Genomic DNA, 71,588 nt, shown 5'->3' on the forward strand with positions numbered 1-71,588 from the left:
TTTTTTTAAACATACTTCACGATTAGAAACTAAATATTTACGTCTGAACACAGGTCCACCAAGTAAATCAAGACCAGAATATATACAGTACAAATGAATAGATGGTATTAACATTTGAAGCTCAAAGTGATTATTCATTATGATTCAAGGGAGAATGTTATCAGGGGGCCTCGGCAGAAACTGTATCTTAAGGAGTGTAGGCGAGTGTGGAATGGATTTAGAGATTGTGTCTGTGTGTTTATGTGTATCACAGCATGTGTGTGAGTGTGTTTGTGTGTGTGTGTGTCTTCGGAGTATGAGTGCGTGAGTGAGAGCGAGCTGGAGAAAAAGAGAGAGAGGTGTTGTGTGCATGCGTTTTTTGTTGGTTTCTTTGTTTGCGAGAATTTCCGATGCACTTCCTTCTCCAAAACCCCCCGCTAGGTTCAGCACACTGACCGGAGCAGCTGTTCCTTCACCAGTTCATGATGCAGTTTCTGTTCAAGGTCATGAAGTAAACCTGGCTGCTGCCTCCAGACCGCACTGATGCAAAGAACACCTGAGGAACAGCAAGGACACACAGCACATGTATGTACAGCACTGTCTTTCAATTTTGCATCTAGGAGCTCATTGGAAGGGTTTGCATCTCTTACCTTGTCATTCCTCTCACAAAGGAATTTCAGCCGCTGAGCTCTTTTGTGCATGAAGACACCGTCCAGATGGCCCGTCTCCACAGAACGGATCTCAATGGCCTTCTCCCCCCAGCCCATGATCTGATTTGAGCAGATATGTGCTACAGAGCAAAGTGCCGTATTAATACAAGACAAGTTGATAACAGATGATACATGAACTTTTATCCTTGTGACTTTTGGCCCTTACCAACAGATGTGGGCATTTCTCCCCACTGCAGGACGACATCCTTGATGATGCGTCCGTAGGTGTTGACGTAGACGCCCTCATCCTCATAGCACAGCAGCATCTCCATGCCGTCTGAGCTAGGCAGGAACACAATAGCGTGCGGTGTCACGTGGCTTTGGATCTGTTTAAGATGAAAATAGAGTTGGGTGAGTTCCTGTAGGTTTCACAGCATCTCCTGCAACACTGCTGTCTGACAGCTGCGTGACTTACATGAACTGGGATGTAAATGTCATAGTTGTTTCCGGAGTCCACGTCGATGGCGTGGAAGCCAGCGCAGGAACCATAGATGACCTTTAACCTCTGGCCTTCCTCCACTGTCAGGTCGACGAGGACAGGCCTGTGTGGCAGGTCTGCGAATGACTGGTTCAGGTGGAGATAGAAAGTGAGCGACAAGAGAAGATAATACACTTGAATGCCCTTCTGGTTGACTGATCACACATAACTAATCCAGCTCATAGGTAAGAGGAGACTTACCTTGAAGGCCATGAATTTGTGATAAGGTTTGGGCGCCCAGGCGTACACCTCCACTGCATTCTTCAAAGCAATCACCAGGAACTTTATCCTCTCATATTTCACTAGACAGAACAAACACAAGGCCATCCGACATCAGATCCGTGTGATCAATAATTCACCATGCCAAATGCATTTATGAGAGTTAGTCGGGAGTGGAATAGATGGTGGTAATAAAAAGCTATCGTCTGTCACTCACCCACTTTGTAGTGCACGCAGCCCTCCATCTCGCCCACAGTGGTCCAGCCTTGCTTCTTCTCCACCTCGGGGTCGTTGTGAAGGATCTTATTTCTCAGCCAGGCCAGGTAGTAGACACGCACCTTGTTTTTCTTGCCTGAATAGACACAGCAGGAGCTCAATTACAAAAGAAACTCATTTTTTATTCATTATTTCAAATGTATTTTGACCATATTAACATTTGCAGACATAAGAGCAGGAAGAATCATAAAGCATAAAGCATGAAATGAGTTTAATAAGAAAGTAAATAATATCTAACTTGAACATACCTTCCTACCCTTAAGGATGTTTCTGACACATTTCCAACCATTTGTTTTTAGCCAAGCAAACACACCGAGTGCTTCTATCTGCTTATTGTTAACATTACTACTGATTGTTCCTATTATATTGTTCCTAATATAATAAAAGCATCAGCAATTGGCTATTCTTATGAAAGTGAAGTATTTCTTATAAAATATTAAATTATAATCCAAAAAGAAATTTCTCAGAGTCAAAATGCAAAATAGTCTCTCTCAATTAGCATGAGCCCAATTTGGCATCTAGTATTGGCATCCCATAAAAGATGGGAATTTGAAGCCAAAACAACAAACAGCCTCAACAAACTGTAGTGTGAGCAGCCTGTAGCGATCTGTAGCAGTTAATGACCTGATATGGTGATGAGCAGGTTGAGGCCCTCCAGGACGTCCATCTGTTGGAACCTGCGGGAGTTGATGAGGGGGTAAACCTTGCCCTGACCACTACGGTCCAGCAGCTTCAAACCGTTCTCTGTGCCCACCAACAGGTTCACACCTGGGAACACACGTGCACAAATAAAAAGCTTTTTCATTTGGCATAAAATGATTCAAGTTATTTCCTTTCCTCCTCTTTCCACAGCTAAAAATAACTCTGTGTTGTAACTCCTGGTATTTATCATCCTGTGCACTTTCATTTTCTATGATCATATTAACTACTGTATCTAAAAGCCTATTTGAAGATGAAGTAGAAAGACTTTCAAGGTTACAAGATTACACTGTTGAGTCTATCACACTTTTTTTTTTTTTTTTAAATCAATGATTAAGCAGTTTGGTACATAAAAAGATAGATAGTCATCAGCTGGGCAAAAGGTAGTGCTTGTGGAAAACATCTTGTTCAAACCGGAAGAGCAGGATTAGAAAAATAAATTGCTTTGATGATGCAAGCAGATACAACATGTTCTCACTTGAAGAGCTATTAATGTCACACAAAGATAATTATAGGTACACCAGTCGCCTCAAATGTAATTTTCATGTCACATGTTTTCAGTTTTGGTCATATTTGCAACCAGAGCCCTGTTGGAGTGGACATATTAGTTCCAGAGATAAGGAACATTAAAATAAATTGGCTCTTGGACCACATTTTCAATTTGAGTCTCAGATGACGATATTATGATATTTTTAGTAATACCGCTGGTCTCCAGTGTCTCCAATCTCACTATTTAGTTTTTGTCATGCATTTATACTCATGAACTGGATTTCATCTCACCCCAGAGAGCAGCACATAGGATCTCTGAGTTGAACCTCTTCTTGTACTTGCGGATCTCGGGTGTGTCGTTGGGGGGCCGTGTGTTAGTGGGGTTTACATTCACCATGGATCCTTTTCTCACTTCCATCTTCAGCTGCTCAAACCTGGAGCCTATACATGGAGGCAGCAATGGAGATAGCTTGATTTAGAAGTGAAAACACAAACCAGGGCAAAATGGCACAAGTATTTAAACTAGACACAAGTTCCCCATTTATTGTTTTAAAAGGGAAATACATTTTTTATAGAATTTATTTTTTATTCATAGTAATAGAAAATATTCTACCAATTTTGACAAAAATGCATAATTTGATTTCTTTTATTTTAAAAGAAATGATATAAAAAGGTCAAGGTGGTGAATACGTTTGAAACAATGTTCAAGACATTTCGAGCAGATGTTGCTGCAAGTCTGAAGAAGCCCCTGACTCACCAGTGATGGACATGTTATCCCCTGTACCTCCTGGTGACTGGTACATGCCCAGATCCACAAAGGTGGTGAAGGAGGACTTGCCAGATGCCTTCACCAAACCTCTGGACTGATACTGGTAGAACAGAGAGGGGGTATGAATAATACACTGTTGTTTAACTCAACATCATGTCGCTGGAGATTTTAATCAGACAAACTTTTTAAAAATATATTTTTGATGATAGTCCCTTAACAAACTGAACTGGGTGTCATGAAATTCAGAGTGTTGGGGGTGGGTGTCATGGCAGGAATGATGACATATATGGAACACATAAAAATAAACCAGGAATTTAGGCCTGATATACTTAGCATCAGTAAAACTTACATCATACACAGAGTCTTTCCCTGGGGAGGAGTGAGTGACTGAATCGGTGGGGGAGTGGGAGGGCTGCACCACATCTGGCAAGTTAGTGTATCCATTATGGCTCCGCTTCTCTGGAGTCTTTCAGGTAAAAAAGAAACACACACACAGAAACACACACACACACACACACACACAGTCCATGTGTTACATAACATCCAAGGCAGATTTGTATAGAGACTAATCTGCTGCATCGATGAGCAGGATATGACCTGTTTCATTTACACACCACAATAACCACAAAAATGAAGTGCTGGGAGAGCTGGTTGGTGTGCCGTTTTTTCCCCCACAGATGTGCAATTTGCATTTAACTCTAGATCATCATTTAACTCTAGATTCAGTGTTTGGCTGATAAGTCTAGGTTTTAAGAGCTGTGCAAACATAACTCTCTATGGATTTTTCCCAACCTTATACCTTATAACAAAACCTAAACATGAAAAAGGTGGGAAGTAATATTACCAGACTAAGGGCAAAAGGGGACACAACACAAGATACAGCACTCATTGTATAAGGAAAAGCTTCTAAATTGACAAATTCTCTGCAAAAAAAAAACTAGACTAGCTTTGTCTGCAAATGTAAAGACACACTTGTTGTAAATTATTAGTGTTATTAGTGCAAAAAATATATGTCAAATGTATGGTCTGTTTTTCAAGAAAAACATGATAATAAACACCCTCCGTTTTGTGTCATTCACAACCATATCAGACATGTGCTCAGCAATGCATGGAAAGAAGAATCTAATTTGCTTTATGGTATGAAATAATGACCTGAAGATTTTATCAATTGTCCAGTGCAGTGGGTAACATGAATGTAGGGCTGCCACTGTTAAATGTGATGCAGCTGATTGTCTGTGCTGTGAGAAAGAGACTGGTTTGGAAAAATCAGTGTGAACGTTTGATGCTCATTGCAAATTCAAATACAAGCTCACATACATCAACACACACAACTATTGCACTTTAATGAAGGTGACACTTCCCACACTTAAGTAACCATTAGCCATCTGCAATATGTGTGCTGTCTGTCACTGAATCATGTTGAAATCTCTCCAAATATCTAGATTTAGGCTGATATTAGGCAATTTATTAAATAAAGTACACATTCCCATTGAAACATGAATGACACACATTTACAGATGATCTGTTGAGTAACTACTGGATATAGGCTTGTAATAGTTTATATTAAGCTATATTCCATAGTGGCATTGTAATGTATGCCAGCACTCTTTGGCTCTGAGGTTGTGACATTAAAACACATTTTACATTGTGCAGATGACTCACCCTCTGCACCAGCATGGTCTGATCCCCATAACCTCCAGCCTGCTCTCCTTCCCCCCCTTCGCCCTCGTCTTCATGAACCACCATAGTGTTGACTGAATCAGTGTCTGCATCCCTGTGACTGAAAAGAAAAGATGAATAGAGGTGAAGGAGATGAAAGGACCCTAACCTTGAAGAAGAAGAGTGAAAAGAGAGTGAACAATTTGAACAGGAAGTAGTTCATTCTTTATATAAAAGCAAAGTTGACAAATAAATAAATACAAATCTTTGCGTCCTGCACCGCAGCATTTGTAGGAGTTAGTGTTACCGATCTGTGGGGCTCTCTTCTTCTGCTCCCTCGCCGCTCTCGCTCTCCTCACTGCTCTCGCTGCTCTCCGAGGAGGAGGGGTATTGGTTGGCCTTGACTGGGGGCCCCGGCTGTTCCTCAGCGCGCTCCTTGGCAAAGAGGCCATGGTCCTGCACAAACATTCACCACCATTTACTTAAAGAAAACAATGTTTCAAACACAACATTAACATCAGGTATCCAATTAAGTTCCAGAAATTTGTAAAATACTAAAATGAAAGAAAATCCAAACACAAATGAAGGCGAGGGGGGCTGTCAGCAGGCTCTGAAACAATACAAGGGCATGTCCAGGCTCAAAACTCGCACTTTTAGAGTCACAACACTCTCAGAATTCAGATGATATTTTGGGATGATTTTCAGGGCATGGCTACAAAGCCTATGGTGAGTGTTCAATACCAGAAAAACAAAATGCAAACACATTAAAAAAGCATTTATGTAGACAAAAACAAAACATGATTTCCACATGGAATGTGTCATTCCTTATATATGAACATGTACAGAAGCCGGTGAATGCAGATGCAAACTCAAGCAAACACACTGAGACACAGTGATACTAACCTCTCCTATAGCTCTCTTGTAACTCTGTACATTTGAGGTAAAGTCAACAAACAGGGATTTAAAGAGAGAAGAAACATGAAGGGAAACAGTAACAGTGTGGAGTATATAGAAAAAGAAAGGTTATTTGAGTTGAAATACAACATGTCAATTCACAGAGCAGGTTCATGAGATCAAACATGAGGTTTAGTGTGTTTATTTTTTGTGCTTACAACCTAAAATGTGTTGCATGCACTCATTCAGTTAAGTCAAACTAGTTTTATAAGTGGGGGAAAACTGCAGAGACAGCCAATACAATGCTAGTCAGAAACAACCACTTACAGCAGGGCGCCCAGGGCGAGAAGAGGTACGAGACTCCCCGGGCTTATGACGACTGTCATGGGACAGCATGGGTGAATCCATTTTGGAGGAACCTGAAAATAGCAAAGGCGCAGAGTGTAGTTATAATTCTGAAAATCAGACTCACTGCAGAGACAGTCTGCAGAGAAATAGCACTGGGGAGGCAGGGACTCACTGAGGATGCGATGCCTCTCCAGAGAGCCAGTCTGTGGAAGATTGGAGATGATGCTGATACTGTCTCCTCTCTCCCAGCGATCATTGCGGCTGAGATCTGGATTGCTGCCATGGTTGAGGATACAAATCAGTTTTCTCAAGTCATCATTAAAACCTACAGTGGTTTAAGAGGTGCAAACTGGGGGGAATATCTGATCAAAGCATTTGGCTGACTTCAGTACCTGGCTCTCACTGGATGCCTTATGCCAGAGGTCAGGTTGGTGTTGAGAGCTGTGGCAATAGATGCTGTCCTCTGGGGAACCTGGGGACAGCAAAGTCACAGCCTTACATTCACCAGTATTTAGCAAATACAATATCTTAGAAATGAAACTCTGTTAAAACCTGATACCACTCTTTACGACCAACATTAAATATAGTGAGTCTTGTTTCGAAACAGAAACCAGCCCCTAGCCTCTTACCTTGGGTGGGAGCTCCACATCTGGAAGGCGGATCCAGGGGCCGCGATCCTCTCTGATTTGGTGTACCAGTGGTGCCGGATTCTCAGAGGTGGGGTCTGAGTTCTGACGCACTAGCTCTCTGGAGTGGATGGGACGAGGTGTGGGGGTAAGGGAAGGGTCCTGGGTGGGGAAGGCGGACATGGTCTTAGTAGGCTGGTCACAGAGGGACTGGGAGCGAGGGACAGGGGCAGCATAAGGCTTCAGTGGAACCAAGTGAGCCATCTGGAACTGCAGAGGATAGGAGCAGCAGTGCGCCGGGAAGGCGGAGGAGCGGAGCGCAAGGTGGAGAGCGTGAGACATTCAAAGAAGTGGGCAAAAGTGGAAAAGAATGCAAAAGTTGTGTTCAAAGTATTGACAGACGTGAGGAGAGGGAAAGGAGAGAAAAGAAGAAAAAATGTGTAAACAGGGTAGTAAAGACAAAGAATCTGAGAGTAAAGCTGTTAAAAAGAATTTGGAGGCAGAAAGGCAAAAGCAACTGTATCTTCTGCTGTTATTATATAAACAATTCAAAACACCCACCTTGCCCTGCCCCCCTTGGGGTTCAACGGGCCTCTGCATTGGTGGGGTCTGAGAAGACTGGACCACTCCTGACTGGCTGATTGAATCTGAGCGTGACTGGATGGCAGTATCAGAGACTGTGGTGCAGATTTTGGGTGAGCCCTGTCTGTTGAGCTTACTTCGCTCTTCCACCTGAAATCCGGACAACAGTAAAAGACGGGTTTACTCTGCGGGTGTGTATAGATGTTTGACTGTAGCATATCATGCTTCAAATCATTTCTACCTCACGGGCCCAAGTAGGTTTGTTGTTGGGCTCCAGGTTTTTGTTATAGTGGTAGAGTTGGGGCTTCTTTTCCTGCTGCTGCTGTTGCAGGGACACCAGGTACGCATGCTCCTGCTGCAGTTGTCTCTGCAGCCGCTCTGACTGACGCTGCTCCTCCAGTTGCTTGCGTTTATACTCCTGAGCAAAAAGAGACACACTGCAGTCAAGTCGTCGCTTGCCTCAGGCTGGACACAACACGCGGTTCAGGCAGGTCATAACTGAGCCAACCCACCCACTCCACAACAGGTCAGCATTCACTATTTCAGCCGGCCACCATTGATTTCATCTGCTGAGATGATAATGTTTTTGGGCGCGCTTTATCATCTTCAAGTATTTATAGTACAGCGGTCAATTACCAACCCACATCAAAACAATATTGATTGTTTCTTTGGCTCAACATTTTGCGCTGTGTATTACAACAAAGAGGTTAAATGTGAATCAGTTGACTTATTGTTTTATATTGTGAGTTGTACGCTGCACAAGTCTCTCAGACGTTTGATGGTCACTGCTTACTGTTTACAAGACATAACAGAAAAAGTCTTTAAAAAGTATTTATCACATAAAAAGGTACATTTGATGCATTTTAACAATTTTAGGCACAGAGTATCAAAATTGACTTCCCCATAAAGTTAAAGGTTTGTTGTCAATGTTGTCTTCTTTTTCTTAACTACTTAAATTGGAAATCATAATGCCCATAAATCATTCTTCATCTGAGGCTGAAATTCTGGACACAAATAACCAAAATGAGTTTTCTCCAAAGGAAAGCAATTTATGAGGCATATGGTGTTCCTCCACAGTGAGTAAAATCAGTTTGGCTAATGAAAGACACAGGAAGGATCTTAATGTGAAAAAGTACATGTTAAGTTAGAATTAACATGCATGATTAAAATATTGAGAGGAATGGCGTTCATTAAAAGCATTGTAGGAGCCAAGATGTATATTAGCTTGTGCTTATGCATGCCTTGTGTGTGCAGTAAGACTGCACATATTGCGTCACTTGTGTTGACTGACACATGGGTGTGGTTTTCATTTAATTTGACCTGTTTACTTGGGTGGCGGTAGGAGTTTATACAAAGGTTGTTAGTAGGGTAATACTTTCCGTTGACCGTTGTTATTGTCATGATGTTCTCACATCATATCACATCAGGTACTGTTTAATATTTTTTGTGCAACAGCTGCTTTTTTATTTTTAATTCAATAAACATTATTAAAACTCCATCTGGACTTCAGCATGGATTTACCAAGCCTTTTTTTTTGGAGAGTGGTCACTACAGGCATCTGTGTCACAGCTGTGAGCTAGCAAGAGTAGAGTAGCTCACATCTACTGCACATCACAGATGTATTAAGAGAACTAGATACTATATTCATAGATATTCATTCAGATGAAAGCCAACCAGAACATTTGGGCCTATGTTACATGTGTGCTAGACACCTTTACGTAAAAGTAATTTAGTCATTTTGGAGTGTTTGTATATTCCTTGCTTTACAGTTGTTCCTTGCGTAGAAACATATGGTATGTTTTTTGACCCAGTGTACATCACTTGATCACAGGGCTTGCTGCACATAATATATCTGATAATTGCTCCTTAGCATGGTTCAGGGACACGACACTGTTCTTCTCTTTCTTCATACTGTACGAAAAAATGTCAATTGCCTAATCCTTCCAAAAAGCAGGAACTAAGAGTCCAAATGATAGCAACTCCTACACTCCACACAAGCTAGTGAAAACAAAGATGTCAGGAGAGTGACAAGTCTTCCCCTCAGTGTAAGAAAGAAACACCCTCTCACTCACTGATACACTGACAGCTGCCCAAAGCTGCCCCCCCCCCAGAAAACTAGGTCAGTGTAGGCCTTTTCAAAATATTATTCAATACTCTGAGGGCTGTGCACACACTCATGTAGAGACTTTCTGCATCAAGGTGATACACACCTAGAAGCTGGATCTACTTATTTGATAACAAATAGATATATCAATATTCATTTAAGCTTCTTTTCACTCCATCTAAAACAATCTACCCCAAACATAAGCAGACATGTTAGACTGCAGTATTTGTTTTGACAAAAACAAGCCATTTGTTAAGAAGGACATGTAGTTCATGTCAAAGCTGATCAATTAGTTTCTTTAAAGATGAGGTATTATAATGTATACGACTATTATATATGAAAAAGGACATGGGAACCTCTGCAGTCAAAACAAGACATGATAAAGGAGTAGTGAGGACTAGTTACCATAAGCAGTGCCTGCTCCTGAAGCAACTGCTGCTGAAGGATTTCTAACTGCCGCTGCTCTTCTTCTAACTTATGTCTGATAAACTCCTGAGGAAAGGTAAGGAGGCAGGAATTTAAGTGGGAAAAGAGACAGGACAAAGAGGTGGGGTGGGTGGAGGGGGGGTAGAGGATAGAAGCAGAAAACAGTTATGCAATGCCATCCGTAAACAACGGAAACCATGCTGTACTGATAAAAATCAACAATTATAAAACTGAATTTCAGTGAGAAAACGTGCACTGTCCGAGTTTAGAAGTCAGAATAGAAACAGATATAAGTTGGCATAGCCTCATGTCTGGGGGTTGTGATAGACAGATTTGGATACATTATTAAATCAAGAAAAATCATATCATTTAGAAACTATGATTGTTCTTAGTTCTCATACTAACACAAAATCAGTATTTGGCACTGATTTTGACTGATGGTGACGCCAGACTCTTGTTACTGAGAGTAGACTGGAAATGGAGCAAGAGAGACGCAGAGAGCTCACCCACAGAAAACTCATCTCTGAAAAAATACACTAATTTAGACCCTTGCTGCTATGGCAACCTACTCGTGGAATTTCACCACCAGAGCAACTTGCACTGTGTTGCTGCTAGACACGCCCACACTTCACACTGATTGGCTGATTGTAGCCTCATGTCTCCCATGGTTGGTTACCTGTTCCCTTTCAGCCAACCTTCTATCTTCCTCTCGTCTCATATCATCGAGTCTCCGATGGGGACCTTTTTCTTGCTGCCTCACCATCTCTCGCTCTTTTCTCTGTTGCTGGGAGAGAAGGGTGACAGGAAAAAGAGAAATGAGCATAGAAGCTCTATTTGCACAGGGGAATTTAGAATGGATGGCCTGCTCATAAGCAAGCCCTCCTTTGTTTTTCATTCAAAGAACTGGAAAAATAAATTATATAAAAGGGAGCGGGAGTGCAGGGCAGAGAATAGAGGCTGTGAGTCATTCTCACAAACACATACATACACCTAATGCATCCTAATCATCTTCTGAGTGTGCTGCTTTGATTGAACTGTCCACAGTTATTCACTTTTGACAGGGAGTTGTTTTTATCTTCTTTTTTAAAGGACACTGAAACAACACCGATTGTTCTTTGTGGTGAAATGAGAACCTTCAACTTTGTGCTGACACTGAGCTCTCGTCCACTGAATTATTGTTGGCACTTCAGTGTTGCAGGAGGAGGAGGAGGAGGAGGTAGATTTGGGGAGGACAACCTTGCTGCAGTAAATACCTTACTAATATTGCACAGATAATAACTGTATGTAATAACTTATGTGCTTCATTCAAATCCCACATGATTCTTTCCCTTTACAGCTGCTGACCCTCCAGCCACCAATGAGCTGGGTTATGTATATACTGGATGTATTTTAAAATCTTCAGCAATATACATAAGTTTAAAAGTGTTACCTCAAACCAAACCACTACACTACAGCATAGGTACTAAATCATTAATACATTTTTGTCCACCTTCATTTCCGCATCAATCTTTGCTCCCAAATCAAATCTATTAAGAATAATTATATGTTTTATGGTCAGTAACAAAGTACAATATAATACAAACATCCAATAGTGAGTCACACATGGTTGTAAAGTTTGTTGCATGCAATAACATGATACATAAAATGACTAAGAGCCATCAGCCCATCAATAAACTAACTGCTATCATGGACTAATGGCTACAAACTGTAAAATAGAGGGTTTTAACAAGATTTGTCAACTTGTCAACTTGCTATTTATCAAGTCTGTATCAGAGAGGCTTCAAAGCAATAGAGGACATGACATGTTGATACACACAGGGAATGTGAATACTGACAACATTACAATATTTCACAGATACTTGTACTGTACTCTGATCACCATGGAGTGGGAACTGGTGTGCAAACAACAGTATATATAAACACACACTACATAAACCTTTGTCAAATGATTCTTTACATTAGACTATGCTTCTGATTCAAAACAATCAATCATTATGTGTGAAGTAAAGGATTGCTTTGGGCAGTAATGTATCACATCCTTTGTTATTATACAATCCAATGATTCATTGATTTGTCAGTTTTCTTCATAGTATGTGCAAATAAAAAGAGCCCAGCTTCACTACAGTTAGCCTGATTAGATTCTCTGAACTAATCACAGCCTTAAAAAATGAGATAAACAGATTAGTACTATTAGTGTGAAAGATGACAGGTCAAGACTGAACGTCAACAAAGCATCTCACTCTGGCTGAAGGTTTGTACAATGTATCATTTATATCTGGTGTAACATGGAGCTGGGCCTTTTTTCACTTTAAATAATCTCACTCTTTTACCCACTTTTTTCCTATTTATTTAAGTATATGTCAGTGTACAAAACACTGAAAAGGGTACTGTTGGCAGTGAAGCTGACCTCAGCTTTTATTCAGTACCAGCACATTATTAGTTAGTCATGGAAACTCTGAGTTGGTGGCAGGAAAAACTGATGAATAAGTAAATTGTACTGTGTACTGCTTACATGTAGTGTATATGCTTAATTTTATCCTAATTTAAAACAGGTGCTATTCAAAAATATCATTTATAGATTATAGCTGAAGTAGAAGCCCACAATATGAGGCAAATTACAAATGCTGTGCATTAATGACCAAAGCAAGCAACAGCAAACCAAACACTGATGTAAAGATTAGAGACTTGATAAAGGGTTAAAAATAGAAACAACGTGTAGTGAAGTGACTGAAGGACAAAAGCGGAGACATTACAAACGAGGAACCTGATATTTGAATTATTGTTATCTAGTACAATGTGTTAGAATCATGTGGCACTAGTGAAAAGCGCATGTTTACAGCAAATTCTGATATCAAGTCACTGATGGAAATAAGTCCAGGCCTCTGTTGTTCTAATACTGACAAAATCTGATATCTTTATATAATATTAATGTATGAGAATGTCAGGCGTAACTAACACCAACAAATATAAAGACAACCTGTGTTCACAAATTGTGATCGTTATTGTTGCGAGTTCAAAGTTTTGGTTAATTTTATGTTAAACATTGTTATGAATGAATTATGAAGTGCATCTAATCTACACCTAATGAATGTACTCTCAGTCTCTGAGGTATAGATGCTCTAGCTACATATCAACTGCATCCCTAACATCTCATTTTTATGAGTTGAGTATTAATAAGGGACTGTCTAAACTAATGGTTCCTCTTTCTCTTCTTCACATCAAAGACACACAAACTGACACAAATTAGACCTCAGACCCCCATTTGATGAGATTTTGTATTAAAGGAGTGTATGAAACCCACAACCAAAACAGTCACACATTCTGTCATTGTGTTAATTATGGATGGAATTAGGATCCCACTTTGAGATTCACTGGTTTTAGAGTTGAGTTAATAAAGAACTGACTCCGCAGATACCAAATGTAAGACCTCACAGGTGCTGGCAGGAAAGTGTAATCGTTCTTCTCATCTTACTCTCAGGAAGGAGGCAAATAACTAGGGGCCTAAAATAATACATTTTTCAAAGTGTCAAACTATTCCTTCAAAAAGTATCGGTCCCTGGTTGACTATTACCTCCTCAAGTCGGCGACGCTGCTCCTTCTGTTCCTCGATGCGTTTCTGTCGGTCATGCAGCAGTTGCCTCTTGTGTTCCTCAGGGTCCCTGCGCTGAGCTGCCAGTTGGGCCTGCTGCCTCTTGTGAGCCTCGGAGCGCTCTTTGTTCTCCTGCTGCAGACGCTGGAAGTCCCGCCTCAGGGTGGACTCACCAGGCACATTAAGGATTGAGCTGATGACCAAAATTGATAATATGAGGGAGAGGATTTTGGGGGACCACGAGTCAAAAATACACACTATGTGAACAGAGATGAGAAACTCCAATTACCTTGACTCTCTGTCATCTCCACGATTTTCATCCTCCTCATCACTGCCACTGTACTCATACTCTGTCTCTTCTATAAGAGAACATTTTATTTATATTTATTTTCATATTTATTTATATATATATATATATATATATATATATATATATATATACATATACACACACACACACACACACACATATACATATACATATACATATCTATATCTATATCTATCTATCTATATTTGCCTACCTTTTTCTCCCCTCTTCTTGCGAGTACGGTCGATGTGGTCTTTGAGCTGAATTCGGACCTGGCGCTCAGTAGGCTGGTCCCTGATAAAGGAGTGCTTGAGTAGCTGTTCAGTAGATGGTCGGCTGGGGTATGTCTTCACCAGACAGCCCTCTATAAAGTCAATGAATTTCTTGGACCTGGGAGTAAGGGGGAGGTTAGTGGATGATACATTGGTAAGGGAGAGGGTGAGGCAGGGGAGGCATGAAACAGTTGGCAGCTGGGCTTTCACTGTCCAGAATCCTGATCCAACAATACTCAGAGGGAGACTCAAAAAGGGACAAGGTTCTAGGTATGAATCCTCTTTTGAAATACTAATGCAAACTTAAGTCATTAAGGTGTGATGCCCACAAAGGTTTTGTGACAGAACTTGGTGAGAAACAAACAAAATCCTAAAAATTCTGCATCGACTCATTTCATTCTGCGATGTCTTTACATCAGTTGAGAGCTAGTAGCTGAGATTCACCGGTAACCAGAGCGAATGGTACATTAACAATATGAGAAGCTCTTTAACTACCAGCTTCTTCTTCTAACACACACTTTCCCTGACACTGCAAATACAATTCAAGGCACAACAATAAACCACAAATCAATGCACTAAAATAACTGGTCAATGATTAATACCTGTATGACGTCAGACGTTAAGAAAGAGTTGAGTTCATTGTATAATTTTGCATACATAATTTTGTATTGAATTGAGTGGTCATGATGATGTTTCCCTGTCCCTGTTTTATATTCACACAATTGTTCACAATTGCTTGATAGCTGACAGCTTCATTGTAGAAGAAACATTGCATTTTGAATGCATTCTGAATGTGGGCCCAGTAACAAATAGTGGGAAAAGCAACAGGAACAAAAAACACAGGGTAGGAAGAAGAAGATGACAAATTAGTCAAAATACCTTCCAGCTTCTTCTCTTGCTCGCAAACATCTTTTGTCTCAGTGTGGAGACTAAACACGTGACCACTCACACTTTGAAAAAGGAGTGAGGGACAGATTTCCATAATGTCTTTTCCAGTTGAGGGAAATTATGGGAACCTACTCAAGAGTAATCTGCAGCAGATCACCATATACTTTGAGGATTTAGCTTCATTTTGCATTGCTTCCTGTAGAATCAGCATTCTTTCCCTTCAGTGCCTTTATTATTCATTGTGTTTATATGCACTTATTCTGGTTAATGTTGCTCTGCAGTAACCTGGTTTCTTCAACATAAAGTAATCAGAATAAGCACATTACTTCATTGTATGTTAATATGCTCTCCTGCCATTGATGGACTTAGCTAGCTAATTATTCCAGAAAGTGTGTGATAACTACGGTAATTGTCATTGCAGTATTACCAACAGAGATTATCAGCAAATGTTTGTGGTAAATGTACACTATTCATAGTGATGAGTCACTCTTGCCACTTTATCTGATGCTCTACATAAAAATATTTCCATGTATTTGGTGGAGAAAAAGATCAAAATTGAATTTATCTAGTGTGTAACATACAGTACAGTACAGTGAAAATTATTTTTTCTATTGTATCACATGGTTTGGCAAACACCCCTCTTTGATTTTAACGTATTTTTGGAAACACGCTAGACTTTATGAGGCTTGAAGGGTTTTACACACTGTACATAACGTACAGGGAGCATCAGCTTGTCTAGGATGTAACAGTTAGTAAGACTAGCAATTAAAGATGAGACAGGTATATAAGGAGGGTATATAACTCACCATTTTTTGGATTTAAGTTTAGGTGGGGGATTCCTGGGAATCAGGAAGAGGGCTCTCATTGGGTGCATGTCACACAATGCTGCAGAAATAAAGGAGAGGACAAGAGTTGTTAGGTATTATTCAATCCTTCTACCTATGTTTGGGAGCTACTGTGCAAAGAGGGAAATTGTATATCAGTATCTACATCATATATTTCTCTACATGGTCATTTGTAAGTAATATAGGCCACCATTACATATATACTTTGTATCCTCAAACATGGGCACAGCTGTTGTTATCCAATCTTTCCTGATGCCTCAGGCTTATTGTTACATTGAATGTAATAGCAAGGACTGTGAGTCATTGTGTTCCCAGCGTAGGTAGGTAGCTAAACCTGACTGGTTAGCTTCAGAGTAACACAGTAAATAGGCTTTTGTAATGCAGTCTTTTGGACATATGCAACGTGACTGAGACAGGCAAGAAGAAATGTTCATTTCCGCATTTAAAGTGCCACATAAAATGTAGGGATGACAGTTATACAGATAAGGTTTGCTTTATATAACATGTATGTTTAATATGTATTACAGATGGTACAAATGTTCAAGCAAATTGAGTATTCAGGAGGATAACGTGGTTTATTTTCATTTAAAAAGGAATAGATCACACACTGACAGGATCCTGACAATGTTGTTTCATCAATGGAAATAATCAAAGAGACAGTTATATATTGCCATCCCATTTGGTGTTTTATTAAATACCTGCAGTGAACTGTTCTGTTTGTACATAGTATCAGCTAAAAACCTGACCAGATAGTCCAAAAGCTCTATATTTAACTTTTTATCTTTATTTAACAAACTAACAACCTTTTGTTTTCATGGACCTTAAGTGCACAAATAGAAAATATCTGCTGATAGGCGTGAATCACATACGTAAAACATTAACATTGATGTACAACCAATTAAAAAAGCAGAGAGAGACATATGGAATAATGAAAGACTGAAGCACCCTGGTAGCCAAGTGCACATGCCACATAATTGCAATGTCCCTCATTCAAGTCTGGCAAGGGACCCTTGTTGCACATCGTTCCCCTTTCTCTCTGCCCTTGTCTCCCATCAATCTCTGAGCCAGCTACTGTCAAAAAATGCCCAAAACATAATCTTAAAAAAAAAAAAAAAGTTAATGAAAGACTGATTGTAGCTGTGAGGCAAAGAAGAGCATTTCTATAACTGCCACAGTGACACATATCACACATTTTGTCAGAATTCAGTCAGTCTTGTCTGATGTATTATGTATTATGTATTTTGTATGATGGGAAAACTGATAAATATATCAGCTGTCCATAGTCAACATGTGACACCTTGCCCTATTTCACTAAATGTTGGAGATTATCAATACATCAATACATTCTATGGAATCATTTGACAATAAATGCTGACTGTACATGTTAACAGAAACTTGACTACTATTTTTTATAATGACACACACACACATGAGCTTAACAGTGAGCCTGGATGCTTTATGTCATTCACATCAGCAGTGTGCCCTATAGTAGCGCCTCATCAGTGATGTGAAAAAAGGCTTCAGATCATTAGAAATTTTGTGCCAAAAGTACAAATTTATTTTGACTAAGATGTAGACTCCACTTTAAATTATGCTTGAAGACCCCCTCCAGATATCTTCTGAGACATATTACATACTCTCTGTATTATGCATAATGCATACTGGGCTTTGAATAATAATTTGTGTCTGATGTGGTTTTTTCTTGTTAAGATTTCTTACAATTACGTCTCCTTTACCCTCATTAAAAGATCCTGAATCTATGAATACTGAAATGCTTTTAATTTCAAGTTTAGCTGAGAGGCACACGATGTCTTCTACTTCACTGTAGGAGTGTATGCTCCCTAACAGACCAGAGATTTATTCAACAGAGCTCAGTCTGTCACTGACTGAACAATTAGCAGTATGTGGCTGTATTATAGTTGAGGGAAGACACATTTCGAGACACCAGAGCTCATAAAATGGTGGCCCTCATAATGAAAGTGTTCTATGCTAATACTTTAATATCCAGTGTAATACTAAGTAAACCAATAAGTAAAGAATGTGATTCAATTCTTGCTGCAGAAAAGGTGATAATAACTGCAAATTTACAGTAACAGCATACCAGTCACAACAAGTTACTTGATGTTTTTGCTGCTGCTCAGTAAGGGATTTCTTTACCAAATCCATTATTTACACTACAAACATTTTAGATGTTATTCTTAAGTGAAATTTTCTTGATTTTGTAGTCAGGTTTGACATCACATATCTACACAGACAGATCTCCCTGCTAAGCAATCCAGAGAGCTCTGCAATCAGCCTCCACAGGCCGACTGCCAGCTCACGACTACACTACCTTGATTACAGTGAGTCAGCTGTCCATCTGAAGACACAGACAACAAGGCTGCACATACAAGACAGACTCATTCATTAAGTGTTAGGGCTGCTCCATTATGGAAAAAATCATAATCACGATTATTAAAACTATTTCTTTAAACTTTAGAAACATGCTGTATTTATTAGAGATTTCTTGTACATTCGGTTTAATTCATTTTCTCTAAAAGCAGCAGCCTTTTATCTGCCGCTTAATGCAACACACAACAGAAAATGTGCGGGGATATTAGTGCTGGCCGAGCGGATTAAGATGACGATAGTTCACACATCACATCCTGGTTTTTAATAATTAGTTAGTAAACTCAGCATTGTCTGACACAGGCTGGAAATTGGGCACTTTATTTACAGTTAAAACATTTTGCTGTGTGTTTCAGCTTCTGTCCAACTAACGGAGCTGTGGTAGCTTCCCGGTAGCTTCCGGTAGCTTCCGGTCTAAGCTTTCAAAATAAAACCTTTGTTATTGTGCGCTTCTCATTATTATTAACAAACAAAGCTGGGGCTTGTAATATTACGGGAGATTCCTGGGAGAAAAGACAATGCATGCTGTGGGGGAGGGACAGAAATACGCATGTGCGTCTTTTTGCAAATTTCGATTAATTGAGCAGCCTTAGTAAGTGTCTTAAGAATTAATTTTTGAGACTATGAGAAATGATCTGCTGCTGACTACATAGAAATGCATGATTCGACCATAAACAGGAAATATGCGCCAGGATGAGTTTATACACTTACGTGGAGCTCCCTCTGCCATCTCAATGGCTGTTATCCCCAGGGACCAGATATCACTCTGCAGAACACACATAAGAGCGGGTCAGTCTGTAGCTTTCATATCATCTCACACTTTAGTGCTCACACAAACAAAACACAGTGCTGTTGTTACCCTGTAGTCATAGGTGGAGTCAGGGTTCTCATCACAGGCGATGACCTCCGGTGCCATCCAGTAAGGGGTGCCAATAAAGGTATTCCTACGCCCCACGGTCCTGTCCAGCTGAGCACTCACCCCGAAATCAACTGAATGTGGACAAAGGAGTCAGAGGAGGAAGGGAAGTTAGACAATGATAGTATGTGCCTACTTCCACGATAAAACGGAAAAAAACGTTTGGCATTCAAGCATTCAAGCATTCAAACGTACCAAGTTTGACCTCGGCGTTCTCTGTTAGCAGCACATTCTGACCCTTGATGTCCCTGTGGATGACTTTATGGGCATGAAGGTGAGAAAGGCCCTGGACAGACAAAGGAGTAAAAAAAATCGGTCAGTAACAATTGGCCTCTGCTGCAGACTACTTTTGACTGGTGCAGTTGTAATTTCTCACCCTCAAGATCTCTCTGCAGATGTAAGCAATCCAGTCCTCCTTCAGAGAGCTGCCCTTGGTGTTTTTCACCAAGTCGGTCACTGACCCGGCCCCACAAAACTCCATCACCAGCTACATACACACAAACACAAGCTTGGTGAGCGCAACAAATGAGACATGCTGCTGTAAAATCATCAAGACGGGCAGAAGGGTAGACAGACCCAGAGTTGGTCATCGTGTCCTGGTGGACTCTTCTTGACAAAGGCACCGTAGTATGTGGCTATGTTGCGGTGGTGGCTGTATTTTTTCAGCATGTTGATTTCTGCTTTGATCTCCTCTTCCTCCTCCTCTGTAACATCCATCACCTTGATGGCGGCCAGCTGGCCCGTCTTCACGTGACGGCCCTGATTCAAGAAGTAAAAAGTGGTCAGTAAAGTTTAAAAACGAACCTCGGGCTCATTGTTTCTGAACCTTTCTGAATTACAACAATTAAATGCAAATAATTGGTTCATCACATCATTTCACCGCTCTTAGTATTACATTTTCTTCTAATGGAGCCTCTCATGTTGCTGTCACAGTCACTTTCAAATTTTCAGATGACAGCTAAAAAATTAACCGTCAGTGAAATAAACTAAATCTCCTGTAATGTAAGATATTAATGAACAGAACATTTGTAGACACTTGAGTAACTTTTCTATTCTGCTCCATTTTGCTGCAGCAAATCATTGAATAGGTGACAGCTTGTTGTCTTGAATGCTTCAAAGAGTACTTCACATCAGTTTAGCATAGCATCTCACAATGGATGGTTTCAGTTTCATTATTTTTCATGCATTCTTCTTTCTTGTCGAAACCAACCAACAATGCAACGTCACTTGATTTACTTGACTGTACAGATGATACACTGTACAAAGTGTGATAAGGAGGTCTGTTAACCTCACTTTCATTTCTTACTCCACACCCTCTTTTTCATTTTCAAACCTGTAGTCTTGAGCTTTGGCCGACATCACCTTGAATGACATCCCTTAAGGCCGTTCATGAGATTTTCCACTGCTCACTCTGGTGTCAAAAAGCTTTATTCTACTCCAGATATACAATGATAATTAGTACACATTTTGATGTATAAAAATCCCTGGAGTTGACCTGTAAGTCTCCAACTCAAGTCCTGGTTTTACATGCACTAGAGTACTAGTACTTTATTCTACTTGTGAACTACTATTCTACTATTCTACTTGTGAGCTACTGTATAGCTACAGAAACTATAATACGTAGTTTCTGCCATATTTCTCAGTCTTATGTTTTTGTGATGAAAACAACAGGTGATTTTGACTTGAATATTGATGTCTCACCTTGTACACCTGCCCATATGTCCCATTGCCGACGACCTCGACCAGCTCAAAGATCCCTGCTGGATCCTACGAGAGAAACAGACAGATTCATGAAGTCTTACGATATTCAGGCAGAGCAGCATACATGCTTCTGTAAAACAGAAGTTATACATTAAATCTATAAAAACCAACCCCTATAGATTTTATTGTGTACAATGAATCCAATTTAAATAAAATATTGCGATTCCCTACTCCCATTCAAATCATCTAAACTTAATTTTCCAAGCCACCCACTCACCGCCCACCCACAAGACTTAACATGGAGGAAAACAGACAAGCACACACAGTAAATATTGATACCAGATTAGAAATGCAAGAATGGATTGTGACAACATGGACGTGACTTCCGGCCTTTTTCCTGATTTGTTCACTTTAAATTTCAATGCAAATGAACACATTCATCGCTGACACTAATAATGAGTAGGTTGCTTTGACTTAATTATGCAACCCCCCCCTCTCAGAGACAAGGGAAAATGACAAGCAGTTCCACTTTCATGCAATTTTCAATATGGCTTTAAGAAGATGTGTGGGTGGTGAGACTGCTGCTTTGGGTTTAGAATGTACATCATGACCTATCCTGCTTTCATCCATTTCCAGTGACGGGTTTTTCTGCCTTCAACCAACAGGGAAAAATTCCTTTGAGACAGGCAATATTTATGGGAAACAAATAGCATGCATACTTCTAAAAGATCTGGCAGTAAAATTGACAAATGACCGCTCATTTACTGCAAATACACCGAGCTCATATGATAACAAAAACATACAGATTTTTGAAGCATGTTATGCACGTATACAAAAGAAGCCGTGACGTAAAGTAGGAGCGGGAAAATGATGGTATGGAGGAGAATAATGTAACGATAAGAGTGGGCGGTGAAGCAGAGGCTTTACAGTCACCCACGTCCAGCGCAGAGAGTGGGATGAGAGGAATGAAGTGATACGAGGGGAAGGGTACGGTTATGTTTGAGGAGGTGCGCCGCAAGCACACACACACACACACACAGCCAAACAAATTGAAAAGAATAAAAATGCAACAAAAAAAACCCTGCAGTTAAGGAAGCTGTAAAACTAGTGGGTGAAACCAGAAAAATGGCTTCTCTGATGCTTATTGCAGATATCATGCCGTCATGTTAATGTGTCACCTCAATAAATTGGTGAAGCTCAGAGAACAAGGAGATTCATTTTTCTAAACGTCAGCCTGCTGTCGGAGGAAAAGCTTCAACGGGGTATTGACTCTAAAAGACACTGGTGTTTGTCCATAGGGAAGTGGACTATACAGTACATTTCCTGTGGAGGTGTCGACTTAGCTGTCAGAGGAAGTCTTTTTAAAACAGCCTGACACATCTGCGGTTACACAGCTGCAAGAATCAGCGTCAAAATCACCCGTCTGAATATCATGAAGCAACAACTGTCTGGTTAAATGTGCCTAAACACCTCCATTTGTTGGCTTTGTGAAATCTTTTACAAACAAATGGTCTTAATGCTGAAAGAAATGTGTTTATCAAAGTCCCAACAGAATCTCTTACAAACCTCACATAATTTACATATTACAATTTGTTGAATAATGTTTCATATTTGCATGAATTAGGACTGACATTTTTGGATTACTGCTAGTAAACACTTTGTAAATGGGCTCCATTACATTCATCCAAAAATGTACCATCAAATGTCAACAAATATCCACAAACATCTGGATCTTACCAGTTTTTTCTTTGTTTTGTTTTTTTTATAAACTAATTGCTTTCTTTAGGTCAGTTTACATAATAACATTGTGAAATCATGATCACTTTGTGAAAAAAATTTGATATTTCTTGAGCATTTAATATCCAGAATGAGCCATTTTCACTGGTGTTTACAGTATGGCGTTGTGAGCTTTTCGTAATATTACATCATCCATTTTTCCACTTTTATTCACACTTGTGTGAGGTTTCTTTTGCCTAACATAGCAAAAACACACATGGGATGTTCCCACTGTGACAACTACAATCACAAGACTAAATTTCTCACGAGTTTCCCAGACAGCTGGCATTCCTCACTAATCAGCATCCAATATTTTCTTCACAGTCAAATTTTCTATGTTTGAAACTGAAAATAATAGAGTTCACTTTCTAATAGCTTTAAATAAACCGAACAATGGGATATTCTGTAAGCTTGCTGGACTATGCCCTTTCAGTCACTTCCTGTTGTCTTAGTCCACTGAGTGTAACTTACTATGCCACCTATAATCAACACAACTGTGCAGGTGACCTAATTTTACCCAATGCTAGAGGCACTTACATTTGTTCCTGCCTGTGTACAGTGGACTGTAGTTATGTAATGCTGGAGAAGTTCTGAATTGTATTGTAGAAAACTGCTGTGACTGAGCCACGTCAATGTTCAGTTCTCCCAAATCACAAAAAACACAGTTAACACGTATCCCCAGTGGTAGCAGATTACAGCTTTGAGCCTTCTGCCAAAACACAATACCACCATACAACTGAGATAAATGGATTTCATTTACATTACTCAAACTAATCAATAACTTCAATGTGCAGAAACAAGTAATTGGTCAGCATGCCGACCACCTACAAACACAGTCAAACATGCTCAGTGAAATGCACATCACTGGTGGATACATTATGTCTGTTTCCACACACAGACCACAAATTACAGATCTATTTCAAACAAACTCTGAAAATCTGGTCAGTTTGGGCCAAAATAATTTAAACAAATGATTCAGTTGAGAATGAAAATCCAGTTCTCTGGGTTTCAATGAAGTGATAGCATTCATAGCCGAGACTAAACTATAAAATAAATTCAGATAATAGGGCAAATCTTATATCCCCAATTTATTTTTGATTTATTATAATAACTAGGTCTGAGAGTTTAAAAATTAGACAAAACCCACTGATTGACTGGCATGTTTGATATTTTGTTTAAATGAATGTGTATCTTTTTCTGTACATCTGTTTTTGTTCGTGTTTTGCTCAACAATATTAATTTTAGTGACACTGATTTTTTTCCATGCAGTAATAACCAAGAGCAAAGTCCCAGTTTTCACTGTCAGCACCTCATATTCCATTACAACATGTTATTAACCCAAGTATTCCTGGATTTAACAGTCCCCACAAAAATAAGATAATGCTGGTTAAAGCTGGCTAAAGTTAAGAATTTGAATGGACATTTTGAGTAATCATGTGATATTTTCTATTCTAGATAGATCTTACAAAGCCACTTCATAGACATTAGGTGAAAACTATGATCATATTTAAACATTGTACCTTGGAGTGGGAGATGTAAAGCAGTGACTGAATGCATGAAATATATCTTTATAATGCTACTAAGAGTCTGTCTTGAAGGGATTTAATGCTGCAAAAACAAAACATATATATCATATTTTGACATCTTCTATCATGATGAGAAGATACATCAATAGCACGTTTCAGAACTGTGGTCTTAATTCAGAAAGGAGAGATGATTCTTCAGCAAATGGAAATAAAAAGTGAGCAGGTTGGTGTTTTCCATTGGACTTCATTTCCTGGCAAAGTAGGTTGGTTAAATCAGCAGGTAGATCTTAAAGACTGAGGCCTTCAAGGTGGACCACTGAAAACACCACAGAAGTGAGCCAGGACTTTATTTGATATGGTGTATTTTATAAATGTACATTATAAGAATGCTGTCAGTAATACAAACCTAACTAACGAAAAAAAAAAACAACTGACCAAAATTGCCTTCACAGGCTAATCATTAAACAATGAATATGTCCATCATGGCTGCAGTGGTGTGTCATAAAATAAAGTGGATCAGGTGTGGTGTGTTACAGCCCAGCAACCATGATTCACACGTGTTTGATTTGTGATTGCTAATCACCAAAGGTTGCTGTGTTGGACAGTGAGGTTCTTTTATTATGTTGATGCAGAAAATATCTGTTGGGAATCTGTGGTACACAACAACACAGCTGCCTACAGCAATACGAGGCCGAGGGATGTTTATCCCACCTTAACTTTGTGGCGTGGGTGTTAAATGGTCGTGCTTGTGTCAGGGGCAAACTGACACTTCTGTTCATATGACACTACATGTAATGAGTCCGTCTGCAGTAACTGTACATGAATAAAGCGCTGCACACTTATCTTATAATAACAATACTCACCCTCAGAGCTGCGAGGTCTATGTCATCCAGGCTTCGTGTGGGGGCGTTTTCAGACATATCTGGCGAAACTTATCACGTTAGCTAACAAGTTAGCCACTTATTTGACAAGAAGTGCTTAGGGAAAAAAATTGAAGTGGCTGTTTAAACAAGCACAAAATGGCTTTATTGTAGAGAAAACAGGCGAGGCGGGCTTTGCAATGTGCTGATTTGTTGCTGAACAACACGGTAGCACTTAGATTAGCAAACACATCGCAGATAGAGCTGCCACAGACGCACCCAGCTGGCTAGCTCACGTCAACTCTAGCCCAGATCTATAATGTTACCCGCAGTTGTTATAAGAGGAAAAACCGGGTAGCGATATCCTAACAAAAAAATAAACACATTCAACTTAAAATAGGAGATTTCAACAAAGTGTCAACGTCACCATTAGCCGGCCATCGGAACCGCTCTAACAACTGGCAGGTTTTCAATGCAATGCACCTCCAATGTTGTTGGACACCTTGCTGCGTTCATTTTGACTGCTGCTGTGTAACATTACAGCTAATGTTATCCGGGAGAAAAATGAAGGGGGAAAAACTACCACTGCCGCTGAGACATTCCTTGTAATGTTTGGTAAAGTAAAAATAACATTTACTGCTCAGCAACGCAATGGTTGTTTTTTTAAGGAGAACGCAACGTCTGATGTGATGGCGTCCGGGTCCGTCCGCACCAGAACCGACTGTCAAGCGGGCAATATTAGCCTAAAATAGACGTTTTCTCAAAATGTTACCAGTGGATTAGAGTGGAAAATTAAAATAATGCCCTCGTTTAAGACACGAATCTACGTGACTGCAGTTGTCCAACTTGTTAACACGACTTAAATATTACCCAGTTTCGGGGCAAAGGCGCACGATAATCTGAAGAACTACAGAGTCAGGTGCGAGCGATCCGTCAAACCCGACGTTAATGTTAACTGGTTAGCTAACGTGAATAAGCTAGCAACCTAAACAGTGTTTTCCAGAATGAACTTAACTTCTTCATCCATTTTCTGTTTTGACAGTCGCGCCTAGCACTGCCAATCTTCCGGGGAAAACACAAGCAGACAGGCAGGCTGGCACTATGTTCTCGCCAGCCACCGTAATACTTGTAAACCGGGGCCCTCGACGCTTTAAAGTTAAGCGTTGCTTTCGTTCTCCAGCGTCCGAAATATTCAGAACTTGTTGTTGTACTCCAACACTGCAATATGCGGTACAGCTTCAAACTGCTGCGTACGGGCAAACTTGTTATTTCGCCATGTTTTGCTTCCCAAGTCCTCCCTCCCACTCCCAGCCTTGTTGTAGTCTTGCGGGGTTGTACTGAGTGACGATCGGCTGCACACAACACTCCTCAAGTGTTTGCTCCTCTAGGATGGCTACGGTGCTTCATCAGGGACAAATTACCTGAAAAATTACAGTGGACCTAAACCTACGCAGCTGCCTCTGTCTGCTCTGAGCAGCATGTCTGAGTTCATCCTCTGTCATACCTGCCCTGCACTGACCTGGTTGGTCATTGAAAGCACTCCATAATTAAGATAAATTAAAGTCCACCTCCACTCAAAAATGTGTGGGTTTTTTTCTTCCTTTTGTTGCCACAGTTGGATGTTTGAGCTTCACTGTGCAGAATGAGAATGATATATGAGCAGAGTTTGACACTAGAAGCCTATTTTCATATTGATCTGCTGAAAGAGGAAAGTTTATCTGTGCTCAATGAAAAATCTGATTTTAAGGGGCGGTCCTATGATTTGTGACATCCCAACTAGTTTGAAGGTCAATTCTGGTCCAGTATTCAACTTATATGAGTATAATTATAAGTCTCAAGTGCACTGATAATAGACTTTACAGTGATGTAGGAGATATATTGTGTTCCCCAGTTAAACCTCTGATATGAAATTATTCAAAACAGAGTACTCTATATACATCTTAAACATGTCTAAAGGGGATTATGAAATAATTATGCTGGATAACAATAATACAATGTAATATATGTGTCTTTTGATAGCCATTTGTAACTTTATTTCACATTAAAAACAATTCCTGTTCTTGGTTTTGCTCTCAAGTGTCTACCATCCTAACAGGTTCATTATTGCAATAGTTATTTTTCCATTAAGACAGGCCTACCTTATCTCCAACTGATCATAATGCTTGTGAATAATGCATGATTCACTTCCAAAGCTGTTCACTAAGAGTTCAGAGAACAATCTGGTATGTCATAAGAACTGAGGCTATAATGGCAATAATTTGAGGACTGCATTGGTGATTCATTTAATATATGAGCTTTCACATCAACATTGAACATTATTTCTTTTTCTTTTGTGTTAAACAGCACCAATTTTCTACAAAACATGTACAGTCTCTATGTCCACAGTCTCTCATATTCTCTTTAAAAACATATCACTTGATCCAATAATGTATAGATAGCAAAACTGCAAATAGTTCCACAGGATTAGTGATACTAATGGACTGCAGAGACTATAAACATAATAACTTAGTACAATATCACAACATTTGAAATTTTTCCCTCTCGTGTTTTCTCTTGCTAAGTGTTAGGACTTGTCTCTAAATGTCTGTCAGTAGTTTCAACCTGTATGTTTCTGATGTTTCGGATTTTTGATGAACACATATGTAGACAGTAGTAGGCTTTTGTCTACATTTTAGGAGCATCATGAATGGTATTTTATCTCTATAGAGTATTAGACAAATAGCAGACATGTCATAACATAAAGAGTATCACTTTTATATTCAGATATTAAATTGTTTATGTATTTACATGTATCAATACACAGCTTGTTGAAAAGAATATTCTTATATAAAAAACATAGCAAATTTGTGATATTAATAATTATTTTGGCTGAAATAAATATTCACATTGAACGTTTGTAGAAAAAACAAGTTTATTGAAGAAACAAGAAGTGCTACACGCCATAAAGTACAAGTTATGCATAACTGTACTATCAGTAAGAATGTATTGTCTATCTACCCCTGAGTATTAGTAACCTATACATCAGTAACTATAAGGTTAAGATTATAACCTCAAACTGCATACCTTCATACACAAAGGTCTACACATTATGATTGATAGGGATAATAAGGCTGAGTTAAAAACACAAGTTCCTATGATGTAATGTAATGTATTCATAAAAATGTATTGTTAGTTCTGGCTATTAGTCCAATAAAAACAATAAAAAACAAAATTCATGATAGAAACAGTATGATTATCATAAATTGCCTGTGTGCTCCCTATCAACAAGGTTTTTAAAAGGCAGTCATTAGACAGTCATGAGATGTGAGCTGCTCTCCTTAGACAGGGTTTTGAAAAGATATTTAGTGTACACTTGGTTTAAGGTCAGTTCTCAGTATATCAAAACATTTTTCCAGGAATCTTAAAACAAAGAATACTACTCAAGGAAACCTTTCTGTGCTGTACAAGAAAGGCTACTGAATATCCAGCTTCTAGTGTGCAGGGGTTTGTAGTGACATTTTTCTTTCAAAGGAAAGTGTGAACAGTTCTAAAGACAGAAATGCACCATTTCTAAACACAGATGGTTTTACTGGCTCGGTGTTCACGTGGGACACTTGTCATCTGTCACATTCACAGGCAAGTTTGCACTGAAGCCACCCCGTAGCAGGTAGGACTTGCGGGTATGTCTCGAATGCTCATAAAGCAGCTCGTACAATATCAGTGGTTCTGTCCTAGTCTCAACAATTGTGCTCTTTTTCGACTCACTTGCATCAATCAATCACTCAGTGTCATCCATTAACATTCAGGTCTCCTTAAAATACATGGGACAGACATTTTTCTTCTGTCACATATTGAATAATTCAAAGGGAACACCACCAAAAGGCAAAGGATATAAAAGATAAATCTTTTTATACGTTGATATAGATTTACAGAAGCACTGATTAAACTTGGGCAGGCTGTTTGCCTTGGGAGGAACCTTCATGTAACACATACAAATTCTCTCAGTGACATTGCTTTACCTAAGTACTCAATCTCAAGTTTCTTCAGTTAAAAATGCATAGAAATGCTCTTTCTAACTCACCTTGGTCAAACTCCTTTTCTGTCACTTATGTCTTACAACTAAGGACATATATCACAGATTTATCATTGTATAAAAACAACCTGAACCCTTGTTGTCTACATTAGGAAGGCAGCATCTACATTCTACTTAATTATTACATCACCTCTCCAAATCTGTCAATATTTAGAAAAAAAAGGTTATTTTCTTGTCTACATTCACCACGGATGCTGTATTCATCCAGTGTGAAACTTTTCCAGATTGCTCAAGAATAGTCACTAAAAGGAATGAACAGGTTTGTGAGAGACTAACTGATATGACTGTATATCAAACAAAAGTTAAAAATCTTAAGATTAAAAATAGGACTTGATAATGCTCTAAACACTGGAATTGGACTATGAGTAAAAACACTAAAAACATTGTTATGCTAAACCTAATTCACTTCAACAAATGCGTAGTGCATGTAAATGATGATAGGTTAGACATGCAAGACATCTATGGCACCAGGACACAGGACAGTAGAGCCTGCATGGGAATAGCTGAAAACTGCATTGGTCAAACAAACTGTGTCTCTGCATCACGCCGTTTTCATGAACAAGGAATGTTCTGTTCTGGACTACTGATAACATAGTGAAATAATAATTCACTTGGTTGTCATGGTGACTTTTTAAAAAAGCAACAATTAACAGTAAATCAACCTCGCATTCCTTTAATTATCTTGTCCTCCTTTCCTCTCAGTTTTCGCACCTGATTGTTTATGTAGAAATATTAAAATGTCTTTGCTTCAGCGGAAATCACCAATCTCCTTTCAACGCATTACCTTCTATTTTCCGGTCCAACATCCGAATTTAGTAAGTTATCCCTCTTATCAGTACTCTCCCCTTTCTACCCTATCCAGTCTTTATTTCAGCTACAATCCAGTCATCTCTTTATATCCGTCACCATAACAACCACAAATGTTCTGACAGATTTGCTGGCACTGCAGTGAGAGGTGAAGCCTCAGAGGGAGAGAAGGAGAGTGTGAGAGGTAGAGCGAGAGAAAGAGAGAAACAGAGCCACCCACCCACCCACCCAAAAGCCTTGCACCAATAAATGTACACTATGTTCCCAGATCATGTGAGATGCTTGATTTCCAATACAACCTTGCAAACCTCTCCTTACCCATACATTCAATTATGTGTGTTTTGTACCACCGTCAGCCTTGTAGTTCAAATGGCATTGTACAAGTTACAAAGCAGCTATTGATATTGTGAACAAACTGGCACACAAAAGGTTAATCTACTGTTCTTACAAATGATCACTTATCGTAAGATTTACTTTTTAGTGGTTCTATTCCAGCTTGCCCATTGTCAGCCAAATAGGCAATATAAAAACATAAATGGTTGACAAATCAATTGTGTTAAGGTGGTCCTTGCAACTGAACTGCCAAAGCTGTGGTTATTTTAGTCTTCTGTGCTGAACATTAGCTTAGGATGAAACTACATGGGGGAGCTTGTGGTACGGCAGCTCTTTAGCTGTTACATAGTGGTCTAATCTGGGATGAGTTGCGGTTATGTCCACAGCCCCACTGGAGCCATGCCCTCTTTAGTACCCAGTGGAGGCAGCAGGTTCTCCTCACACAAGAACTTCATGGGGAAGTGAACCAGTAGCCCTCTGACAGCCTTCAGCTCTTCTTTGGCCTGCTCTGGGTCTGAATCATAGAGGCACTCTTTGCTGGAATATTCCTTCAGCTCACGCATGTTGTGAACTTCGTCGCAGGGCAGGCATCGGAAGACCTGTATCACAGCAGCACAGAAAAGAGGCGAGATAAGAAAACGGAGGCGTTGCAATGGTAAAGAATAGAAAGGTGGAAATCATATGTTATGCATAATCTGTGACACACCATCTTTGGCTTAAGTATACCTTGTCATAAATGGTGGCATTCAGTTTGGCAGCTGAATTCCAGGCCAAGAAGAAAAACTCATCGCTGATTGGATCATCAATGTTGATACTGGAGTCTGAAGCAGCTCCAACAAGAACACTGAAAAAAAGAAGAGTTTAGTGAGCATGATGCATTCAAATAGCCAGGTTCTGTCAATATACTTATTTAGAGTAGACTGTAATAATAGGGTTAAACAATTCCTGAGGAAGAATTAAACTGTGAAGGGTTTTCATAAGATAAATAAGTACAATGTTTAACCATTTGCTTATAAACCAGAAAATACATACTGTACATCGTATTTGGTAGCTGTTGTTTCCCAAAACATAGAAGATTCAGCTAAATTGTGATAGTGATGACAGACGATGGGATGGTAGTAACCATACAGAATGTTAGGAGCTACACATTTTTGTTCTGACCTGAAACACTCTTTGCGCAGAGCGAGTGTGAGGGGTCCAGCCTGGTACTCCTCTCCTCCCATGATGGATGGGACCCTCTCTTCATCTTCCACAAACACTGCCAACTCACTGTCCCTGTTTCCCAGCATGCTACGGTCATTGATGTTGGCTGATCCTGCAACAGAAGTAAGGAGTACAGACATTTACGATCTGTCCTTTGGAAAATATTCTTCAGAATGAGTGCAGCTTGTCAGGTTTCTGAGTTAGTTGTACATTTATGGTTCAGAAATGGATTTTTTAATGATTAAATGTTGCATTATGAGCTTTACCAAAATAGGCATATCATCTACTGTATTATTTTATGAGACTTACACTAGACTCACAAACACAGTTTATGTAAGTGCAAAACAAAGTGAAATTAAAAGATAACAAATCATAGGTTTCTATCTTTGCCAACAAAACACTTTTGATCTGAAGTGTCACCATTTTAACCTGGTTTAACATAGAAAAAACATGCTTTTAGGCTACAATGTATAAGTAAAGTGGAAAGTGTAGACCACATATACAAATCATTTCCACAGAAGCCATCACTTAAATCACACATTTGGATTTCAGTGGATGGAGATGACTGATTAGCTCTTTTGCCATGACAACTGGAAGTCAAAGTGATGCTCTGTCTACAAATGACTTTGCGTTGGTTGTGACTCACCAATGATGTAGCAGCGGTCATCGGCAATGAGGGTCTTGCTGTGAACATATATGAGCTCTGTGACGATTGACTCGGCGAGCTGGGAATGTGTTCTCAGGCCGCAAATTGTGATGTACTCCGTCCACTTCTCTTCAACTGGGAGGCAGACCAGAGTCACATTATTCACCAGGGACAATATACAGAGTCAGTGAAGATCTTTTGAGAAACTCACTTAGACACACTGATGCTTAAAACGGATGTCAAAAGAGGACGAACAAGTGAAGGAGGAAAAAAAGAGACAGACCGGGTAGATACCTAGTACCAGTAGCTTCAGTTTAAAGGAGCAACACAAGAAGAAAGAAAGAGATACATGTTAGAAAGAAAAGGTTGATTATTGAGTTGAAACAAAAGCAGATGAGTGACAGAAAACTCACCTTCAGCAAGTCTTGTTAGGATGGAATTCTCCCCTCTGCATATAGTCCTACAACATTCAAAATGAACAAAAATTAGGAAGTAAGCACAACATAGAGCAATAGTAACAAAGATATCTTAGGTGTTCTGATATAGCACTCACAATAGGCTGATAAACAAATGCAAGTCATACCTCAGTAATACTGCAACACTGTCTTTAGGCAATAACAACAGCATGATGCATTATCATTTACTTAATTCTTTAATTTGATAAACCTCTGTTGTAATAGTAACACAAAAAGCAAAATAGTTCTTCTGGTTGCCAAATAATAATAATAATAATAATAATAATAATACTACATTAAAAATGTATTTAAAAAATATATCAGTATTACTATAATTAGTTCTATTATTATATTGCCTGCATGTACAGTACTGAACAAACATAATAAGAAGGTCTCAAAGACATGACCCCTGAGATCCACATAATTTTAGCAACTGATAGAAAACATGTCTTTGAGCCAGATTGTGAAAGAGAATGGGAAAGAGATTGTGTTTTCCTATATTTGTTCAAAGTTAGTGGGCTGAGTACAGAATGTTAGGGAGGGGGGTGAGGGCTCTCACCTGTAAGTGAAGTGCAGAATAGCTTGGATGGCATTTCCACCTCCTGCACTGATGTCTCCCTCAAATCCGGGAAGCAGAGGAATCACCACAAACACTCTGTACTTCTTCTGCTCCCTGCAATAAGACACAATGTACAGTATATACATTGTCAACAAGTGTACCATTGACAAGTCTTGTCAATGATACTGTATGGAAAATGGGACTTTTATCAAGGAAAATGCTGAAGTGTACTCTTTTGTGTTGTACTTTGCACAGATTTTTAATGAAAATGTGGCTTTGTAACTTCAAATTAAGTTGTTAATTTTTTGGAGTTGTTACAGTAGACCAGACCTGTGTGCACGCAGGATTCTGTTCACAATAGCATCACCAATCCCATTATGGACAGTCTTCCCATCGGCACAGCTGATGAAGAACTGGTTCTAAGGGCACAGAAAAAGCAGATGGTGACTCAGTATGAGAGGAGAGCTAAAATAGGCAGGTAGCTGGCAAGAAAGGACTGATGAAACCTCATGAATAAGCTCACATTGGCTTCAAAGTCTTTCTGTGGCACGTGAAATGAATGTGTTAAATGTGTATGTGTAATATGTACCCATTCTTAGGTGATACTACTAAAATTATTTGAGGTTACAGTGACAGGTTATATCATTTTGACAATTTCTCCATTTAAAATGTTAAGATGCAATTTACATATAATTAAGGTATATATTTGTCTGTAAATAGCTAGGACATTCCTGCAATACCTCAATGTAGATGTAGTGCTCGCTGTTCTCGATGGTGTGGACGTAGGCATTGAGGATCGAGTTCTCACAGGTTCCAGTTGACCAACGATCGGCAGAGCGTAACACCTGAGAAAATGACATGTAAAAACTTGAAAACCTTCACTGGATACACAGCAGTGTTTTTTTTAGTATTTTCTCCATACTATCAACTGAAATATGCAGTTTTTTGCCAAATTAAACATGTTGTCTTTGTTTTACAGACAATATTAACAGAATGACTCTACTGTAGACATCTAAGGGTTATATTAAAAATGAGCTTAATTAGATTTTCTAAGGATGCTTAGTTTTGGGATTGTACAGTAGCCTATTTTTCTTCTCTCGGCACTTGTTAGATTTTAGTGCTGCATTTCACACCACTGACTATCACATCTTATTACAGAGAGTTGAACATTGAATTGACATTAAAGGAACTATATTAACTATTTAAGTCGTGTTTATTAGATCAATTTCAGTCTGTACATGTTAATGATGACATGAGTTTCTACAAGGTTCTGTGCTTGGACCAATACCAATACCTTGTATATATACTTCCTTTATGAAGTATTATTAGGAAACGCTACATAAACTTTAATTATTATGCAAATGATGCCAATAATATTTGTCAATGAAGTCAGATGAAAGCAACTCAGAAACACATTGTGTAACGTTATAGGTACTCTGGATGGCATTAATCTGGACTCCAGCACCAGCACTAGGAATCTGGTAGCTATCATAAGGATAAGTCCTTTAAGTCCGATATAAAACACATTTCAATGAGCACCTTTTTTCACCTATGTACCATTGCAAAAATCAGGCACACCTGTCTCAAAAAGATGCAGAAAAACTACTCCATGCATTTTTTTTTAATTGTGGGCTGGATTATTGCATCTCTACATGGAACTTGCAGTGTGCCCCTCTCTCTGAGTATTTCCTTGCCACTGATGCACAAACCTGTTGCAGCTCTAGCACAATATGTGACAGCTGAGGCAGTGTCCCTCACACTTGAATGAGAGAGCAACAATACCTGATAGGAAAGCTGCAGCATAATGGAGACCAAAGGTTAAGGTTACATGCCATTGCCCACATAGAGTAATGAATACACACAGCAAAAGCTATTGTTATCCAACACTCATTGCCTAAAAACTTCCTGAACTGAAGCATGTTGAGTGGGGAAACACTGCTGGTAAGTATGTGGGGACCATGCATGCCAAAAATGTTTCTTATATGTGATATACACTATTCTACTCATTTATATAGGTTTATCTCACACACAACAACAACAGCAACTCCCAAATATACAATCTACAATTCAAACTTAACATTAGCAGACTGAAGAACGTTTTTTTTAACCTACAATTTAGCTGATATATGACCAATAATTGTTTTTTTATGTTTAATGGTGATATATGTAATGTTGTTGTTGTTGTTGTGTGTGTGTGTGTGTGTGTGTGTGTGTGTGTGTGTGTGTGTGTGTGTGTGTGTGTGTGTGTGTGTGTGTGTGTGTGTGTGTGTGTGTTTAATTTTTTGCATTAATTGGACAAACAGACAGGAAACAAGGACAGAAAGAGAGTTTCTTACTCTGTATTTAAAGTATCTTAATGATCATGTGTTTCTCATCATGTAGACCACATTTCCCATGAAGCCTGTTGCAAATATAACGCTTCCACTTGTTCTCCCTTCCTGTCCTTGGCATCGCTCTTAGTGCATTTGTTTTCCCTGGCTTTACTTAACAGGATAAACATGCTGGAGGTGATTTTGTTCCACAGGCTTTACTCTTGTTTTACCATCTGCCTACAGTATGTTAAAAAAAAACTCTCAACACTTGAGCTACATTTTAAAAGCTAGGACAGAGAATCTTTTGTACTTTAAAACATCTATCTGATTTCCTGCTGGCTGTGACTTGGTATCACACGGTGGAAAATGCAGGGTAGAAGCCAGTTGGGGCTTTCAGTCTTCTTGGCAATGGACTTGTTTGTTTATAGTGATTACAGTAATTAAGGTGACATCTCTGAATGAATATGGAAGTGACCAGTAGCATGGGCTCTTATAAATGAAGACTATAGGAATCTACTGTACTCCCTGTGATTATGTCTTTTTAACTTCTGTTCTTCAAATTACATCTCTTTAAAGGGCCTCTTTAAAGATCCATGTGGATCTTATGGCTTGTGTGTCACAAATGTCCATTTCCCATATGTACACAGAACATTACAAACACTCATGTCTGTGTTGACATGATGTGTAACTGAACAAAGGTTGATTTCAAAGCCAGAACATAGAAAAGGTTTGTGTCTGGCTCTAGTGTGAAGCCCGTCTCTGGTGCTCCCTTCAGTATCTGCTGAGCATGTTTATAAGCGGTCACTGTTCTCCAGCAGTCAGAGCTGACACCCATGGTGAATAGAGAAAAGCCAGATTTATCTGTAATGCTAATGTAGTGCCGGAACAGTCTTTGTTAAGTACGGATGTGTGAAGGCCACTCTACTCCAAGGACAATTGAACCTGGCAGTGTTGTACATAAAATGTATGTGAAAATATAAAGAGGCACTGTAACATTTCCAAAGTAGTCCTTTTGCACTGCTACACTCAGACCTTTCTTTGTTTTTACTGTAGTATATTGTTTTAACATTTTAAAAATGAAACTTTGTAAAACCTTAGATTACATAGCATGCAAATTATTCATTAACTAGCTGTAAGTTCACATGCACAGTTTTGTATGTGGAAGAGCTGCTTTCCTCTTTAAATCCCACACTAGCTGTTCCACTGATGCTGCACACACACCAACATAGTCACTTACCTGCACTTTGGCTTTAGTGCACCCTGGCACAGTGAATGAGAGTGAGTCAGAGGTGCAGTGGGACTTGGGGAGAAGGTAAGGGTAGAAATTGTCTTTGTACTTGTTTTTGAAGATCTAGAGAAGAGAAAAAAAAATGCATGAAAGCTAAAAATGTCACCTTCCTGTTAGACATATAAACATTTCCTCCAGAAGCACTCTTTATACATATTTATTTTACAACTTACTATCAGTCTCATTGATGTTGTGGCCAATAAACCTATAGATTAGCAAGACACTGTACTATTCTTTGTAGAGAGACTGTAGACAACAACCATATAGCCAATAGAGCCATGGCAAAATCAGTCTCACATTTTTTAGCTATACAGTACATGATGAATTAATCAACTTTTGTTTTTATGTAATTTAGACCTCCAAATAACTATTTTGGTTAGTTACGGATATATAGTCATCTGAAGCTTGTGTATCTGTTGACTTATTTGTAAAGCTGTTTCCTGCAGAGCACTCATGTCCCAATCTCTAAACTAACAAGGATGTTTACAATATTATGATAACCTATAGATATTTTGGCCACAGCTGCAACATTCAGACCCAGGTGCCTTTAAAACGGCACGACTTTCCTTTGAATCTGACCTTGGTAAAGTTCCAGCGCTGGATGAAGTGGCGGGCTACATCTCTGGCAGCTATGCCATGAATAGCTGCAGACAGATCGCGCCACGGCATGCGAGGAACTTGAGTACGGTCGATGTTATCTGAAAATATATAAAAAGCAATCCTTCCAGAGCCCTGTTTAAAGAATCATGATGTGTTTGTGCATGTGTGTGTCTGTGATACTAAAAGGAGATTCAGATAGTGTACCTTCAAATGGTCTGTCAAGTTGGACCCAGTCTTTCCTGATAAAGTTGCTGTAGTCTTTGCCAAGCCACAGTTTGGTGTTGCCAGTCAGATTTTCTGGGTTTTGCTCTGTTTCCTTATCTGGCTCAGATGGCTTTGGACCATCAGCCACACCATTCTCCTAGTTAACACAGACATTGCTTTGTTTCTGCAGGTAGTGTAAATACTGAAACCATGCTGGTTCATGAACAACTGTGAACATATTCATTCTTATCAGTGCCAATCAACAAGAATAAAAGATAGCGTCAACACATTCTTACTCCTGTATCTCCATCTGGCTCTTCCTGTGTTTCACTGTTGGCTGCCTTTGTCAAACCAAGGTCAGTTAGCCGGTATTGGCTGTCATCCCACCTCCCAAAGGCGAGGTCAATCCCCCCCACAAAGGCCACTGTTTGGTCAATGGCCACCATCTTTTCATGGTGAGCCCACAGGAACACCACAGAAGACACATGGTCAGGATGTCTCATTACCTGTTGAACATCAAACAAATTGACTTAAAAAAGAAAAAGAAAAAGAAAAAGAAAAAGAAAAAGAAAAAGAAAAAGAAAAAGAAAAAGAAAAGAAAAAAGAAAAAGAAAAAGAAACGATTCTGGTAACAATTCTAATTGTATAGCTGTTGTCTGTACATCAAATTATGCTGAGAGGTGACAGACCTTGATGTTTGGGTGCATGTTCATAAGAGTCTTCTTGCTGTGCTCGCTATTGATGCCGAGTGCGAGCTCCACTTCTTTGTACAGCAGAACACACACTTTCACTCCTTGTTCCTGCAGAAAATGGTTCAAAGAGAAGTGATGCAATTTGAAATTTGAATATCATTTGGGAGTTTAAATCGAGAGGAATAAGACAGAGGGAATCCCTACTGCTTTGCGTTTGAGTATCTCATCCAGGCGCCAGTGATTCTCAGTTGCTGGTCTCTTCATGAAAACTTCAGGGCTGAGCCTGAGAGGAAGATTTTTGTGGTACAATTACATTCATATTTTAGTTGGTGAACTAAATGTTCTTCATCAGAAAATTCAGATCTTGCTGACACTTACCACCAGTCTGTGATGAAGATTTCCTCCTTGGCTTGTTCAAGAGCATCAGCCAGGTCTGCAAAGTAGCCACTTCCATTCACGTACCTTCAAACAACATCAATAAACCACAAATGTTTAGTAGATTAAGTCAGACACTAAACAATGACAGCAGCTGCAATTCTCAGACAGACTACACAAGAACTGACCATTTAGTTAACGTGTTCTCCCGTGGCTTAGCAAACCCCTCGAAGCGTTGCACTTTGACAAAGTCAGAGGTTTCAGCCAGCCTGTTGATTTCATGACTCCACCAATGTGCTTGTCTATAGCTGCTGCATTTGATGACCAGACTCCTAAACAAAAAAAAAACAGGCCAAACATGTATCCCAACATAACCCCAGGCATAATGTACATACAGAACATACATGGGCAAACACACAGCTGACTTACCGAGTGAAGTTCTCAAAGCAGACTCCGTATTTGGTGTCTGTATAGGCACGCCCCACTTTCACTTTGAACTCTGGGTCAAACAGCAAGACAAAGTTGATGTTGCCATGGTCTCGGTTCATATACATCAGGAAAGAGTCTTTGACCACCAGCCAGCGGCGTGACCAGCGGAAACAGAACTGATGATGTCCAATGCAATTCAAGCCTTGGATCCGGTGACCCCCTGACCTCTTGAAGATGGGCCCCTCCCTGAGAAAAGTTGAAACACATTTCAAAATAAATCTCTGTCATACACTTAGTTATTTCCCCACTTTTTTTGTTTATCACTCACACATAAAGAGTGTATTTTGCTTACAAGCCTTTGGGTCCAAGATCAGTGATAAAGGAGAGAGCGCCTACTGAGAGGAACTCTAGCTGAAAATTAAAAAAACAGACAAGAGAGAATTCCATCATGCCACATGGTATTCACTGTGTATCTGTGCTGTGTCTGTCTATGTTTAAAAGCTATTACCATGCTGTGATCATTTCTACAGAAGGCGTTCTCCAGCAGACCATTCAGGTACTCCTCAAGATATTTCTGCAATAGAAAAGTGATAAAATTGTGAAATGCAACTTGAAACACAACACTGTCAGAGAGTGACAAAGTCTTATGTAAGTGAGTCACCAGAACACTCTAAACTAGACACTCAAAATTTCCTCATGACAGTGGTAGAACATTTTAGATGATAAGAATGTAACAAAATCAATAAATACAAAGAATCAGACAAGAAAAGACAAACAGCAAACACAAAGCCCTTAACTCTTTTCTATTTTTTTATATGCACTGCAGTTAATAGAGAGCCCCAGTCTTCTTCATTACATACATTTCATTTGAAAATCTTGCCACAACAATCTAGTAAGTGAATGTAATTTAGAATATTTATAACATTGTTTGCCATCAAGGACATATTGTTTGTGGGGATTGCAAAGTATGTACAGTACTGTGTACTTTATATGTGCTATCCTGTTTATTTGATACCATTTTGCTGGAGGTCCTTCTGGTCCGTTCATTCCCATGTAGGCTGGGCATTTCCTCTGACATGGCTCTCAGCTGCTGCCTGTCCTTTGTAAATCTTTGGGAGAAATTTGAATATTCAAAATGCTTAGTGCTTCAGAAATCTGGCTATGAATGTTTTTTTAAAAAGACATCACTCAGATCGCTCTTAGAGCGAGAGCTTGATTTGCATGATTAAGATAAACAGACTTTCACACTGACCTTGCCAGAGGCAGCAAATGAAGCATCATCTTATGCTTGTAAAGGTCTCGATGCAGCTCCTGGAAGTGCTTGTACTTCCTCTTCACCGTCCAGTGGAACTGGCCGTGTGTTAGCCACACTGTGTACAAGGTACCCACACGAACCTGGAAGGACATTATTGAAATGATGCATATAAACATAATAGTATAAAATGAGGAAAATCAACTACTGAAGACCAAATGTCACACTAGCATTCATTCATTTTTAAATTAGTTATCCAAGTTGTGGCACAAGTTTGTGTTTCATTAGTGGCAAAGACTCACATATTTAAATGAACTTTCTTTTCTTTTAAATGAACATTTTTGCCTCCTTCTTTTATGGTATGGGAAATGCTCCTTACAAACCAGTAAGCAGAACTTTACCTTAACATCCAATAGAGTAAGAAGAAAGGTTCAGAAAAAAAACTATAGTCAGTCATTATCATCTATTGCACTATAAAACATCATGTGTGCACAACTATGGTTAATACTGTAGATCAAAGTTGAACCAAGAATGAATGCGCCCACATATAATGGGCATGTACTCCAAACAGTCTGTGTAGCACTATGTTCATTTTTCCTTCAAATTGGCTAGTTTTTGCTGACATGCATGTATTTGGACTGTGGGTGTAAAACCAGAGAACGTGGATAGGAAGACAAAGAGAGAACAAGCAAGTTGACTGAGTCACCCAGGTTTAACTCAGCTGTTACTAATAATTATACATTTTTAAAAGGCATCTTGCAACATGTTGTCCCTCTGTGGCACTGTACTGACGTGTATAACAATGTAAAAAAACTCATGCTGTTTGACATAAATCTGTGTAGGAGTAAAGACAGTAGCAGTAAATATGTTACTGGCAGTTATAAACTGGGCTCCTGATAACTAAAATGTTTTAGTTAAATGATGCTCCTCCAGAGAGTCAGGCAGTAAAGACAGTCCAGTAACAACCACTTCTACAAACTCTCTCAACACTGCTCTCACCTGTTCTACCCAAACATTGCACACTTGAAAGTATACTCAGCACACACAAAACAACTCACCATGTCATTTCCAGCATATCTCTATATCTGAACAACAGTAGGCTAATGCAACAGCTGCTTGCTCAAAACAAAACTAACCCTAACCCTAAACCCACAGACAGACAGCATGTCTACAACCACACAATCATGGGACAGCTGACTGTTTATAGTATTCACAGCCTGCTCGTTAGTTCAACAAAAGAGTTAAAAACTAACAGACATAAGGCTGGGCGACACAGACTAAATCAATCACAATTTTTTTTTTTACCAAATATATATTTTTTTTAACCAAATATAATAAATTGTAGGGATGACTATTGGTGTTTTCTTAAAACATGAGATCTTTGATAAATAAATCAGCAGTAATGTGGATATAATGATTAGATGAAGGGCGGCTGTGGGCAGGAGGTAGAGCGGTCGTCCTCCAATTGGAAGATTGGTGGTTCGATTCCCGGCTCCTCCAGTCCACATGCCGATGTGTCCTTGGGCAAGACACTTAACCCAAAATTGCTCCCGTTGCTGTGCCAACGGGGTGTGAATGTGAATGAATGGTTAGATTCCCCTGATGAGCAGGTTGGCGCCCTGCGTGGTAGCTCCTGCCATCAGTGTATGAATGTGTGTGAATGAGTTGTGATGTAGAGCGCTTTGAGACTAGAACTAGTCGCAAAGACTAGAAAGGCGCTATATAAGTACAGTCCATTTACCATTTACCATGAATAAAAACAACACAACAGTCTGGTAAGTTTAGAAAATGACATGAATTTACTGTAATGGAGCCTTTAAAACTAGGAAATTAAAACACTTATGTCATATCACAATATTACAATATCCAAAATCTAAGACAATCCTATAAATACTTACTCCTTACTGCACCTACCAAAAGAAAACACATAAACATTTTTTAAAACATAATGAAAAATAAATAGATGTACCTTTGAGCGAGTAGTGTATTTCTCTGTGTTGTCCACTCTACATGTGATGGGGATACCAGGCATTAGGTATGGTATACCCTCGTCCTTTATCTCCGGAAGATGATGCACCACAAGGAACGGACGGCCATCTGTTTTTGGAAGATTAGAATATTCCACTGAAATTTGTTCTGATGCAGCACATAGAGTTGTTAAACAAGCAGCTCATATCTTCTTAACATATGATTAACATATCTAATAAAAGATCATGTTTCTCTTACCGCTGCTGGACATGAGGTTATCTATCTCATCTGGACTCAGATTACGGTGATCATGAGAAAAACGTCTTCTGCCCAGGTTTTGTGCTGTTGTGTTCTGAACCACTGGCTCGATCACCTCCTCCACTGGACTGGCCATCGCACTGTTGTTGCAAGCAGCAGCAGCTCTGATGCAAAGACCAAAAGTGAAAAAAGAAAAGAGAAATTTACATTTATTGTTCTGAGTTTGTGCAACTTCTCACTTCTTAAAGTCACACACTTGATGTGATAACTTATAACACTGTAACTCCTAAGACTAAAAGCTTAAGGCCTGATATGCACTAATTGGGTAAAATATCTGCTTTTGTATCAAAGTATGATTTATACCTATTTAAGGAATTCATCTTATATTGTCTTTTGAAATGGGTTCAAATCTATAATGTCTAATAATAGATAATAAATGATTATTGCCAATGCTGAGAGTGCCTTTGTGTATGTCAGTGTTGCTACAGTTCAGAGAGCTATTAGCAGCTTTCAATTTCTAATCTCTTAAGACCCTTTCTTTACAAAGTATATGTTTACCTTTTTAGTGTATTTAACCCTGGAAACAAATTGGACTGCTCATTAGAAATATTTGATTATCTCGAACAGTGAACTATGTACCCCAAGTAGTGATTTGATCAAGTAAAAGGCAATACTGCTACTAGGAATTTGAGCAGTAGTAAAAAAAATTCTGCCTTATCAGACAAATGATTCTGTCCCAGACTTACTTCCCTCAACCAGAGGCCCTCGCCTTTGAACTATTGTTTTCTATGTTGACTCATTGGAACAAAGTGCTCAAGTGAACTAAAATGCAGAGCTGCTGTAGCTTTTAGTATAATTCATGTTACATGCAGCCTTAATATTCAGACCACTCTATTTGATGGATTTATTGGTTCTTGTTTGTCATTTCTATTATTTGGTAAATGTTCCTGGGTTGGCAATGCAGTGCTGAGGTTTGTTCATTCAGTGTGACTTGTGCACTTTAAGTTATATTTGTATAATTCCAAGACAGTTTAATGAATGATGATTATATCTGTTGAGGATTGTGCATTGTTTTATTGTGGACTTTTATTTGACTCATAGATGAAGTTCTATTTTTGACCTGTCCTCAGTCCAAAAGCAGTTATTGCATTTTGCTTATTCTTGTTTTTCAGTTTTTCCCTCCACACCTACCCTACCCTGCTCAGTGTCTTCCTCCACCGATCAGCTTCCAGCCTGCGCTTGTGTCTTGCCACATGTTCCTTTTGTTTCACTAGTTCAGCTTGTATTTAAGTCCTGGTTTTCAGGTCAGTATTGTTGGCTCCTATGCTCAGTTGGCTCTGCTTTGTTCTGCTCTGTTTAGTTTTACTTTGCCGGTACCCGAGCCTAGAATAAAGACACCATTCTCCAGTTTTGCTCTGCCTACAGTCTCCTGCATTTGGGTACACCTGCTCCACTCCACCTAACACAAAGTGCTTTACAATTTTTGCCTTTCGTTCCCCCATTCACTCACATTCATACACAGATACTCACATACCAATGGCATTATTAGTTCTACTAATAGCAATAGTTTGTCCTGTGCGTATGCTCTGCATCATCAACAGTAGTTATTATGTATAAAAACAACAGCCATAGAAGTAGAAGTAATAGTATTTGCAAATGCAGCAGCAGTACCAGAGATAATGAAACAGTGACAGCAGTAGCAGCATTAGCTTTCACTGTAGCTAAACAGGAATCATATGTCATAATACAGCTCTGAAAAGAAGAGTTCATAATCTGACAGTACGAGTGGGTTTTTGAAGTGAATCTAATCGTTGAGAGCGACATGATGACGATCACACAGGAAGAGGCATTCAAGTACAACTCAGTATCACACAAGTCAACAACAGATGATGTAATGTTATATCACTGTTAAAATAGAGAAAACAGAAAGCCGTCACGCACAGCAGACGTCTCGTGCTGTTTACCTGTTTACCAGGTCATCGACATACGACACTACGATACCTATCAGCAACAGAGAAAAGGGTGTGTGTGAACCCTTTTGTGTAGTGTGTAGGCCGGTGTCTTTGAATGGCTGAAGGTTTCCTTGGCAACGAGGCAGAGGGGAGGGAGGCGATGTGTCAGAGGGAGACAGAGAGAAGAGGGAGTAGATGGGGTGGAGAGGTTAGGTTGGTGGTGTTTGGGAATGCTAATGAGGATGAAATATCGAAGAAGCATATCTAAAATCTACTAAATGTCAAAACTGAATAAATGGATGTGTGACACTTTGCTATTACATTAAATAATTACCAGCCAACAAAAAAAGGCTGTACCCACCGAATTGTGTAACATAGACTATACAGTAGATCTTCTTAAAAGTCACATATATGTCAACCAACCAATACTTCACAGTGGGTAAACCCTACTGGAATTATGTGTACATATGTAACTTCATGGCTCATTTCAACAAGATCGATCCATTGACAACCTGTCGAGTGTTTTCTTCCTTCAGGCCCCCTGCCACACAGGATCCTGAGACTCCTGAATAGGAGTTAGCAGGTGAAGACAGCAGTAATACTGAATATTTAGTGACAGTAAGGAAGAGTAAACAGTAATTTTGGGATAATTTGGGGCATTTTGGGTGCTATAACAGAATGTTCTTTAAGTTCTTGATCAGCACATTGCACTGCTAACCCTAACCCTACCCCTAACCCTAACGCCATATGAGATAAATTCAAATAAAAACCATAATCCCTTACTGAAAACTGTGTTAATTCACGACAAGTTATATTGTATATGCTATATAATCCACATTAAGGCTATTTCTACTTTGACATTTCAAAAAGAGCTTTCCATGCTTTTTGTGTTTGTTTGCAGTCACTCTACGTCTTTTTAGGCCATTCAACCATGTTAGTTGGCGTTAATCCTGTCATTTAAATTCACTTCCAACTGTTCGTTGAGATATGTTGGCAAAACAGTTCTTTGCCAAATAAGAGCTTTGGTTTGTTGATTTGACTTTAGACTTTTTTTCTCCTCTGTTCAGACTTTCTGCTGGCTCATACTTGCCACAAAGCATGCATAATGCCAATTACGTGGGTATGCATGAGAAAACTAGATACTGATCATAAAATGTGGAACTAAGACCAATCTCAACACGCATGAATATTTAATGAAATGTCATTATGATTGCCCTTTTAAAGGCAGAGAAGTCTATGGCAGACTTGACAATTTTCTTGCTTCTGTTGTTTGTTTGTTTGTTTTGTTTTTTTCATTTTTCATTTTACTCAGATTTTGCCTTTTGAAATACTACACTACACTACACCACCTCTCTCACTCTATAACATGAGCCAGATCTTCCAGAAGGGAGTGCTGTTACTGACAGCCAAGACACATCTTACAAACCAAGCAGTCATGTGAGCGTAAATCTGTGTGTGTGTGTGTGTGTGTGTGTGTGTGTGTGTGTGTGTGTGTGCGAGTGAGTGAGTGAGTGAGTGAGTGAGTGTGTAACAGCAGTCTTTGTTGTACAAACCCTCTGAGTTTTGTGCAGTTTGTTGCCAGCACTAGTGGCCATGATTTAAAGGATAGTTTTACCATTTTTCAAGTCTGCCTAAAACAGGAGCCCAAATAAACACCAAACTAAATTTGATTGATGTAATCATCCCTTCTGTTCATATCAGCCACTGAGATCCCTTCCCATCCTAATGTGCCTCCAATGTTAATAGTGGGACTAAATCTATGTTCTCTTCAAAAATACATTTTCCAAAGTTGATCTAAAGTTAATATGAGAGTTCTGTAGTCTGAGTTACTGAAGTCAAGTGGGTACCTTGTTTGTGTTCCTATCCCTCCACTAAAGTTCAACAAAGAGACGCTGTTTGGGGAAACAGGAAAAGAGTGTTTTATACTAAAACAACACTAACTTTACCTGATTATTATTTGATTTCTTGCAAAAGGCTAGGATTGTGGATTTTGCCCCTCATCACTTATATTCAAAGCACATTCCCTAGAGGGAATCTTGTGATGACCAGTATGAACAGCAGAAATGATTACAACAACAAACAAAAAAAACACGTTCATTTGGGCACCAGATGATTGTTTTAAGAAAGACTTGAAAAAATGTGAACCTATCTTTTAAAGCCAAGACCAATTCACACTGGGATTGTCTCAATTTGCTTTTTTTTTAAACAGTCAGAATAGTTCAAATGTGTTACAGCTATAAAATACTACACACAGGCTGCTGAATTCTATTAATTTATAGTGTCAACTTGCTGCAGTGATGGAGAGGTGTGAGGGAGAACGGAGTTGGTTGTCACATTCATAAGACCCCGGTACCAGGGTGCTGTTAAAAAGTGTTGGCAATGTAAGTTTCAGAATGTAGGTGAGATACTACTTCCAAGGTCATTTCTGGAGTAAACTCATTGACAATTAATGTGAAAGGACGTTTAGTGTTTATCATGTGAAAATGTAAATATCCAACTCTTCATTGTTTCTCTTCTAGGCTTTTACACAATGGGTTTATAATAAAACAATCATTAGCATTAAAAAGTATGAAGAGAGAGCTAGAGTATAGTTAGGCAGGTTTTTTTCTTAGCTATGCCAAAACATAATGTAATTGTTTTCTTTGCTGACAGCAAAAAAACCCCAGCTGGGGATGCTTGTCACATTCTCTGGTTAGTGGTCACCTGTTGGCATACACATATATGGTGTGATATATCTGGACCTTTCTTTCTTGTAAGAGAGCAAACTGACCAGGAAATTGTCAGGAAGACAAACAAGGACCAGATTCCTCCAGATGTAAAGCTCAGAGCAGTCAGAGAGGATATTGTCATATAAGGACAGAAAATGCACTTATAGGAATGATTTGTCCTGTTTATGTTCTCTTGGTGCAGGAGATGTGTTAGGTTGTTGTGTTTCAATGAAACTAAACATTTTAAATACATTTTGTCTACAAGATTGTCCACATTTTTTATTTTTCCCCATTAAATTAAAACAGGGACATCCAACCCCATAGTGTGTGTGCCCTCTGACCACATTCTACAGACCACAATAGATCAATGAAAGGCTATTCCTTAATGACAGCTGAGTGTTGCACAGTGAATTTATCAGAATATAATCTGATCCATTCATTTCTGCTTTATGTATATTACAATTGTAACTCGTACAATATTCAGAAACTAAAGAAATTGCACCCAACAAAGTTTCTCTCTGTCTGCACCTTCAGGGGCAGCAATATGCAATTACTGTAATACTGATTGTCAACAAATAAGCGATCACCTACACAAATATTTGTCCCTCCTGCTGCAGGGGAAAGTTATGTGTTTGCATATTTTTGCATAATTTACATGGTGTTCAGAAACAATATGTTTTTGGTTTTACACATGAGCAAAATAGAGCAACAGCCTTGGAAACGTGCAACCAAATGACTACTAATATGAATACTTGTCATACACAACTGAGCTGCTGAGTCAACCCCCTCTATACTGATTTCCGTCCCCAAATTTCCCCATAACCCATAGCATCATGTCATCCTTCCTGACTGATTCATCGTTCAAACACATTTACAAATCACACTCACCAGGAACTGACTCTTTAATTTGTTGTATGATACAATCTTGCACAAAGCACACACTTTTAGGAGTTGATGTGAGTTTGAATGATCAACTCAATTGTTGTATTTTTTTTTTTTTTTTAAATCAACGCCAGAATCTACAAGGTATTTATAGTTTCTGACACTGAGACGACATTACTTTAGCTGTTACTCAGCTTAACACTCAGGATACGTTACTGTGGGTGTGTATAAAGACAAAAATGCTGAAGGCTAAGTTTTAGTCGTCTCCACCCATTCCCCATGGCTTCCCATAGCATTCCCCAAAGAAACTCAATTTATGAAAGTACGCAGGAAATATCATCTGATGACCGCACCAGTGCCAACCGAGTTCACAAATCACACCGACGAGACAGCTGTTCGTTATCATCTGCCTCGGTGCTGTGAAATCAGCAGCTGGACGATTTCAATCGGTAACGCAGCGACAGTTCAGACAGACAGAGTTGAAAAGGTATCCAGCTGAGGCCCAACGTCAAATACTTACTGATCCGTTCAAACACTCCACAGCTCAGCGCACACAGCTATTCCACATGTGAGGCAAAGACATGAAACATAAACTCTAGATTATAAATATTTCATCGTGTCCGAAGCAGTACACCAGTTACTTTCTTAGTGGAGGGTTAATTTGTATTCTCCCAGTGATGTGCATTTAAGTCCCTCCCATCGGCTGTCCCGCAGGAGTGAACATGGAGGAGGAAAAGACATTCATATGTTGAAATGTGATAGTCACTCGGGACAGGTAATAAATGCTCCTCTGCTGTTTTTTACAAGATGGTCGCATTGATGTGAATAAGGCAAACAGTTTTCCATGTTTGTGCAGCTGTTTAGAAAGCACACACGTAGGCACGAAGATGAAAAGTTTATTTAGAAAGAGACGTGCTAACTAATCATGTGTATGAGGGACAAAACATGTCATGACTGGGTGCCATCATCAGCAGGGACACACAGGAATGTGTGCAGATAACGATGGAGGAGGGGGGAGCGATAGCCCTAAACTGCAGTCCACCAGTTAACGTGAACGGAAGATATCACGATATTTCCGGGAAGAATTGTTGAAGGGTACCTTTAGTGTTTTTCCCTCTGCTTTTCTGTTATTTCGTGTTATGATGTCAGATATCTATGTTAGACATAGTTTCAAAACTTTAGGTCACCGTATGTAGACATGCTGCCTGCGAGTCAAAACCCAGGGATGCATCTACATGTCCAAAGGGTTTTTGGGATGCATCCATGGATGTGTTAAACGAGCTGGATAAGGCGCAGCCGCTTAGCCCTGCATACATTTTTTCCCCTAGTGGTCACTCGCAGTATTGCAGCGAAAAATCCCTCTGCGGCCCAAAAGGGATTTTCCTGTATTTATCCCATAACAGACAGTTCCACAGTCTAGGAAGTCCACATAAATAAAACTCAGTCGAGCAGCAGCATTCAAGCATGGACATGCCAGTGACAACAAATCAATGTATGGGTTCAACAACACACGAAGCAGACGCACTCTGGCATCCTTAGGTCACCACATGCATGCAACCCCACGATGAGGAGCCAGATGGAAATAACAACAAAACAACACAAACTTAAAAGAAAAACCCTTGTGGTCCACACAAATGAGGTGGCCTACATTTCAGTGACTACTGTCGGCACAGGAGCCTCATAGCAGAAGGAATGAAGGGATTAGAATAGATTAGAATTGTTTTCCTGAGGGGCCCATGATAGTGCTGACCTGGGCGCATGAAAGAGAGTTCACTTTACATTAGGTTAAATTGACAGATTAACTGATAATTGACGAATTTTGCTTTCTGGAGTTTCTTCCAGAGGGAGTGCGAGTCTATTAGCTCGACTCCAATCATCTTGGAGCAGACATTAACAATTTAATTTAGATTATTCATGTCCTTCACAGACAACCCATTAAACCAACATATGAACGAAAACATTTAAGTAAAACAGTTAAGTTTTAACATTAGGAGAATTCTGTGTTGTCCATGCTTGACAATTGGCTCTATGTTTGCATCAGGCTTGACCTGAGTGTTGAACACTGTCCTTGGATACTTCCTGTGGGTTTTTTGATTTTGGGATGGGGATTATAGAGGATGTTTTATCTGGCCACACTTTACACACATCTGGAAGGGTTTTGTGAAGACCTCATTGAGCTGATCAGCACGGTGAGGCAACATGTGACAACAGATGGTGCTGGGGCCAGCAGCCTTTCTTATGTTCACTATCTTAAATGGGGTTGTAACACATTTTTGGGATATCACAATATCATTCCAAGGTATAAGAGACTCTCAGCATGGACATGTTATTCATGAGAAATCAGACCATTCAAAATGAGAGAAAGAAAAAGATTTCAAAAAACATTTGACTGAAATTTTGGCATTATTTCTACACTAAAAGACTGGCAAGAGGTTCCTAAGATTATTAATGATAGATTTATGTTTGATTTGTTTTATTGTATAAACATTTTCTGTTTGGGTTTTTAAGTTACAACAGAAAGACTGAGAGACAAGCATACACTACCAATGTCATAATTATCTCAACAAAGTGTCTGATAGTGAGTGTATAGTGTAACTATTTCTTAGGTGTTGTTTCTGAACCTCTCCTGGCATTTTGTTCCCAATCTAATGTTCATTCATGCAGTCAATATAGATAGAGAGAGAAAAATAAACATTCCCAGCAGTCTTACTGAATACAAGCTGACTTAAGAGTGAGAAGCACACGAGAAGAAACAAATGTATATCTTCTACATCTTTATTATAATGTTTTATTCAAAATATTTAGGTGGTGAACATTTTCAATTTATCACCACATCCAGGAGATACGCTCTGACAAATGTACTCCCATCAGGGATAGGATGACACAGGATGCACATTGACCTACCCTAAATACCCTGGATTTATTGATTTACATGTCAGTATAACCTGTCAGTATAACCTGTCATGGTATATAAAACAGTTCAAGCATATCATTATCAAGATGGTGGCTAGGGTTCAAATTGATATAAGGATTAAGGAATCTTTAACACAATGTATGAGGTTTAGGGAGGACTATACCCTTAGGATCCTGACTAAATAGAAAGCTTCAAATAGCTCATTTTTAGTGCTTATTTGAGTTCCTGGAAAATATAATTGTAATGTGTGTCTACTGTCAATTGGACTTTGACATGGGCCTACTTATTTTATTGGACAATATACTTGTTATATCCAAATTGGACTGACTGTATTCCTCTAGGGAGGAAGGGAGGGGCAGGTCTTTCTTTATCCCCCCTCGTGAGATTTCTTTTTCCATTAGGTGGTGACATTTATTTTTGTAGTGTTTTTCCACTTCCTCTTAATAAGCTTGCCTGCTTGCTCCATTACACATAGTATATACGATGCGGTACATAAACAGAATGACTAACTTATGAGTGGACTATCTCATACACAAGAAAATTTAACCAAACAAGGCATTTGAGACCCTTGACAGTTTGCAATTAGAGCAGCTATGAATGTTGGTCTGGGGTGGCGCTGTTAGGATCTAAGGTCTGTCTATTTGATGTAGTTCAGATTAACACCACATGGAGGTGTTCAACCACACTTACAGCAAAATGAATTTGTACATAGTTTACAACAGTGCATTACTATTAAAAATAAATTAAAAAATGTTAAGTGACTTAAAATTATTGACTGTAAGTTTTGTTAAAATGGGAGTAGATATAATCATCAAGATATGTTCAATAGATATATAATAAAATACTATAACCTACAAACAAATACAAACTTATTCAATAAAGTTATTACCTTTGTTTTTCACATACATACACTCACATACCTTGAACACAACTAAACATAGAGAGAAATATTACAAAGTAGAAAAACAAGAAGTTTAAGTGATTAGACTCGTTGATTATGATATGTGCATTTTTTCATGACTTCACAAATGATCAGTTTAGCATTATATAAAAACTTGCAACTGAGAATATATAATTATCTCAGTAGAGGGACCCTCGTGCAGTACAGCAGCAAGACATTCTGAGATGCATACAACCCAGACTTTGTTATCTTGACATTCAATTCAAGATTAAAATGCCTTTTCCTAATTATATAAGGGGATTTTACACAACTCACACTTTGTAATAAATTGATTTAACAAGTCACGATGCACAAAACAAAGTATTTATTTAAAAAACATGGCACAATGATATCAAGACAATAGTCCTCCAAGCCATATACCTCTAACAAGACATCCTAATAAATAAGTCATAGTAGAAAGAATAAGGCTTTGATTCAGAGTCAGCTGGCTCAAGTTACATGCACAGGTTCTTCAAATAAGACATAGTACATGCAAGAAAACCTATTCAGACATATCAGCAGATATGTTTTGTAGTGTGTGCATAGATGGGCAATGTTAGCACACAACATATAAATAAAATCAGTTTATCAGTTAATGAACCTTCTTTTCCTCCACACAGAGCTTAATGGCTCAATGTAATACATAACGATGCTGTGATCATTCTGATTCGAAAAGTTCTTCACTGTGGCAGAAATAACTTTCTCAGAAAGGCTTTGAAGTAGCGTCAGTATTTCCCATCAACTATAATCTCAAGTCTGAACTTTAACTCACACTGTTTATAGTTCAAAACAGACAAATAATAATTGTAGTTTGCATGGTTTTATATGATCATGGTGATGACAATTGTAATGGTAATGATTTAAAACAACACTTTTCTTTAAATAGACCTGATCCACCCACTTAATGTGTACATACAAAGAACTTAGACTGAGATGAAGGACTGAGAACTAAGTTGCAAGTTTGTATGAAAACTCTCAGCTGCCTGACGAGTATTCACAAAGATAAGTCTGACACAGACACATGGACACAGACAGTTTCGGTTTGAAATCTCTGTTGTTAAAGACTGATTCTGAGTACAGGAGTCAATGAAGAAGACCGTTCAGTCTTATACACAGCATGAGGTACAGTGACCCTTGGAAAAGTTTCATCAGAGTTAAAGGCTTTTTTTCTTTCAAGGTTTTAAGATGGGACATATTTTTTGTTCTGACCAGGAAATGGAAATTCTGGCGCCCGGTTGAAGTGTCCCGTTAAGAAGATCCCCACTGTGCCGATGATGAAGAGGCTAATGGCAGCCCAGAAGCACACCTTGTCAATCATCTTCCCAATCAGTACCCAGCTTTCAATTTCCTTTATTTGGAAAAAATAAGTAAGTACAAATTAAAGAACTAAGATAACAGTTGGTGCAATAGAGTGGGAGATATGTAATATGAAGACACAACCAAAACATAATTGAAATAGCATTCAAGCTTGTATAGGCAGATAAGTATAGTAACACTTACAGATCCAATGTTATTTTGTTGTCTTGTACTCTCTGCAATGAAGTTGCAGGCATCTACACATTGCTTGATCTCAGGTGCAGCTTGTGCCAAACTCTTATACAGGTTGGCTGTGCTGCTGACATCTATATTATCCACTAGGGGGAAGAAGACACTGATAATTAGACAACAGCAAGGGTGACACAGGCATATTTAAGCAACATCTGTATTGTGACATTTATCAAAAATGAATGGGTCACTAATAAATTATTCATATTTTGCACACAGTGATCAAGCAAAGCCACAGTAATGCATTTACATTGTGTTGTGGGTCAGATTCTACAGCTGGATCATAGTGTTAAAATTAGATATCTTACCAATCGATCGCGTGAGACCATGCCTCTCTCTTTGCTTGTCAAACATCATTTCACTGCGGGGTTGTTTGAGCACATATTCCTCTGCTCTCTGCATGAGGCCAAAGGAGCTTCGCCGCCGCTCCCTAACTCCATTTATCTCTGTTGTCTCCTCATTATCATCCACCAGTGGGGACATGCCTAAGAGGCGAGGGACCGTCTCCAGGAACATCTGCAGGACGCAGAAAAGATAGTTCACATAAAAATAACTCATTTGGCTCAACTGCATAGGATGTACTCACGTGTTTGATGGTATGAGACATGGTGTGAGTGCTGGGGCTGCGCAGGGAGAAGTTCAGAACCACAATTTGATTGGTAGCGATGAGAGTAGTGACAGACATGACAAAGATCAGGTACCTGAGGAAGATGTTAGAGAGAATCTGTGTTGGAGAGAGGACTCAGACTATGCGGGCGAATGAAATGCAAAGACTGCAGAAATATAGACTAGGGCCTGATACCGCAGTTAAAGGTCACTTGAGGCCCTGTGACACTGAAAAGACTCACTTGCCGATGAGAGGGACAGAGAGCGATGTCTCAGGGACCTTCTGAGCAATAAGGAAGAGGAAGACAGTCTGAGCCAGCAAGACAGAGATGGACACAGTCAACTTCTGTCCCCCAGCTGTAAAGAGGAAAACAGAAACTTAGGATACAAAGGACCATATCAAATAAAACCAAATACTTACAGTACATTCACTGTGCTCAGGCATTATAAAGCAAAAAAATTCTCAGTAGCATATTTTTAAAAATATATTTTTTAAACAACATGGCTTAAAATAAGACATATAATATAATATAATTTATAGTTACAGATACTAGTGTTTTTGTAAGACTTTTCTGTTAGAATATACTTGTTTTGTAATATAAAATGACTACTAAATATTGCTCTTTTATTATTATGGCCAATGAAATAGATTATTATTTTGTGCTTATTTCCATTATACAAGCTATAACGGGCATTTACAACAGCCTTGTTATATTGCCTCATTTAAAACCTTAATAATAGATGTAATAATAGCCACCTGGAATGAAACAATAACTGACCTTGTGCGGGTAGGAAGTAGGCCAGTACAACCAGTGACGAGATGAGGGAGCAGGGCAGGATGATGTTGATGATGTAGAAGAGGGGTTTCCTCTGAATGACCAGATTGAACAGGATCTCCTGAAACTCCAGGTCATCTGGAGAATATCTTGTGTTGATCATTTTCCTGGCTGGACGGTGGACGATGGCCCACTCGCCATTCTCTAAGAGATGAAAGAAACACTAAGCTAGAGGGGTATTGTGCAGTTTGAATGGTGGAGCATTGAATTTAGATGCAGTGTACCTGTAAAAGCCTCAGGGTCGATGTCCACCCATTCAATAGGCTCGTTTTCTTGTACACCAGCCAAGATGAGTTCCACTTCATTGGCACTGTACGTCTGGGATCTAGGTTTGTGGCATTGAAGACAGAACAGAATAGAATCAGACTAATACGTCAACATTTATATGTAGTACATGCATTTTAAAATGAGTGTACCATACCTGAATGCTAGCGTGCAGTTTTGATAATCAAATGGGAAATAGGTGATCTCAATGGCACAAGTGCTGCGATAGATGGCAGGAGGTAGCCAGTATATCCAACCATCATTGCTGATCAACACATTGGCATAATAAGCCACATCAAACTTGCCATCAATGCTGTAGAGAGACAAATAATAGAAATGGTTGACACCACACTTTTTTTAAAAGATGAAACTGCAGGCAGGGAAAATAAGCAGTATTTCACTCCTTTTTTTAAAAGTATTGCCTTACTTGTTTTCAAGGACAATATCAGGAAGCCAAACAGTTTTGCAGGGGACACGGATTACACTAATGCCATAATACTGAGATGTATTCCAGGCAAGGCGATAATCAACCCATTGCTGTTGATGACATTTGAAAGAAAGGTCAACTGTGACATTAAAAACTAGCCACAACAGAGGGTTGAATGAGTAACAGGGCTGAGGTGGCTAAATGAACCTTACTACTAAAAGCCGAATAGTACAGACAAAACAGAAATGCAAGGATGAAGAGAGAGAAAACTCACAATCTCGAGCCACACATTGGTCGTAAGAGTCTCCTCCTTTTCATTCTGTGTGTGTACAAGGGAAGAAGACGTATGGATATTCATATCATACACCGCTACGTCATCATACAAGTGGCGTAGCAGCAATTAAATGTTCACGTCAAAAGCTCAGAATGATGATTAATGCTATATTGTCCTTTGAGCATGTGTGTAGAGTGTATCTTTGCTGTATGGAGCTGTGGCACTCATTTAGGCCCTTGAGCATATTTTTAATGTGCAGTGGAGTGTTGTTGCAACATATAAGAGTGAGCTCTCACCAGGGAGATAAGGTTAGTGAGGGTAAGCTTGATCTGAACGACGACCTTGTCTTCAGGATGAACCACTGGGCGAATATTCTTGTTATAGCTTTTGAACAAGTCACCGATCAGCTGTGACTCCTCATTACACTGCACTGCAAGAAGAAACAGATGAAGAGGGGAGTGAGATTATGTGCGTATGGTTTGGGATTATGCCTGGTTAATATTTCATGTAGTAAATAAAAAGTTGGGTAAATATATCATCATTAGGCCAAGAGCCACAATGTGACCAAAAATCTATTCCTCAATGTAACATAGTCAGGGGTTTTGCTGCTACAGTATTATTTGACCTGGTGTGACCAGTAGGTTATAGCGGCTAATGTTTGTTAATGTTAGGCAAGGCAAGGCAAGGCAAGGCAGTTTTATTTATATAGCGCATTTCATACACAATGGCAACTCAATGTGCTTTACATAAAACAGAAACATAAAAAACATACAAGAACTGACCCCTGAGGAACTCCACATGTCATAGCCACTCGATCAGATTCATAACTTCCAATGGTCACAAAAATAACTCCGCTCTTCCAAGTAGGACCTGAACCAGTCTAGGACTGTTCCGCTGAGTCCTGCCCAAGTTTCCAACCTGTTCAACAGTATATTGTGATCTACAGTATCAAACGCAGCACTGAGATCCAACAGGACCAGAACTGACACCTTGCCTGAGTCAGTGTTCAACCTTATGTCATTTAACACTCTAATAAGAGCTGTTTCTGTACTGTGGTTAGGTCGGAAGCCTGATTGAAATTTGTCAAAAAGGCCACTGGAGTTCAAGCAATTGCTGAGTTGATTAAAAACCACTTTTTCAATGATCTTGGCTATAAAAGGAAGCTGTTATGTAATGTTAGCAAACTTTAGATGGATCAATCTTTCTGAGCCATTCTAATTAATATCTTCACAAAAACTGTAACTTAATTGTAACAAAATAATTAAGATGGTATGCTTCTGTATGTAGCACAAGTGAGAGAGAATATGAAGTTAGCTTCATGGCCAGACTGAAAGGTGGCTTATACAGATGTGCATATCAGTAAAATCAAATATCTACACTGACACACTGTGGACATAAACTGTAATATTCTACTGTTAAGAATGAGTAGTAGAAAAAATGTCATTTAGATACAAAGGAGGCTACTTTTGTTATTCGTACATGTAAGCACACAGACTGTATGTTTAAACATGTAAAACAGCTTGTCTCTCCCCAGTCGAGGGGAGAGGAGTTTTTAAGGCTCCCTGTGGAGTTTCAAACCTCTGGTAGCACTAAAGAGTGGCTTTCACACTACTCCACTGATCTACAGGTGGCTGTAACTCACTGAGAAATGCAGCAATGCAACAACAAAGGCAGAGAAAAAGGAGGCTGCAAGCTAATAAACATAGCATAAATAATGCAGACTTTAAAACATGATTGATTCATCATATTTGTTAGACCTCATACCCAAAATACATTATGATGAGAAATACATAGCTTTTGTTTGTTTTCCAAAAAAAGTCCACAGAGCTGAAATGACTTGGCATCATGTGATTAACAATAAATGACTAACCAAAACAATCGACCTTTACCTGAATTTGAACACTTTTGTAATAACCTTCCTGCAACCAGCTGCATAACCTCAGCCTGCATTGCACACAACACTATTGACCTATTTATCTAAATCTTTCTCAACACAGTAGACCTATTGTTTGCTCAGTCTTCAAGTATTTATATCATCCGCATGTAGCTACGTACATTTTTGATCACATGCATTTCTGAATACATTTTGAAGTAAATATACATAGTATGTTTTGCTGCGTTGGTGCACAAGTGTTGAGAAAAACACCAACTACAGGTTGGAGAGATGAGACAATGTTTTATGATTTGCCAGGAGTCTGCAAAACATGCACAATTTAAAGTCTACAGGCTTATAGCAACAATATTCTTATTGACAATGGTGGCATCTGTACTCCTCAGCTACAATGTATATCAGTATAAACTTCAAGAGAGACGGGGAAAGGTAAAGGTTATTTCCCACCCCTTGCCTCTTTCCTCTCAGCTGTCAACTATCTATAGCTCAGATTACACAGCAGCTTGGAAACTCTACACTAAGACTTTCAGTCAAACTCAGGTCATCTACAATAATCATCAATATCATACGAAAAAGCAGTAAGGATGTCGTCCCCCATAATTGATTCATTCCCAGGTCTGCCTGGTCCTGTCAGTCACAAACATGTCACATAGTTTTGAACTGTAATTATAATTCTCCCATGGGACATTCTGTGTAATAGTACATGTATGTAATGGTGAGAAGTCTCACTTAGTACGGATTTGTCAATTATTGATGATTAGAAACTGCTAGATATTACTTGGTACATGGGTGACTGAACAACAGATGTAACAATTAGTGAAATGTAAAATGCGAGAATGCAGCCACGTGGTGGTCATACACTCATGTTTCATAAAAATCCAGAAACACTGTAGTATCCCATTGAGTACATGTCAATTTGAGTTTGTAAAATAATTCATCATGGAGGCAAAAAAAAACAATTTCTACTTATAGTTCATATAGAAACTAGAAATAGACTCACAGAGCATAGGTCAACAAGTTGACAGGATGGCTTACTAAAATGCATGAAAAATGACTGTAATGCTCTAATAATTCTGTAGTATGTCTTTAGTTGGCAACAACCAAAGGTCGAAGTTACACAGGCGCAAATCTCACAACTTTGGCAGAAGAAATCTACATCGCTAGATAGCACTACTGTAGCTGTACGTGACAACATATTTTGTTGTGATTTGGCTCAGTTGACCTTTTAAGGTGACATGAGGGCAGTTGGCATAAAGGGATGCATCCAGTGTCAGAACAACATGGCCACACAGGTAAACATTGCAACACTGCTGTTTGACTGGGGTAAAAGCAACCAAGCTCACCTTAGTTGACTGTGTCCGATTGTCCAGTACACACTCCTATTCATGTGACATTTTCAAACATGATGAGCAAAGGGACTTTAATATTGCCTAGTGGGTTACTGAGAAAGAGGATCATATTTTAGGAGAAGAGGATGTGTCTGGTCCACCCTCCAGTAAGAATCTTCTCTCAGTCCACAATCTCAGCCCTGATATCAGTCAGCTGCATTAAAGTCCAGTACATTGACATAACTCAATAAAGACAGACTGAGGAGCAGAGTCTATTCTTAATATCACACCTTGTGGGGCTCTAATGCTCACCGTGACTGGGTTTGACTTAATACTGAGATTGTAAGTGCAGCTGTTGTTCCAAATGCATAGAGACCAAATGGCAGCTTCAACTCAAGTTCATCTCAAGTATTTCACGTGACAGACCATGTCAGCTTCATTTGTAAATTCCTATGATGATCTGATTATCTGTAAGAGTGTAAGAGCCTGCATTCTTCCTCCTGGATGTACGATTAAGCTGTCCTTAGTCTTATTTCCAGCATCTGTTTTTGTCAGGGAGGCTGACACTCAGTTTGAAAATGGAAACCAATCCAGCAGCACTGTTCCCAAACTGCACTGCATGTTTCTTACATGATAACTGCACCACACCAATAACATCAAGAGTCCATGCTCTCACCTTGTCAGTGAGCAATATTTTACTACTCTGGTTACCTCTGCCAAGAAGATGGACTCAAAAACCCCCTGAATCAGTGGATGGACATTGTGTTAGGAATATCATAAATATGCTTGTTACACCTTATGGCATTATTTCCAGGTGAAAACATTTCCCAGCAATTGCTGAACTCAATCTTTCCCTCCTGACTGGCCAACTGGATTTGCAGAAGTGCCAAATTCCGCCAAATCCTGCATTACTCAGTCTTTTTAAATTCCCTCCATACCCAGGCTTTCACCTCTGCTTCCCCTGAAACTGCAGCCTTTCTGACCTGTTGGCACCCTCTTGTTGCAGAAATCACATGTACCGAGCAGAACAGCTTTACACACTCCAATACTACTGGTGACAATGGGGTCATCAGTGCGCTCATGAAAAGCTCAAATGACCTTCTGCTTTACTTGTTGCTTGTTAAGTTAACAGTAAGTGACTTTTTGTGCCTGTCTGATAAATTTAGCAACGACTGCACTAAACATAATACTTCAAATTGCGTTGAGTTTGCAAAACAGATGATTGTGTCGACATCAGAATTAATGGTTATGCAAAAAAAAAAAAAGAATAAGGTGCATGATCTACAATATAATGTCACACATTACACCAGGAAGTACATAATGTAGATATACTGTATGTATACTTTTCTGCCTCCAAAATCATCTACACAAAAGTTTATAATTTACAACTGCATGTGATAAACTTTCTAAAAAATACACTATGTGCATTTTTCATGAGGTCTTAAGTATGGAAGTTTTCTCTAGCCTTTCAATCAATGTAGTATGAGTTTTAGATTTGGTTGTGTTTCTGAACACAGATCCTCTGTCTGCACACGACTGGCACTAGATTATTTTGACAATAAAAAGGCTGCCAGCCAGTCACTGAGGAAGTGCCATAAAGTTTGCAACTGCGCCACTTACCCTGAACCACTAGAGTCCCAAGTATAGTTATGAGTCCGAAAAATATCCCAAAACTGTACGTTGCCATCATGTTCCAAGACCTCTTCACTGTGGCGCACTGAACTATATTTAAATATAAAATCTGAGAGAGAGGAAGAGAGTGAGAGACAGAGAGAGAGAGAGAGAGAGAGAGAGAGAGAGAGAGAGAGAGAGAGAGAGAGAGAGAGAGAGAAAGAGAAAGAGGGGAAGAGTAAAGGCAGAGAGGAAGAGCCCCGCACACCAAACCCCTCTGACTGTCACCCACCCCGGCTGTTGCTATCCATGGACTCAGATTACACAGCAGCTGTGAGACACTAAACCAGGATGTCAAGTCACACTCTGGTCCCCCACAATAATCATCATCTATGATCATAACACACCAACTATCTGTGGTGATGCCTGTATTCCTCCATAGGTATCTCTTTGATAGAAATGTAGGTAAAAGTGAGTGAGAAATGTGGAAATATGCTCTCATAGTGTGGTACTGTACATCTCCAATATCCCAGTAATATTCCTATAAATTGTCATAGCTAATGATAGTTTTAATTTGATGCTGTGCCATATTACAAAACATATTGTGCAATTAATATAATGATGGCTTTGGCTTTCTGTGTGTGTGTGTGTGTGTGTGTGTGCGTGTGCATGCGTGCGCATGTGTGTCTGTTTGTGTGTATGTGCAATAAAACAGAGATACATACACCCGTGGGTGCAGCAAGGTGAACAGGTGACGGGTTGGCAGGCTTGCTCTCCCCATGCTATGTGTCCAGGGTATTAATACATACAGCAGAGCCTTACCACTTCAACAGCAGGGCTCCAGGAGTGAGAGAGTGTCTGTAGACCACACTGTCGTGGGGTTAGAGAGCTGGAGGCAGACAATACTCATAAAAACATGGAGCCAGAGACTCAGATCTACATCAAGATAAGTCTGTTAACTTTTTTGATTTCCACCAGATGCATACATTCATACAAAAACAACACAGAAAAGTACAAAACACACATTTCAAATCCTGAGACGGAACTTGCTATTATAATTAGTACTGTGAGTAATATAAGTAGTGTCACTTTGCAGTGACAAGGGCAACAGACTGATTTTTGGTATGTGCCATGTGAGTTGCACAGTATGTCATGTACTTCTAAATATATGGTTAAGGAAACAGAGATGAGCTTCCTTCAGGTAACTGGAGCCTCCAGAAGGCAGATTACATGTCTCACAGTTAGAGCTCAGAGACAGAAGAAGGGCTGCATCTGTCCAGTGTCAAATCCAGGAAAGCCTGTTCACAGAGCAGAGCTACTGCAAAACAATACACATTTTAAATTTAGGCAATGCCTAATAACACAAGCAAAAGTTTTTGGTGCACCAAGTACACATTTTGATATAATTCCAGCAGTATGTTCAGTTGACGACAGTGTCAAGGCAAAGTCCAGTGTTTGCTTTTCTAACTTCCTTCTCTCAACTTCTCCCAATTATCTACAGCAGCTCTTTAAAATAACTGGAGGCTAGCCATTGCAAAATGTCAGACAGACATGTTTAACTGTTTTTATAACTAGTGTTATAAATATAGCCACATTCAGTAAAGCAGGGATTTTTGGCCATTATAGCGTTAATGCAGTTAGGCTAGGAGCTAAGACATTTTTTAAATCAGCAGTGCCTGTTGTGCATCCATGGATAGAGTTACAATAGTTCAACACATATCAGTAAATGTCTTAAAATGTTTCTTTAAAAATAACAATTTAAACTTTTGTTTGAATGCACATTGAAAAAAACTGATGTTTTAAACTTCAGATCAAGTTTTGTACAAATGACAAAACCACCATGGATTACATTCTGGTGTACTGTGGTTACAAGTGTGGGCTCTCCAGATGTGTTTCTCAGTCCAATAACAGTCTTGTGCACAGGATGGTGGAAAATCCACTCTGGTGAAATGCAGTGTTTGACAGTGACAAAATACCTCTTTCCTGCTCTACTGACCCTCCATACATAAACATAGTCACACAGTGTGTATCTGTACCACGTGTTTTAATCTCCTAGCCCTGTGCAGTTGTAAGTCATGCTAGGAGTCCACAGCTTTTTACCACAGCTAAATGTTAGATTTTGATGTTTCAAACTGTGCTGTTGCGTCAGAGCAGCAACTAGAGAGTCCTAGCCCTGTGGAGCCAAATGGTTTGAGTCTTCTGAAAGGGTCACATGTTTTCAGCCTCCCCTTGTCAGTTGCTGCCTATTTCAGAAGGGATCATCTATTGGTTGCGCAGAATAAAAGCCCCATGACCGGGCCCCTCCCAGCTGAGTAATGAATGCCCCTGCTTTCACTTTTTTCCCGCTCCTCTGCTGAAAAATACCATTGTTAAGTCCCTCTCTGTGAGCACACATGTGGTCTGGCTTGAGTGTAGAGTTCAATGTATGTTCAACTCCCCCCAATGGAAGGAGCAGCAAGCCCAGTGATAAGGAGCAATCTGTGGGTTTCCCATGATTATCACTATCAGAGGCGATAATCATGGTAATACTGTTTATGCTTCACGTTGGTCCTCCTCTTCTACTGATACATCTCAGACTTTAGACTTCAGTCATTGAATTAAATCATTAATAATCAACATAAAATATATGGTGACGAGAGAAAGGAAATTGTATTTATTTATTTACATAGATATTTTTATATATACATTTTTTTTAATAATCTGAAATAGATTTGTTTTTGCAGAGTCAGTTTTCTTTGTCATATCTAGTATTAGATTAGCATGAATGGGCATCTTTGTGCCTTTTGCCGTCTCAGCTAGGATAAGATTGGTTAGACTTTGTTATTCATTTACAAACATGGATTTGGCATCACAGCTCTCTGTCTCTGTTCAGCCACCAAAAGATGACTCCTTTGTCTCAAGACTGAATCAACACAGAGGTTTGTAATAGGTTGTCATGTCTTGTCATGAAGACAAAATATAAAGTGTAGACATTTGTCTACATTGAGAGAATGTGCTGAGATATGTTCGCTGTTATACTCTCATTTAAATCAGCATGCTTGGTGGCTGCGGTGTGTGAGAGAGTCATAGAGAGAGAGAGAGAGAGAGAGAGGGGAGGGAAGAGGGAGAGCGGTGGTGGGAGGAGAGGATAGGGAGAGGGAGCAAGTGTTTACTCAAGCCGACCAGGAATATAGCACATATATAGAAGATGAATCTGGAGGAAGGAGGTTACTCGTGGACAAGCTGCGTTGGCTCTGCTTTATCAGCCAGTGGTTGCACTCGGCTGATCTCTGGACCCACAGATTGAGCAACATCACAACAGACAGGCAGCCACAAAATCATTCAGAGACAAAGGCAGGATAGAGGAAAGAGCCAAAGAAAAACCAAAAAGGAAAGAACAACAGGCTTGGCTTGCAATTGCGTGACCAGGAAAAAGAGCAGTTGTAAAATAGAGTTAAACATTGATAGAGGCTCTTTTGAGGAACAATGGTGGATAGAACTGTTTATTTAAGGTTTTGGTTTAGAGTATGAAAGATTTGAGAGTACAAGGGGGTGGCGGGGGATCAGAGGCAGGGGTCCGGTAGAGAGTAATTGTGGTGACAGCCAGTGCAAGGGGACAAGGACTCATGTGAGACACAGAGGAATTAAAAGATAAAATACAGAAGGAAGGACCAGAGAGGGACTGACAGCAGCAAAACTGGAGTTCAATATGGGTGTTAAGAGCAAGGCTGCTGCAGCTATCTTAGTCTTGCTACTGTTCCTCGGCTCCCTATGGCTGCGTGAGTACTTCTGTGTTGGTGTGTGTGCATGTGCGTGTGTGCATGTCTGTGTGTATGTGGTTTCTATGTTGTACTATTTATTTATAAAATCCCTCTCTTGTTTGGAATGATTATGCTCCGGATCAGGAGTGTGTCACATGATATGGTGGCTACAGAATTTAGCATGGTCATCATACCACTCTCTGCTCACTCTGTTATGCTCGAAAATGATATTTTTTAAAAACATCACAACAATATTTCCTCAGTATGTGTGACTTATCGGGGAATGTAATAGGATTGGAATGTAATGACATTAAATCTCAACAAATATTTAACTGTATCTTTGCTTGACTTAAAATTATAGTGTGAATATATAAAGAACAGCATGTAAGAAGAAGCAAAAAGTATAGAAATAAATAACTTAAATGGTTCTCTCTCATTTCAATCCAAAGTCAACAGGAAACTTTATAAATATGTTTATATGGGAAATTGTGAAAAAAAACTGTTAATCATTGTGAAAATGTTCAAACTGGGACCATGTGATTACTATCCCTACCTTGGATTAAATTCTAAGTGCTGCAGGATTTTAAAGACTTAAAGTCGGACTACAAACTCAGTAGGAAGGTTTCCAGATAAAAGAAGGAACAGTCATATTTGCATCCTCATATGATTTTGGAAGCTTAATATTAGAGATGGCTCTTACAGAGGCAAGAAATCCAGTCATGTTTGCCATATATGGCAACATCTACAGTAGGTCATGGTTGAGATAAAAAAAATGAAGACGTTTGGGTGCTCTGTGAGACTAACAAGCTGTCTGACAGGAAGTTCAGTAGTTCAGCAGAGTCTTGCAGGGTCAGATGGGGGGACTGATCTTTTAGGGTGTTTCTGTGGATGACTTTAGTTACTTGGTGCTGCAGTCACCCGCCAGAACTGTGAGCAATATCATTGGCAGCTTTTGGCAGTAAGGCAGTCAGATGCAGGTGGACCCCAGTGTGTGGTCTTGAGATCTGTCGGGGACCTCTGAGTGAATACTAAGAGGTCCTACTTCATTCAGGCTTACCGGAGCTGATCTGAACAAGCTCATGCCCCCCAAGAAACAGAAAAACTTTCAAATTCATCATACTCCATCTCAAATGAATGGACCTGATTTGACAGTTCTGGCGGGTGAGATATAGTGTATAGCAGTGTAAATGGAGGAGTGACCAGTGGAAGTTTTCATTTTCTGCAGTAGTTATTTTTTGAACTACAACCAAATCTTACTTTATAGTATAAAAATGTAGGTGTATGGGTGGTATGGCTCTATGGCAGCATGCAGTTGAAGGGCCCACAATTGATCCCAGTGTCACACTGTGTCGAGGAAGCTTGTCAATTAAGGTCACAGGATTAGCTTGTCACAGGCTGGAAGGAGCTCAAAAATGATTCAAATTCAACATCATGCTTATTCTGATGTCAAAAGAATATTTTCTGCTGCCTTAAGAATGCCTGTCTTTGTGCTACTGTACAGTGTGATCTAAAACTGAAGTGGAATTAATCAAGAATGTATGAAAATATAGTCAGTTTCTCATGTTAACACATCTGTCACATGACAGCAATGTTTCTTAATAAGCCATTATATGATAAAGGATACTCTTATTTAATTTAATGTGTGGAAATCTGGTGTAATAATAATAATTGTGTAACATGCACCCATACAGCTGGAATGCCCCTGTGGTTGAAAGAGAGTATCAGTATTTCTTTATCAGAAAGAAAAGTACCTGTTTCATTGGGAAAGTTAAACAAAACTAACTGTGAGGCTTCTCCTTGTTTCTGTTTACAATGTATCACTGCAGAGGGAGGTTTGGATTACCACTGGGATTCTTGTTTGAAAGGTTACAATCAGGTGAATGGGGTAAGAGTTGAAGCACATTATACACCATTTTACATTTTCTCCATAAGGTTATTTTTGTGCACCAGATGGGCAATTTGAATGTAGTGAATCGCTTCTGCTTTCTCTCTTTCTTTGTCCCCTGTTGATCACCCCCACACTCACACACCTCCCATCCCCCACTGTCAGCTTCACCAGCTGTCCAACAGCAGCGGGATCGATGGGGCCGAGGGCTCGCACCTCCTGGAGGGGTGCCCTGGTCAGAAGTTCCAGGTGTCACTGCTGCTCTCCCACCTGCTGGCTGCACAGGCCTACAACTCTGATGTGCTGCTGAAACCATATCTGTCCAGCTGGGATGAGCTTGTGAGGTAAGATCACCAGATACAGAACAGTGAGAGAGAGAAGCATTTCATTACAGCTTCTAGGAAGAATGAAGTAATTTATGGCTTAACATAATCTTCACTATGTAAGATGATTCATCCTGATCTGTGTTACTCACCCAGGTTTATGGAGGCTTTGGGCCCGATGGTCGGCCTGATATCTAAAGAGATAGAAACCAAGACTTCTATTATTCGCCAACTGGCCCTGTTGGCAGAAGAGAACCCTGAAGCAGAGCTTTCAGACATACACTCAATAAACTCAGAGGCTGGGACAGAGAATACTTTGGAGGCTTCACAGCACACCAGTGCTTACCACTCTCTGCACTCTATGATCTCAACAGAGCTGAGCCGAGGTCTGGTGGACTTCCACCACCAGACAGACTCTGGATGCCGAACTCTCCTGCGCCTGCACCGAGCTCTGCTTTGGCTGAAGCTCTTCCTGGAGAAGCTGGCTGAGACACCAGTGGCTGGCCGGCTCAGGAGCCCTTCAGATCTGTGTCGTGAGGCCTACCAGAACACCCTGGCAAACCACCACACCTGGTTTGTCCGCAGGGCTGCCGAACTGGCCTTCATTGCCTTGCCAGAGCGGAGTTTCTTCTATAAGCTGATATGTGTCCAGAATCAGGAGGAGCTGAGCATAGTGCTGAACAGAGTGGTTCAAGCCATTGGAGAAGTGTATGACAGGACGCAGAAAGGTTTGGAAGAAAATGGCATGCTGGACTTGCCATAGTAAAGGCGACTGGACGTATCCCTACTGCTGTTTACCATGTTTTTGCACTGTCCTCATGGTTCAGGAGAACCTGGCTGCAGCAACATGACGGACAACAATCACAAAAGTCATCCAGGAAGTCATGTGACAACATCTCGCCCTTTCAAAACAAGAGTAGAATTTCACCCCACAAGCTTTATTTAAATAATATCTCATCTTAAATCTTTAATCTTAAATCTTTAGACAGGATTTAAAGAAACATCAAACATTAAAATATGTTTAAACTAACAAAGTTGTTTTACATCAACATTCCTTTTTGTCAAATGTATTATTTTTCCAGCGACCATAGAACATATACTGAAGGCCTGTTGTACAATTCCTAAAATATGTATTGTTATTACTCAGGTTTAAGTAACAGTATTCCTGTTTACCAGGCTGAAGCTCTAAATACAAAAGTATGTACATTTTCTGTATATGTGATAGAGATAAGTGATTGTGATACCACTCATATTAATTTGCTGCTATAACAGTCACCAATACTCTGGTTTAAGTTTTATTTAACAGACATTTTAACAGACATGAAGATTCAAGGTTCCTGTCATCCCTTTGAGCATATGTATCAATGTATCACTAAATGTAACAAATACCGTGAAGAAGAGCAACTTCTGCCACACGTCGTCACATGACTTCCTGTGTGCAGAAAATTACCATTGTGGTTGTCCTCCATGTCCACCATGTTGCCGCAGTCAAGTGCCTTTTCATGGTATCCTGTACATCAAGTATAAACAGGTCCTCAAGAAAATGTGAATGGACTTTAAGCTGAAATGTACCATATTTCCCAATTGCCATATTTTCCCACCAACCAAAGTGCTGCCAACAATCAGTTAGAACTGAAGGCCGGTTTGCTTTCAGTCTGTAAACATTCCTTATCAAATTTCATGACATACCTTTTTGCTGCATTTTTAAGGCAGCTGATGATGCATTTCAGCTGGCTATATACAGACTACTAAGTATTAAAGTCACCTGTACAGTCTTACAATCTAAAGCCAACCACCCTTACAATGATCTTGAGACTGTGTCACAGGGGTGTGGATTTTGTAATGGAGAGCATCAGATTGTATGGTTTGAGTTTCCACTCTCACAAAAACGTGGAATGTCTTTTTTTTTTGTTGGTCTTTTAGTTGAAAAAACAACCTTTTTTCTACATTCTAAATCTCTGTTGAAAATGACACATTTTAATTGTAGTTAATGCTTGGTGATTCAGTATGCTACCTCAAAACTGTCTTGGTCTTGATACCTCTTAGCCTTAAATTCTGGGACCAATCTATCCTGATTATGGACAAAAGAAATCAGTATATGCTGAACAAAGAACAATATGGTGCTTCACTGTCACTGTGATATGAGTGTGGAGTATTAATTCCTCAGTGCTACATGGTGAGTTTTTGCATCATGTTCAGAATCATTAAAAATCTTTCAAAATAAAGTCTGAGAATTCAGTTGCTTATTTTCCTAATAGTCATGTCCAATAATTTGATAGCGCTGACATTTAAATGTCACTGAACTGTTGTGTAATGTTGTCCACTATCCAGCAGAGGATCCAGTGCTCTGCTACAGACTAATCTTCACTTCCCTCACAATACAATGGATGTAATGTGCTCTGTGTGGCACTCGGAACACACATGGTGGAAAAGTCCCAGTGGCAGGGCAAACTAGTAGTTGAATATCATGAATATCTTTTTTGTTTGTGAGATAACAAAAAAAACCCTGAAGGTTACAGATTTTTCTGGATTTGCAAATTTCTTTTTGGACGTGTGTGTAACAGAGAGAAGAGCAAGTGCAGTTATCAGTCACCGGCGCTAGTCTCGATCAGACTATTTTAAACCCACAAATACCTCTAATGCTACATAATCCTGGCTCTCTCTCTTTTCCTGCTCAGTGCTCTCTCTTTCTGAGGAAACAGAGGAGAAAGGAGAGATAAGGATATACCCTGAGGCCACAGAGCAAGCGGGAGACAGGAGCTGCTTGAAGGTCACTAAGCGGAAGTACACTTCGGCTGTAATCTTGTCAAGCAGTTGGCAGCAGACTATATTAAAGCTACTCCCAAAGGAACAAAACCTAAAACAGTATAAATGTATTTTCTGATCTTGAGTCCATCTGCATTTATGAGTATGTACATCTAGTGGGTGAGAATCCAGCCCAGACTTCAGCCTGTGACCTTTGACCTCTGATATGTGTGGGAGGATGACGTGTTAATGTTGGAATTTCCTCTGGATACGTGTGTAGACAACATGTGAGTTCACTTCTTCAATTCACAGCTGCACATATGTCACATAGCAAGATAGACTGTCTTTTTTAGTAGGTTTTAGCTTTCACTTGTTGCCACACACTGGTATGTGCACTCTAGTCACGCTAGTGCATGTGTCCACTGGCATTGTAGGATGTGAGGATTACAGTGAATGAGATTACATTAGATTACATCCACCTGGCGCTACTTTTGACACTGCCTGGCTCCTTTCTCTGTCCTCTACAAATGCCTTACTACGTTTAACTTTTTTATGAATTTATCTTGAACTCATATTAAGCCAAGATCAAAGGATCCACATTGGAATTATGACCTTTCCACTTAAATCTTATTGTCGTTCCAAGAGTAATAAATCCTTTTCTTCCTGCTGTGATGATGTCAAACACTGCAGAAAACATGACTGAGGCAAAGCAGAGGTGATGTTTGAGTTCCCTTAAATGACATTTATTAATTTCTCTATCTTGTTTTGCAGTAAACATGAGCAAAAATATACATACAGTAAGAGCAAAAAATAAAGATCCAGAATAGATTCATCACCCACTTTGGAGAGAGTACTCAACAAATGAATGGATTTCCTTCTTGAACTATCCTTGCACCCCAGTCTTAGGCAATAGTACAATGCGTCTGGGAAGTGTTTACTACTTTTTTGAAGCATGAACAGTTGGCTCTTATGTCACATGAATAGGGGCTTGTTGGAATTTTGGTTCTGAAAAGATTTTTCACTTGAAAGCTCTCTGAAAGCACTGTTCATTCAGACTTTCAAATTATTTTTAATGACTGATTGATTCTGATACAATAGACCCATCTACACACACAGTGCTCAGAAAACTTTCACTGTAAGCTTCACAAGCTCAGTTTGATAAAATAAAAAAGGGCTCAAACAGGGCTCAGACAAAAATGTGTTTACATCGAAAAAAACAACAACTTTGTCATCTATCAAGCTGTTACATTTTGCCATTTGTTGAATTAATGATGAAAACCTACCAGGTAGCTTCCATGACATAATACAATCCAAGCTTATACATTCTCCCCTCTTTACAACAAAATAGCAATAAAAATACTCTTTTATAAACAAAACAATACTTTTCTTTTAAATATATTGTTCCATCTTGATAATGCACACTGGCAAAACTGCTCGCATGTAATATCTATATGTTGTTGCCTTTTCCTTCCTTGCTCTTGATGACACGTTACACTGATTTTGTTACAGCCTTCCCAATAAACACATCATACAGCCACACAAGAAATAAATATATTGCTTTTTGAGGGCACCTCCAAATTATCACAGAAGAAATGGATAAACGGAGATAACAGGAAATAACATTCTGTGACACTGGGGAGCAACACTTTCTGTCCACCAGGAGGCACTGTTCTGTTGCAGTGCAACATGTTCCTTTTGTGCGTATTATTATATAAGACTAGGCCTTTTAATATCATGGGGACTTTACCCAGCCACCCGGATCTTATAGTATCTCTGAATGAAATCCTTGTTCACTTATCTGCTGCTGAGGATGTTTCAATGCAGCACAACTGAACAGAGTTTAAACTTTTATGAAGATCTTTGGTTGAAGAACAAATCTCCACATGCACATGGGTAAAAACAAGAATGTCCAATTAGGTGATGAAGCAAAAACGT

At 39.4% G+C, this 71,588-nt stretch overlaps 4 protein-coding genes across 6 annotated transcripts; 1 reads left to right on the plus strand and 3 right to left on the minus strand.

Moving 5' to 3' along the window:
* Positions 1-369: 369 nt before the first annotated feature.
* Positions 370-26,670, minus strand: mink1 (misshapen-like kinase 1). Of its 2 annotated transcripts, XM_053332017.1 has the most exons (31): positions 25,333-26,670; positions 21,168-21,233; positions 20,043-20,225; positions 19,843-19,953; positions 19,662-19,752; positions 19,410-19,540; positions 19,262-19,316; positions 16,124-16,202; positions 14,372-14,547; positions 14,137-14,206; positions 13,830-14,040; positions 10,935-11,042; positions 10,238-10,324; positions 7,970-8,146; positions 7,708-7,878; positions 7,150-7,416; positions 6,913-6,992; positions 6,693-6,796; positions 6,500-6,591; positions 5,586-5,734; positions 5,282-5,399; positions 3,969-4,085; positions 3,608-3,719; positions 3,142-3,291; positions 2,287-2,430; positions 1,604-1,738; positions 1,369-1,469; positions 1,105-1,254; positions 856-1,015; positions 630-769; positions 370-535 (listed from the first exon to the last, which is right to left on the minus strand). In XM_053332017.1, the coding sequence occupies exons 1-31, from the start codon at positions 25,387-25,389 to the stop codon at positions 452-454; spliced, it is 3,876 nt and encodes a 1,291-aa protein (XP_053187992.1). In that variant the 5' UTR covers positions 25,390-26,670; the 3' UTR covers positions 370-451. The 2 variants fall into 2 exon arrangements, with proteins under 2 accessions (XP_053187992.1, XP_053187993.1); XM_053332018.1 differs by lacking the exon at positions 10,238-10,324.
* Positions 26,671-29,851: 3,181 nt separating this feature from the next.
* pld2 (phospholipase D2) lies at positions 29,852-42,918 on the minus strand. Its single transcript, XM_053332020.1, has 23 exons — positions 42,783-42,918; positions 42,526-42,653; positions 40,557-40,699; positions 40,320-40,413; positions 39,813-39,878; positions 39,657-39,715; positions 39,305-39,550; positions 39,064-39,207; positions 38,879-38,962; positions 38,705-38,783; positions 38,498-38,608; positions 38,105-38,314; positions 37,809-37,965; positions 37,584-37,702; positions 36,954-37,067; positions 34,145-34,249; positions 33,735-33,823; positions 33,405-33,518; positions 32,804-32,850; positions 32,391-32,525; positions 31,703-31,856; positions 31,268-31,385; positions 29,852-31,140 (listed from the first exon to the last, which is right to left on the minus strand). Exons 1-23 carry the CDS (start codon positions 42,916-42,918, stop codon positions 30,916-30,918), a joined length of 2,877 nt encoding a protein of 958 aa, XP_053187995.1. The 3' UTR covers positions 29,852-30,915.
* A 9,566-nt stretch (positions 42,919-52,484) lies between these two features.
* Positions 52,485-61,039, minus strand: chrne (cholinergic receptor, nicotinic, epsilon). The gene is made up of 12 exons (XM_053331112.1): positions 60,970-61,039; positions 56,427-56,560; positions 56,131-56,175; positions 55,857-55,966; positions 55,587-55,742; positions 55,390-55,490; positions 55,109-55,309; positions 54,572-54,686; positions 54,310-54,424; positions 54,032-54,239; positions 53,679-53,812; positions 52,485-53,526 (listed from the first exon to the last, which is right to left on the minus strand). Exons 1-12 carry the CDS (start codon positions 61,037-61,039, stop codon positions 53,359-53,361), a joined length of 1,557 nt encoding a protein of 518 aa, XP_053187087.1. The 3' UTR covers positions 52,485-53,358.
* A 3,104-nt stretch (positions 61,040-64,143) lies between these two features.
* gltpd2b (glycolipid transfer protein domain containing 2b) lies at positions 64,144-69,133 on the plus strand. Of its 2 annotated transcripts, none has more exons than XM_053332023.1 (4): positions 64,144-64,718; positions 66,527-66,580; positions 66,725-66,929; positions 67,065-69,133. In XM_053332023.1, exons 1-4 carry the CDS (start codon positions 64,649-64,651, stop codon positions 67,669-67,671), a joined length of 936 nt encoding a protein of 311 aa, XP_053187998.1. In that variant the 5' UTR covers positions 64,144-64,648; the 3' UTR covers positions 67,672-69,133. The 2 variants fall into 2 exon arrangements, with proteins under 2 accessions (XP_053187998.1, XP_053187996.1); XM_053332021.1 differs by having other exon boundaries at positions 64,146-64,718; positions 66,527-66,585; positions 66,751-66,929.
* Positions 69,134-71,588: the final 2,455 nt, after the last annotated feature.

Source organism: Scomber japonicus, chromosome 13, assembly GCF_027409825.1.
Source record: "Scomber japonicus isolate fScoJap1 chromosome 13, fScoJap1.pri, whole genome shotgun sequence".
NCBI classification, from domain to species: Eukaryota; Metazoa; Chordata; class Actinopteri; order Scombriformes; family Scombridae; genus Scomber; species Scomber japonicus.

Bases quoted from the DNA above. Each gene is read 5' to 3' on its own strand.
- gltpd2b (XM_053332023.1), top strand. From the start codon at position 64,649: ATGGGTGTTAAGAGCAAGGCTGCTGCAGCTATCTTAGTCTTGCTACTG. The intron at 66,581-66,724 runs ATGGGGTAAGAG...ACCCCCACACTC, and splicing joins GAAAGGTTACAATCAGGTGA to ACACACCTCCCATCCCCCAC. The intron at 66,930-67,064 runs GTAAGATCACCA...TTACTCACCCAG, and splicing joins AGCTGGGATGAGCTTGTGAG to GTTTATGGAGGCTTTGGGCC.
- chrne (XM_053331112.1), bottom strand. From the start codon at position 61,039: ATGATGGCAACGTACAGTTTTGGGATATTTTTCGGACTCATAACTATA. The intron at 54,240-54,309 runs GTGAGTACATCC...TGCGTCCTGCAG, and splicing joins TGTCTCATACCATCAAACAC to ATGTTCCTGGAGACGGTCCC. The intron at 53,527-53,678 runs GTAAGTGTTACT...TTCCAAATAAAG, and splicing joins AACAAAATAACATTGGATCT to GAAATTGAAAGCTGGGTACT.
- pld2 (XM_053332020.1), bottom strand. From the start codon at position 42,918: ATGGCCAGTCCAGTGGAGGAGGTGATCGAGCCAGTGGTTCAGAACACA. The intron at 39,716-39,812 runs GTAATAGCTTTT...TTTAATTTTCAG, and splicing joins GTAGAAATGATCACAGCATG to CTAGAGTTCCTCTCAGTAGG. The intron at 39,551-39,656 runs GTAAGCAAAATA...AACTTTTCTCAG, and splicing joins GATCTTGGACCCAAAGGCTT to GGAGGGGCCCATCTTCAAGA.
- mink1 (XM_053332017.1), bottom strand. From the start codon at position 25,389: ATGTCTGAAAACGCCCCCACACGAAGCCTGGATGACATAGACCTCGCA. The intron at 19,317-19,409 runs GTAACAACAGCA...TGTGTTCTGCAG, and splicing joins ACTCCACCTATGACTACAGG to AGTGATATCTGGTCCCTGGG. The intron at 770-855 runs GTAAGGGCCAAA...TTTGCTCTGTAG, and splicing joins AGAAATGCCCACATCTGTTG to CACATATCTGCTCAAATCAG.